Consider the following 72,089-nt stretch of genomic DNA (forward strand, 5'->3'; position numbering starts at 1 on the left):
TGAAACAGAGCTGTTAACATATAACAGAAACACTGCTCATTGATGACATTAAAGTGCATATAAACAGTCTGCCACACAAAACCACAGCCAAAAGGTGTTAACCTCAAGAGCCCTCACTCAATTGTCTGTTTTCAGTTAATACATTAACATTAGCTTCAGAGAATTAAAACACATGGAGGTATGTTGCAATGCTCTATTGAGCTTTTCCATGCAGGACGATAGTATCACAATAGTGTCTATTAGCACAATCCCAAGTCACCTTCTGTCTCCACACTTCTGATTCACAATGTGCAAGCAAATTGCATCACAGATTTCTCTGGATCACCAGGAAACAGGAGCAATGTGCACATGGGTAGGCTACAGATGCCTACACACTTTGAAACCCATATCTGTCCTATGCCCACTTGCTGTGGACATGTTCCCCTTTAGTTTCACATATGTTGTGCAAGACACACCATGCCATGATAATGTGAACCATGTTGGCTACATTAGCATCAAGATGGGTCCACAAGCATCAACAAGCTTTCATACACTCCACCATCTTTCTGCAGCTACTCAGTTTATAGCTGAATTCCCTTTTTCTTGGGTTGGCAATGTCAGAGTACAGCTTCCTAAGCCATGTTTGGAGTGGTTATGCAGGGTTCCCCAAAATAACTGGGGGGGACAGAAACACCACACAGAGCCATATTGTTTTATTTGGCATAACTGATTAAAAGAGTTTTAAACTAGGAATTCGGGGGAGATGGTTGGGAGATGATCGTGTAATCTCCATGCCTGATTCTCACATTGAGCTAGAGGAAAATCAAGTAAGAGGATACAGCAATGAAGAAAGGAACAGAGGGCAAGAGAATGGACATCAATAAGAAATAAATTGCCAATAACAATAACTAACAGTCAGGCAGGCAATGCTGGGAGTAGGATGACTGTAGCTAATCAGGCAAGGAATCTGGGTGAAGCCAAGCAGAAACAACTATGATATCTGTATACCAATGCAAGGATCCTGGGTAACAAAATGGAGGAACTAGAACGACTGGTGCAGGCAGCGAAGCCAGATATTATAGGGATAACACAAATATGGTTGTAGAGTAGTCATGACTAAAGCACATATATTGAAGGGTCTGTGTTGTTCAGGAAAGACAGAAATAAAGATAAAGGTGGTGGAGTAGCGTTGTATATTAATGAAGAAGTAGACTGTAAAGAAATTATAATTGATGGAATGGATAAAACAGAATCTATTTGGTTCAAAAATTACTTTGGGGAAGAAAGTTAACAGAAGCTCCACTGGAATAGTGTTTGGGGTATACTACAGACCCCCAGACTCCAATTTGGCTATGGATAGAGACCTCTAGAATTTTTAATGAAATAAATACAACTGGGAATTGTACAATTATGGAAGACTTTAATTTTCCAGATATAGATTGGACAAGTGCTACTAATAATGGTAGGGCCCAAATAATTCTGGATGTGACAACTGACAGGTTTCTTCACCAAATACTCACAAAACCAACAAGAGGGGATGCCATTTTAGATTTAGTATTGGTAAGTTGCGAAGACTTCATAGAAGAACTGGTTGTAGAGGATAGCCTTCATTTCAGTGACCATGAGCTAATTCAGTTTAAATTAAATGGAAGGATAAACAATAATAGGTCTTCAACTAATGTCCTTGATTTCAAAAGGGCAAACTTTAAAAAATTAAGGGAATTAGTTAGGGGAGTAGACTGGATTAAAGAACTGAATGTGGAGGAGACTTGGAATTACTTTAAGTCAAAGTTGCAGAAGCTAGCTGAAGCCTATATCCCAAGCAAGGGGAAAAAATTCATAGAGAAGGGTTGCAGACCAAACTGGATGAGCAAGCATCTCAAACAGGTTAGTAAGAGAAAGGCAGAAAGCCCACAAGGAATGGAAGATGGGAAGGATTGGCATGGAAAGCTACCTCTTGGAAGTCAGAAAATATAGGGATAAAGTGAGAACTGCCAAAAGCCAAGCAGAGTTGGACGCTGCAAAGGAAATTAAAACCAATAGTAAAAGGTTCTAGAGCCATAGAAATAAAGAAAACAAGGGAAGAAGAAGTGGGACCACTGAGTATTGAGATAGGATGGAGATTAAAGATAATCTAGGCATGGCCCAACACTAAAAGAATACTTGCCTCAGTTTTTAATAAGGATTTTTACTGAGAAGAGGGTAATGGCAGGGTGGCTAGTGGAAATTAGGATACAGAAATAGAAATTAACACATTGAACTGGAAGTCAAACTCAAACAGGTTAATGGGAAAAAATTGGGGGCCTGGATAATCTCTATCCAAAAATATTAAAGGAACTGGCACATGGAATTGCAAGCCCAATAGCAAGGAATTTTAATGAATCCATAAACTTGGGGGTCATACCCTATGATTAGAGAATTGCTAATTAGTTCCTATTTTTAAAAAAAGGGGGGGAAGTGATCGAGGAAACCATAGGCCCATTAGTTTGACCTCAATTGTATGAAAGGTCTTGGAACAAATTTTGAAAGAGGAAGTAGTTAAGGAGATAGAGGTAAATGGTAATCGGGATAAAATAAAACATGGTTTTACAAATGGTAGGTCATGCCAGACCAGCCTGATCTCTTTCTTTGAGAAGATAACTGATTTTTTAGACAAAGGAAATGCTGTAGATCTAATCTACCTGGATTTCAGTAAAGCATTTAATACAGTTCCAAAAGGGAAATTATTAGTTACATTGGCGAAGATGGGAATTAATATGAGAATTGAAACATGGATAAGGAACTGGTTAAATGGGTGACTACAATGGGTCATACTGAAGGGTGAACTGTCAGGTTGCAGGGAGGATACTAGTGGAGTTCCTAAAGGACAAGTCTTGAGACCAATCTTACTTAGCATTTTTGTTCGGAACCTTGGCCCAAGAAGTGGGAGTGTGCTAATAAAATTTGCAGATGACACAAAGTTGGGAGGTATTCCCAATATGAAGGAGGACTGGAATATCATACAAGAAGATCTGGAGGATCTTGAAAACTGGAGTAATATAAATGGGATGAAATGTAATAGTTCAAAGTGCAAGGTCATGCAGTTGGGGACTAACAAGAATTTTTGCTATAATCTGGGCACCTATCAGTTGACAGTGACAGAGGAGGAGAAAGACCAGGGTGTATTGGGTGATCACAGGATGACTATGAGCCACTAATGTGATGTGGCTGTGAAAAAGTCTAATGCTATCCTAGGATACATCAGGTGAGATATTTCCAGTACAAATAGGGAAGTGTTATTCCCATTATACAATGCACTGCTGAGACCTCATTTGGAATACTGTGTGCAATTCTGCTCTCTCATGTTTAAGATGAATTCAAACTGGAACAGGTTCAGAGAAGGGCTAGTGGGATGATCAGAGGAATGGAAAACTTATGTTATGAGAGGCGACTCAAGGAGCTTGGCTAGTCAAATGCTATGGGGAGATATGATAGCTTTCTATAAATACATCAGACTGATAAATACCAGGGAGGGAGAGTTAAGCACCAATGCTGGTACAGGAACAAATGTATATAAACTGGCCATCAATAAGTTCAGACTTGAAATTAGATGAAAGTGTCTAACCATCAGAGGAGCAAAGTTCTGGAATAGCCTTTCCAGGGGAGCAAAAAACATAACTGACTTCAAGACTTAGCTAGATAAGTTTATGGAGGGGGAATGGTATAATGAGACTGCTTACAATGGCATGTGGCCCATCTGTGATTCCTAGCAGCAAAAATCCCCAACGGCCAGAGATGGGGCACTAGATGGGGAGGAGCTCTGAGTTCCCTAGGAAAGAACTCTCTGTAGTGTCTGGCTGGTGGGTCTTGACCACATGCATAGGATCTAACTGATCGCCATATCTGGGTGTCAGGAAGGAATTTTACCTTGGGTCAGATTGGCAAAGACCTTGGGGGCGGGGGGCTCACCTCTCTCTACAGCATGGGGCAAGGGTCACTTAACTAGTGTAAATGGTGGATTCTCTGTAACTTGAAGGTTTTAAAACATGATTTGAGGACTTCAGTAGCTGAGCTAGGGGTTATGGGTCTATTACAGGATGGGATGGGTTAGGCTATGTGGCCAACAATGTGCAGGAAGTCAGACTAGATGGTCACGATGGTCCCTTTGGCCTTAAAGTCTGTGAGTATATGACAATCCACAGAGACCTTGCCTATTAGTCCTTCACGAATATAAAATGTAATTTTAAACTTCACTTCATCATGGTAATAGACAATAAGCTATCTTTCTAAAATCCACAGATTCATTGATCTCAGGCTAGAACGACACAGACAACCTGACTTACTCACCTCCTTGTGACTCACTGCACTATGCTCCATCCTTTTGAACACATAAATCCTAATTATTTTTTAAAATCCTTTACTACAACACTGATAAAAATGATTGCTACACTCGTAGCATACAAATGTGGAAATGTATAGGAACAGGAGCTTCATTTTCAAAGTGCTGTTTTTTCCCCAAGAAAATGTGTGTTGTCTGGAGAACTCAGCAATAGTCACCAATATTTTTCCAAGAATAATTCTCCACTAGATCCTCAGCTGCTAGAGCATTGTGTCATGCATTCTACTGAATTTTTCATCACTTGTATTGTGAATATCTTAACCCAGGCCCTAAAAAAGGCCTCGATGCTTGAGTAATTCCACGGAAGTTTGAACATTTATCCAAATGGATGAACATCCCACACAAAGTCCCTTACAAAAGGTTCTCCTTCCGATGGTTGGCTTCTTGAGAGAGGCTCAGTGATTTGCTACAGGTTTGTTCTTGCAGGGGACAATAGACCTATTTTCCCAGCTCCAGCATTTTCTGGGGCATCTCTGCCTCCTTGGATACAGCACAGGACATCTCCCTTTTTCTCTTTTTCCCTTCCTTGCTGTGGTCGGAGAGGTGAGAGGCTGCTGGCTTTCCTGGCTGGGAAAATGGACATACTCTCCATCCCCTTCTTGCCCAGAGTGACTGCCAGTCCTATATTTTAAGGGAGATCATTAGCACTGCCAACCCCAAGCATTCAAAAATCATGAGTCAGACCCTGAAAATCATGAGATTGGCTTAAAAATCATGAGATTTACACAATAAAAAATATGGGTCCTTTTTATTTGCCTTCTGGTCCTATCAGATTCAGGGTGCTTAAATGCTTTTCTCTGCAACCATGAGGGCCAGAAGCTTTTATTTTAATAAAAGCAGAAATGTTCATGTATTAATGTTAAAGCTGGAGCTGAACTAAAATCCCTAATATAAGAAGACTTGCAATCAAATAACAAAAGTTGACGATGCTACATCCCTGATTCAATGCCTAATGTCCTGCATTCTCTATCAATAGAAGAGCTCTTTCGCCTCTCATCAATGAAATATTCACACAACAACACCCTGTCATATATGCCATACATATATGTGCATGCACACACACACACACACACACACACACACACACACAAATATAGTTATGTTGTACATTTATAAAGCAGCTTGCATCCCAAAGGGTACCCAAAGCACTTTACAAAGTACAGGCCCAATTCCTTTAATAAGGATTTCAGAATAGGGCTCATGCTGTATAAAGTGCTTTGGGTTATTATATAAATGTAACATTAATTATTATTATTATTATGTGCATATAATACAAACCACTTGAATTTCATACCTCTTTCATTCAGTTCGCTTCCACAAACCTGGCTGCCTCTCCTCTCTTGAAAATAAACAAGCCAGAGGCAACTTCTGCAGCCTACTCTACTTTTCCAATTCCCTGGTCTATGAAAGAATATCTATGCTGCAGTATATTTTTTTGTCCACGGTTTTACATTTAATGCCCCCCTCTGGAATTTGGGATGTTGAGGGAAAGAAGCAATGCAAAATCAAACCACTAGCTCCAGTTATTGATATACTGTATCACTCATTCTAGGGAACCAGCACAGCAACTATGGCCTTAGTTCCTAAATTTCATTAATAAAATTAAACAGCATTCTTACAAAATGTACTTTAAAAGAATTTATATTTTACTTTTCAACTTTAAATGTGAGTGTGTTCTAACTCACAGCTAAACATTCTATAAAGATAATTACACATGGAAAGACAGAAAAACTTTTTAAAACATTTTCTCTTGAATGTGTGCCTGAATTCATTTACAACTGTTGCTGCTTTAAACACTTCAGGCAGAATAAATGGATGGCACTAAACAGCTTAGCTGCAATTATTATGGAATGTCTGAGGTATAATTTCCCCTGCGGTTTTGTTAGGCGTACAAAATTCATAATTCTGATTTGTGGCAGGTACTTATTACCCATCACAGGTGGGGATATGCAAATATTATTCTAGTAGGGGTGAACAGCCTTTATTTCAGTATTCAGCTATTAACGAGATTTGTGAGTCTGGTACTCTGGGGCCATTTAATTAATTAGATGATACAGATAAAATATAAATTGTTTTGTAGGCTACAAAATTCCAGTTCTAGGAGATGTAAAATATGGTTAAATGAACTTAGTATGGACTGATTCGTTGTTTCTTGTATAGCTCACAGTAAATGTAAATTCTGTTCACTTTTTCTCTATAATAATCCTACTCAGAATCCTTGTATTGTCAGGGATTCTGTAAAAGAGATGTTATTTACTTGTCAATACTATTAGAAGTGTCAATCAATCACTATCATCACATAAAAACTACAAATGTGTACTGTACATGACAATTATGTGCATGTTCACCTATGTAAAATCAATATATGCATGCTTTCCATTTTATGGTCTTGCAATGAGCATACATTATAAAGACTTCTGGGTATTGTGGAATATTTTCTTCCCTAGTTCTGACATTTTTATTCTGAAGAAGCTACTATTCTGCAGCAGGTAAATTAAGCTCACAATGGGGTGGAATCAAGAATATAGTTTTGGTATTTAGCTTTTCAAGCTGCTGTGTTCCACCCTTTAAAATTCCTTTCCTAATCGTGAGCTACACCTGGTGGGTTTCTGAAAAGACATGTAATCACTGGAGATGAAGAAATAGTTTATTCTCCAAAGGGACACCTACAGTGGTCACAATAAGAGTCAGCATTTAACAAGAGTTACTACACAGTCCAGGGTGAGAAACTACAGTTATTTTCCTATTCCTAGTATGGGGGAAATGCAATGTCTCAAACACCAGAGTGACGAAGTTGTTGACAAACGTTGACATTCAAAGGCAAACACTGTACAGTATATTAGATTAAAATTATAGGTGCAATACTATAGTCCACAATTACACTACTCTAAAACTTCAAATGAAAACCAGTTACTCTGACTAAAATACCTGTGTAATCAACAGCCATTATTATTGGTTTGTTGAACTCATTTTGGTGTCTCTTCCAGCAGACTGTATGTTATTAGCTCTAATGCAAATTATTTTTACACTGCTACTTTGCCAACCACTGGTCGCTATAGTACTGTAAGTAAATGCCACAGCTTTGTGTCTACTGGGTTTTTACTGACAAGGATGATAAAAGCTGTATAAAATTAATAACAATATAAAAAACCAACAAGTAGTGTTGATTTTCCACTAGAAAGCTAAAACTAGCAAGGGGACAATTATATTCCAAATGCAATGTCTTAAACCATGCTATATATTTTGTGCAGTGCATCTTAAATAAACACAAGTTTAAAATAACATATACATCAGGAATTATTAAACTAGTTTCTCACACTACTGGAAAATTACCATTTTACACAAGAACACAAGGCAGATAGCCTTTCACTATCATAGTTATCACAGCAAACAGTCTTTTTCATAAATATACATCTTAATACCTGCCCACAAACACATGTATATATGCAGTGGGTCTATCACAGTGGTAACACCAGCCCTCTTCTCTAGGAGATTCCTGAGGCAGCACAATCGCTACGTAAAAAGGTGCCAGAATTCATTTCTACCAGAGGACTAAATGTACCCTTGAAACAGGTGAACAACATTATCAGGCAGTGGCTGGTTTGATCACTCTGCTAGATTAATAGTGCTGAAGTAGTTAACAAACAGCAGTGCACTTAGAACCAAACCATGCATTCATACACACTCACAGTTCGCCTTGGCCTGAAGTTCATATCAGTAATACACGGGGATCTGAGGGTAGAATTAGGGACAATATGCTCCCCTGCCTACCTCAAACACATACAGACTGAGTGCAGATCTCCCAAGCAGCATGGCCCTGGAAGAGCTACCAGTGTCTGAGACATCATCTACTCAGGACTAGTGGGCTATGTGGAGCAGGAAGCAGCATGGGCAGGGTTTCTGGCACAGGACCGACACCCATGAGAATATACAGGGAAGAGCCAGCAGACTACAGACTATATTGGGGTCTCCCTTAGTCTGCCATGCTGCCAATGTCTGGGGCCCTGCCACCAAACCTTCTTGGACACCTGAAAGCTCTGGAGCGGTTATGGATACAAATACATCATAAGTGCCACTGCTTTAAGAGGAGAACATGCTGCATAGACTGAATCTTTCACCACTTACTTACCTCTCCCACTGGCACGTCCTATGTCTGCTGCATGACACAGAGTTCCTACAGAGCTGCTACAAAGGAAAAGAAGTTGCTATGCAGTCAGAGGGAAACATATTACTAGTGGTGCAAGTAGAAATCATTTCTTGCTGGTACTGCACTCATGGGAGGGACACAAGAGGGAAGCACTCTCCCCATCCCCTCTGACACCTCCCTTTGTATATACGAACATCAACATGCTTAACTACTCACTTTCCCCCCACATATGTAGTATTCAGTCTGTTTATATGGAATATGGGAGTTGGGTGAGGAGCCATTTCAGCATATGTATGACTTATTAAAAGACAAATTTTAAGTAGAACTGTATCCTAACTGCTTTATGATATTGTACCCAAACATTGCATTTCAATGGGGGATTCAACTTCCTTTATAGGAACAGACTCTTGAAACTCTTACCAGCTTACAAAAGTGGTCCATAGTCATGCAAATAGTCCCATTGTCTTCAATGGGACTGATCAAATGTTTAAGGGTTTACAGGATTAGGTTCCAAGTTTGTAAATTGTTCTGGATGAAACTGACAATGCCTGAGCTGTCAGATCAGAAGGAGCTTTATTCAAATAAAGGTGGGTAAATGTGTTATACGTCTTAGCTCCATTGCTAAGATGAGGAACATATTTTCAGCAAAGTTCATGGCAGATTCCTGAGGCAGCTGGATTAAGACCGACAATGTCCGGCATTATAATCTTCACTTATAGTTCTCTCACCCACAAAGCTGGAAAATGAGGCATTTGTTTTCTTTGTTTTGCTGCTCCAGTTCCAGTTAACAAAATGCATGTTAGACTAATTTGGCTGCAAAGAAGAATTCTAGGTACACTGGGGACAACTCCTGATTCACATCAGGCTGCAGAACTGAGCTGACATGAGAATCCAAACATGCTCTGGTCACTGCAAGCAGAGGCATTTCTCTAATAATAAGGACTTGATGTGATGAAGAATGGATGTCATGGATAATTCATACCAATGGGGAGAAACAGAATCAAAAACACTGCTTAAACATCTTCCATCCCGCCCCTGACCAATGTAACACCACAATACATATGCTAACAAACTTAAACAAAGCCTTTGTTTAAGTTTGTTAGCATATGTATTGTACTGTTAAAGCCATATAAAGAATGAATGTCCTCCCTAGCCACGTTCTGCGCCTTTAAGGAGCAGAGTGCAGCCCCCCTGGGGGGGGCTAGCCCCAAGCCTGTCCTGTACCCCGTACCCACTACAAATCTCTTGCCGGTACTACTTACTGGAGGATACCGCCCTCCTTGCACCCCTGCATATTACTTTCCTAGTGGATAGAAAGCTGGATATATCATCAGGCTCAATGGGTAATGATTAATGGCTCCATGCCTAGTTAGCAGCTGGTATCAAGCAGAGTGTCCCAAGGGTCGGTCCTGGGGCCAGTTTTGTTCAATATCTTCATTAATGATCTGGAGGATGGCGTGGACTGCACTCTCAGCAAGTTTGCAGATGACACTAAACTGGGAGGAATGGTAGATACGCTGGAGGGTAGGGATAGGATATAGAGGGACCTAAACAAATTAGAGGATTGGGCCAAAAGAAACCTGATGAGGTTCAACAAGGACAAGTGCAGAGTCCTGCACTTAGGACGGAAGAATCCCATGCACTGCTACAGACTAGGGACTAGTTGAGACTGCTGCTAGGCAGCAGTTCTTCAGAAAAGGACCTAGGGGTTACAGTGGACGAGGAGCTGGATATGAGTCAACAGTGTGACCTTGTTGCCAAGAAGGCTAACGTCATTTTGGGCTGTATAAGTAGGGGCATTGCCAGCAGATCAAGGGACGCGATCATTCCCCTCTATTTGATATTGGTGAGGCCTCATCTGGAGTACTGTGTCCAGTTTTGGGCCCCACGCTAAAAGAAGGATGTGGAAAAATTGGAAAGAGTCCAGCGGAGGGCAACAAAAATGATTAGGGGGCTGGAACATATGACTTATGAGGAGAGGATGAGGGAACTGGGGTTGTTTAGTCTGCAGAAGAGAAGAATGAGGGGGGATTTGATAGTTGCTTTCAACTACTTGAAAGGGGGTTCCAAAAAGGATGGATCTAGACTGTTCTCAGTGGCACCAGATGACAGAACAAGGAGTAATGATCTCAAGTTGCAGTGGGGGAGGTTGGATATTAGGAAAAACTTTTTCACTAGGAGGGTGGTGAAGCACTGGAATGGATTACCTAGGGAGGTGGAGGAATCTCCTTCCTTAGAGGTTTTTAAGGTCAGGCTTGACAAAGCCCTGGCTGCGATGATTTAGCTGCGAATTGGTCCTGTTTTGAGCAGGGGGTTGGACTAGATGACCTCCTGAGGTCCCTTCCAACCCTGATATTCTATGATTCTATGACCTTTACTTCCTCTGCAGGCACCCCCAATCTCATTCTCCTCTGCAAGACTGGAGACGTTCTGCTTCCCTCCATTCGTCACAGGTAGAGAGGAACATATGGCCCTTGATCATTAGTATTTAATTATAGTATAAAAGAAATATTAGAGACAGAAAAATTCACTAGATGAATTCATTTTTTTCTAACCTCTTTTCTAACATTTTTGCTGTAAAAGTGTGGTCTCTGGAAGGGATGGTAAGAGACTGCAGGGCCGGCTCCAGGCACCAGCATAGCAAGCAGGTGCCTGGGGCGGCCAATAAAGATGGGGGGTGGCACGTCCGGCAGTTCGGTGGCAATTCGGCAGCGGAGCCGTCACTCCCTCTGGGAGCAAAGGACCTCCCGCCGAATTGCCGCCATAGAATGAAGCGGCACTAGAGCTGCTGCCGAATTGCCGCCGAACGCGATCGCGGCTTTTTTTTTTTTCCTCCCTGCTTGGGGCAGCAAAAACGCTAGAGCCGGCCCTGAGAGACTGGTCTTTGTTTCCTGGCCCTAACTGCAAAACATTTGTCTGGTTTACAAAAGGTTACTATCCCATCACATGACATGGATCAGACTCTAACTCCAGTTCCAAATGTATTAAGAAAACCTGATTTTTTTCTTTCCTTAATGAGCCTCATTTTGTCTCAGTCATACACACACTCACCAAAACGAACTTAATCTGCCCGAAATATTATATGAATGATATTAGGGCAGGGTAAGTTTTTCTTAAAATTTTGATATTTGAGAGATTGGATCATTTTAAACATTGAGGTGATTTGACTTTACTATTTGAAACTCTTTCCTAACTCTTTTAGCTCAGCATAATTCCAAAGTGGCATGGTCTACAAATCCCACATTGGAGTTAATCTTTTTGTTTTTATGAGAACTGTGGCTTTTGACTACATCAGAATTAGTTATTACAAGTAATGAATGGGCTCTGTGGAGTCCTTAACTAAGCATGACAGATCTTATGGAGTTTAGGGAGTGCGTCTCAGCACAATGGAAGCACCCCAAACATTGCATAAATACCATGTATTACATAATCCACCTGTTACAAATCCGCACTTCAAACATATTTTTGTGCTCCACAGCCCCAGGATGAGTCATTGCCACCAAGGAAGATTTAGCATTATCGGGAGAAAGGTTAAATTCCACTAGAAGTAGAAAAGTCACCCTACACCTCTCACCAGTCTAGCAGTGGACTTTGATCAAGGGATTATCAAGAGCCTTGCAGCACATTACTGTGAAATGATTTTTCACAAATATTTCCAAGACTGCATGTTGCACCTTACCAAAATGTTGCAAAACGCTATCCGGAGTAGAGCTCATGACTTCAAAAGGAAACATCTGGAGAATAGTGTCACATCTTTTCAAGGATGCTTTTTCCATGTCTCTTGGCACACTACCACCCAACCACTTGACTGTTCACCCTATGGAAAACTTTTTCTTAATGTTTATCCTAAACTTTTCTTGCCTTTGCACTAGTCTCCAGGGGACACTGTGAATAATTCCCTTTTTTCTTTCACATTGTTAGTACCATGAAGGTACTAACAGCCTTTTCTTTTCTAGACTTTATACATCTATATTTGTTCCTTATGTATTCTCTCTTTATAAAATTTGGCCCCATCATGGTATCATTTCTGTTGTCTATTTAGTACTTTTCCTCTCTCTTTCCTAAAGGCTGGGGAACAAAAATTCATGTCAGTGCAGTAGAGGCAGTCACTGATGCCTATCTATTTATGTTGGGTATTTCTAAATGTATGTATCTAAATGGTGGAAGCAGTTTGCTACCCTACTACCCTACACGTTCTGTATATGATCCCCTGGACTTCTCTGGTATTACTGCCATGAATAAGGCTTCAGGATCAGAGTCCTGGGGTCAACCTACAGTAAGTAGTCCAATGAGCCAACAGTTCTTCACTGGAGATCTTGGAAATTCCTGTGTACCTTTTGATACCTTTCCTATGATAATTTTTTTTAAAGGAAACAAAAGTTATCACCCCCTTTGTTTCATGAGAATTTATAGTAATGCTGATCTGCATTTATATGGTATGTGTAAAAACCTGCAAGGAATAGTACAGACTTCTTCTGCACCCTCCAACTTCATCCCTTAAATATTCATTTAATGCATCCCTTATGCTTGAAACAGAGGATTTTACTTTATTTTTCATCACGAATCATGTTGGAAGAATGAATTTCATCATTTTCTCTCCTGCTCTATAAACCCCCCTTCCCCAACAATCAGAATCCTTCCCACCTCACTCCCCCCCTCATCTCCAACTTCTCTTTCACAGCACATGCTTGTGTGAGCGAAGAGGCCAGAGGCAGATGAGGCAGAATTCTATTTGCTTTTGTTCTGTTTTCTCTTATTACCTTATAAAAAGCTTATAATTTTCTCCCAGCATAGAGGCGGTACAGAACATTGTTGGAGCAGGCCAGGTTTAGTATTTATCTATGTTTCACCTCACCACATTGCCACCCCCGAACATAGGCTATTTTTAGTGCACCTTTCAGGGAACTCTATATGGCATCTTCTGCACCATGAATTATGTCCTGGAATGACATCAGTATCTCAGTAAACAGAGTACTTCAGTACCTAATATTTTGCACTCAGTGTGCAACTCTTGATCAATAATATCCTATGCTGAATATCCCATTCCAATAAGAACGTGCTTCAGTGATAGCCTTAGGAGTGGGTCTTGTCAGGACCAACATTCACTTTCCTGAACAGCAAATGAACTGAATTAAAGATTGGAAGTTGTTATTTCTTTTCAGTACCAACTTGGCATTGCTTCCCCCTGCTGCTGAGACCCTTAACTATGCAACTGTCTCCTCCAAAATGTGTTCCTGTACCAGAGCCAAAACTCGTAACTACAACAAAGCGTGCTAGACATCCACAGGAGTCAGAGGCATAGGCTGGAAATGTGCACATGTAGCAAAGCTCACTTTGCTTAAAGCTAGCTCCCTACTTATTCTTTCTGTAGCCTCTTGACCATCTGCTCTGCTGGCTATACTCGTAGCTATAGAATTACCTCAAGGATTGTTGAGATCAGTTGTACTTTTCTGTACTTTGCTTTACTCTTACATTAGGAATTTATAACAAATAAAGCAGCCTTGCCTGCTGCTCCAATAGTCCAACTCCTCTTCATCTCCTTTCCATTTACTTTCAAATTTAAGATGTCCTTGTTTTCCATGTTGCACTGTATGGTGCAGGCAGGAGCCAGGAGCACAGACAGGTAAGCATGGTAACAACAAAAGATGCATGGTTTACTAACAATGCCCTGGAAGTGACCCACATAATCACTTTTACAACTATGGGTTAATCAACACTACCTCCAGGTTTAGAAAGAGCCATAAAATTAACTCTACGGGCATTCCAGCACATCCTGCCTCTTTTAGCTACAGCAACACCCTTCCAGAATCATGGAAATGTATACTTTCTATAACAACATGTTTTATATTTCTAATGTATTTCAGTCTGAAACCCAGCTTTAAATGGAGGACAATATAGACAACTGGACCTACTAAGCTTGTTAACATGATTATTCTGATTCATTTTGTAGGCTGTCTAATAAATATACTTTGCTTCTTCTTTGGATCTTCCTTTTTTCGTTTGTCTTTAGGGTTGTCCTTTCCCTTTTCTGACCAACTCTAGTAGTTATCCAACCTCAGCAGACATTAGAAATTGTTTTTCATCAGTGTAACAAGTCATTAGACATGCTTCTGCAGCTGCCTTTAGTACTCTTATCATGCACAGTAAGTGGTCAGTAGATATAGTGATAATATCCTGCCTCTCACTGGAGAATGTGTTTATCTTCCGCCCTAGAAAAACAGATACAATTAGGAATTCTGCTTTTACCATTAATCTAGCTGACATCACCACTTGCTTTGTTCCATCATTGCATCCAGATTTACTCATTCTCAGACAGTTTTAGACATTGGCATATCTAGGTTCATACATAAAACAAGAACTACCCATCCCCTTGACCTTTAAATATAGGTCTAGAATACATGAATGATCCAGCCCCATTCATTACTAGCTCTTCTTTAAATACTGGTCTCCATCTGTCCTCAGTTCTGCCTGACTTGTGTGGATATTCTTATTCATTCCTTTCATTTGTCCCATTTAAATTCTTCTATGCCTTTTAGCTGCTCTCCCTGTATGCAAAGTTAACATCAAAAACCACCACCACTTGTACAAAATGCTAAGGCACTATAAAATCACCCGACCTTTATAACAACAATAGTTTTAGAACACAGTAATAGTTTAAAGCACTGTACTAACATTAATGTAAGCTGGAAAGTTTGAGATCCTCATTTTTAGCTACTATATTCTAGGACTGTTTTTGTTTGATTTTTTTAAATGAGGAGTTTGACCTACTTGCCTCAGCAGGTTCCATCTATACCACACTGTATTATTGAGCTACTTCAGTAATTTAGCATCTTGTTTCTAGAACTCTCTACCCGATGATGTAACCACCTTTTCATTCTTTATTTTAACCTGAAGCTTCCCCTATTTTCCTTTTGCTTTCATGCATTAGTGTCACAAACTGTATTACTAAATTGTCACATTTTTGTGAAATTCTTTGAGATGTCTTGGCATAATAAGTTGTTATATAATTTGAAGATGTTACATGAAAGAGAGATGATTCATCATGCAAACATTCTCTTTGTTAGTTACCACCTAGCCTTACACGAAATTAAGCAAAACAAAACACTTAGCTGAAAATGCAAATTTTCTACATATGAGCCAGGAGAAAAATCAATAGCAAGCTGCCAAGTCAAGAAAATAAATCATATATTTGCTGGACCAATGATTTGTTTATTTGTTTTTTAAATCAAGATTGTAACATTAGGTTTTCAGTAAAACATCAAAAAAAAGGTAAGTTATGAGGGAGGCCTACGTTTTAAGATATGTCAAGAGATGAACTTACTTTCAACTGAAATGAAACCTGTCACAAGTTCCCAACCAGCACCTCTTGTAAGTGTATAATTGCTTTTGGGATCTGATGCATTAGCCCAATATGGAAGCTATACCCCAAAACACTCATTTTTGGGTTTGAATATGCTAGCCCTTGAAGAATCTGACATAACTGGGAAAAGTTCCTGTTTGTACTTGATGAGGATGCAAATATTTTCAAGACAATTTACTAAGCATTCTGCCTCTGTTTTAAACCAAAATGCTGGGCAAACCTACCATAAAAAGGTCATTTACAAAGAAACTTTTTTTTTTTTCACATTCAGGCTCACAAAGTAAAGTGCATCAGAGAAAGTAAGTGTGACAGACAAATTTGAGCTAAAATCTGTCAATGGGGTCGGGGCTCTGAGTCTGCACTTAGAATGTAAGTGATTTCATCAGGGTACTGTGACATAGCCAGGATTACTCTATTTGGGATGGATTATTCGTTCTAGGAACTCTCATGCTATAATGCATGTATTCCCCTTGTTCCCTCCAATAAACATGGTCTGCATCAGGATGGATCTGCAGTCAGTCACATCTAGGGGAATGCTTAGCCTAAGGAGCATGATGCAATTCCACTAAATATCATTCTGATGAAGTATTTAAGGTGACCTTGTTATAATCTTCAAATAAATTATTTACTCTTTCCCCATTTTAAAATTGTACTGACAAGCTTGAGTAGCAATATACTTCAGTTCATGAATTATTAGAGGTCAGCAAGAGATACAGACTTATAACTGCTTCAGTATTACTCTGTTACAGTCTGAAAAACTGTTTCTTTCGCTATATTCAACGCAGCTAGCCTAGACTGGTGCATAGAAAGTTTACTTATCAAGCCATTCTTTTCTCTCTATTTCGGGATTCATAAGGTCCCTCAAGTAAAACACTCTTTTGTTGCAATCATTTATGCTGTAAGTGAGGTTACAGTGTGTTGCTCCTTATTGAAAGTGAAAAAAATAGCTTTCGGGTGGGAAAATTCACCTTACCCAAATGGCTAGCTGAGATTCATTCCATTTTCATTTTCAACATAAAGCAGTAATTTCTTTTGTCACTCAGCTAAGCCACAGAAAAGCGTATTCGTATTGTATGCATATTTTTGCTTACATAGAGATATTATATTCCTTTTAGAAAACCATGTGTTAAAAGACAAATGGTAGTATAAAATGTTGTATTTTGCCTCTAGTATACCTTTATATTAAATTTCCATTTTAGCTAAATGTCATCTTTTGATAGAAGCAATTACTAATACACCTGGGGAAAATTATAGTGGCCTCAGCTTGTGACCTTGTCCAACATTTTAATCCAAGTGAGATTATGATTTCCTCCACAGATACCAAATGTCGTTACTATTGGTAATACACATGTGTAGTATTATAGTCAAAAATTTACAGACAATATACTTATCTGGGTCATTGAAATTGGTGAATATTTTTTGAAAGTTGAAAGTTAAATTGCTTTCTAGGAATTTCATGGGAATTTGAAATGATCCAGATGAAGACAATAGTCCCCTATTGGAAATTTTTTGTGAATAGCTACATGGAAGATCTGAGTTTGGTACCTACCTTCTTGTGCCAGAATCACGGAGCTAACTGGGGGGAAAGAATGTGCATGCCTGTCTAAGGGTAGGTCTACACTACGAAATTAGGTCCAATTTATAGAAGTCGATTTTTTAGAAATTGATTTTATACAGTCGATTGTGTGTGTCCCCACTTAAGACCATTAAGACCATTAACTCAGCAGAGTGCGTCCACAGTACCGAGGCTAGCGTCGACTTCCAGAGCGTTGCACTGTGGGTAGCTATCCCACAGTTCCCGCAGTCTCCACCGCCCATTGGAATTCTGGGTTGAGCTCCCAATGCCTGATGGGGCAAAAACTTTGTCGCAGGTGGTTCTGGGTACATGTCTTCAGCTCCCCTCCCTCCGTGAAAGCAACGGCAGACAATCATTTCACCCCTTTTTTCCAGGGTTCCGTCCACCGGACCCACTCAGCCTGCTGCCTGCCTGGATGATCGGAACCCTAGGCAGGCAGTGGGCTGAGCGGGTCAGTCCGCTGCTGGTCTGGGGCTCCATCCGCCGGCTCCTGCCAGCCGGGGTCCCGCTCAGCCCCGCTCAGCTGGCAGACCTCGGTGAGGTCAATCAGGGGTGCCTGGACAGACATGGCTATCCTCCTCTTAGAGCACCGAATGGGAGTGACTCGAGGTCATTCTCTTCTTTAAAAAGAACAGGAGTACTTGTGGCACCTTAGAGATTAACAAATTTATTAGAGCATAAGCTTTCGTGGGCTACAGCCCACTTCTTCGGATGCATATATATGCATATATATATATATATATATATATGCATCCGAAGAAGTGGGCTGTAGTCCACGAAAGCTTATGCTCTAATAAATTTGTTAGTCTCTAAGGTGCCACAAGTACTCCTGTTCTTTTTGCAGATACAGACTAACACGGCTGCTACTCTGAAACCTCTCTTCTTTAAGTTTCATCTCATGGAGATTCAGTCCTGCCTGGAATATCATGCAAGCTGGAGGCTTCTGCCTCAGGCTGCTCTCCCAGCCAGCATTACCACGCAGTTGCACCTACCCCAGCCTGCCCTTTGCTCCCATGGCTCATGAAGTCTGGACAGTAGTAAGAAGCAGTTCAACTTGTAGAATGACAAATCCAGAACGAAGGATTGCACTCTATGGGCCACATTAAGATTATTTCAGAGTCCTAGATAGCATTAGACCCTATAAAAGGCTTCATGAAAATTTTCCCCTGCCCCTAACAAAAATGTTAATTTATCAGAGCAGCTGAAAGGGTAAGGAACCCGGGACTATAACTGAGAGAGAGCTTCCATATTATTTAACTCATAATTGATATAATTCAAAGTAAAATTTCACAGCGTGGTCTATTCTAAGACCAAAAATCGCAGGAGGGGAATCAGGAAAAGGAACAGCCTCCTGTTTCTGCCCGGTTTCAAACCGGTGACATTTCGTGTGTGAGGTGAACATGATCACCACTACACTACAGGGCTTTTGTGTGTTAGAGGAATGTGATAACCACTACACTACTTCTCTTTTTTTTGCCACAGACTTTGCCAAATGCACAGGAATGTTTTCTCTAGCTACAGAATGTCTATATCTATGGCAATGACTATATCTATGCAATGTCTATATCTATGGCCTTCCTGCTCACAAAGCGGTCATGCCCCCGCCCAAGGCTGACACAGCGACCTGGCTCAGGCAGGATCACTAGCGAGACATGATACTTTTGCCGTTAAGCAAACACAGAAATTCTTTCCTGGCCTCTGCCACTGAATGCCTCCATGCATTACGCTGTGCCCTATCAGTGCGGGAAATGAGCTCAGAAAATATGTCATCGCGAGTGTGGTTTTTTCGCCTTCTAATCTGCGATAACCTCAGGGATGGAGATGATAGGGGGAACGTAGACACATTCTGGGGGCACTGTATGGTCACCTGTGCTGCTGAGTGCTGCTGAGTTCGCCACACTGGCCAAACAGGAAATGAAATTCAAAAGTTCCTGGGGCTTTTCCTGTGTACCTGGCTAGTGCATCTGAGTTCAAAGTGCTGTCCAGAGTGGTCACAATGGAGCACTCTGGGATAGCTCCTGGAGGCCAATACTGTCGAATTGCGTCCACACTACCCCAAATTCGACCCGGCGGTGTCGATTTCAGCGCTAATCCCTTCGTCAGGGGAGGAGTACAGAAATCGATTTTACGAGCCCTTTGAGTAAAAAAAAATGGCTTCGTCGTGTGGATAGGTGCAGGGTTAAATGGATGTAACGCTGCTAAATTCGACCTAAACTCGTAGTGTAGACAAGGGCTAACACATGTATCCTGCTCCCTTTAAAGACTATGATAAAACTTGCATTCACTGCCATAGTGCAGGATTCAGCCCTAAGGGGCTCATCTTTGGATGCACAAGATTCTGCCACAAGCAGCGCTAAAAGGAAGAAAAAGGCTGGAATAGAGCATATAGTAGAAAAATAGTTCAGTAATCACATATGCTATGGGGGAAAAAAATATTATAAATTGAGTTGGACAAAATTTTTTAGCCAAAACTTTTATTTGCCCCCCAACCCTACCCCCCCTCCCCCCAAAAAAAGCAGTTTCGGGTTTACTGAAACATTTCACAAATTCGTGCTGATTTCAGCAAATCATTTTCATTAGAAAAAATTCAGAAGTTTCATTTTAACATTTCTGATTTTTCTTCTTTTTTTCATTTACCAACAGGCTATACTGTTATTTTCACACTCTCTCTCTTTGGCCTAATTAATATTTAATTATTTCTACCAAGTGGAACAGCTCCAACAGGAGAGATTGAAAGAGCCCCCCAAGAATCCCTTACTGCCCAGTGGCTAGGGCACTCCCCTGGGAAGAGGGAGACCTGAGCTTAAGACCCTGCTTTAGGGAATTTTGTGAATCTAGTCCTTCATTTCCTCTGCTTTTATTAAAAAACATTTAAAATACTGAAACAAAATATTTAATTTCACATTAAATATTTTATTCAACCCACAGAACAGACACAGATACACAGACACACACACACACCCCTGTTTCTGGCTTTTTCAATTTGCCAAAAATTCTGAAAAATTTCAGTTTCGGTTCAACCGAAACTGAACTTCCTTTTTGACTTTTCAGAACTTCCAGTAAACCAAAAAATAAGTTAATCACACAGTCCTAATTGTCATCAGATGTCTTTAGTACCATCTATGTGGTAATAAGAACTCCTTCAGCATATTCAGTGATTGCTGATCTATAATAAAGACAAGCTTTTTCACAATTCACACTTTTTTCAGCAGCATTCCCATTAAGAATCCAGACTGCAACATCTTGGCCATGTTAATGGCATTTCTCTGAAACTCAGTATACAGACGGCTAGTCTGCATATGGAAATTTTTATGACTGTTTAACCTACTCTGAGCAACAGAGCATTAGAAAGAATGAGTTCTCTTTCAAATGCTCTTCTTTTTGCCAAGATCAGCAGGAGAAGCCTAAAAATGAGAGTTTTCAAAAGCAAAGTTTTACAGGTTCAGCTGCTGTGTTATCTAGTCTTTTAGAATATTGGAAAAAATGCTTCAGAGACTCAAGAGATCTAGTTTGACAATTGCCACACATGTATTTGCAATAAACACTACTTAAATACATGATCTACATCAGCACTGGAATGAGTAGGATGTTTGCACTATTGATTTCACTAGGATACAGTGCTATTAGGATGCAATTACTGGAGTGATGTACATACCCTACATATGGTGTATGTACAGAGGGACAGAGATAAAATATCATGGGTTGCCAGTCTATATTCCAAACTGATCACATAACAATTCATGTGAGACATTCCAGCAACCATATCCTAATGACATAGTACTAGTGCACAGGAGTGAAGGCAGAGACAAGGAGCCCATCCTTCCTTGTATATCCCATGCAGAGGCCAAGGTGAATCATAGACACAGTCCTTCCCCACTACACGGCAATTAGTAGAACTAGCTAGGCAAGGCGAAGAAAGAGAATGGTCCAACTTTCCTCTTCCCCCTGCACACTGAGAAGCTGAAAGAGTCCAACATGTCCAAGAGCTCTCTCCAGAGCACAGCAGTTTCACACCACCCCTATTCAAGGCAGTGACTACCTTCCATGAACTAACCCTATAAAGTTTGGGTTCTGGCTACTCAAGAAAACATCACTCATTCTGTGCTTCCACAACTGAGCACAACAAATGTATCATGCTAGTAGTCCCTAGATGTGGGCACCTAAGGTCACAATAGGTTTTTATTGTATGAGAAAGAATGGCTAGCTTTTATTTAATGATAAGAGCAGTTCAGACAGTAGTTTCAACTCATCTCTATGAATTCTGTGAGATTTTTCTACTTGGTTTGATTTTTAATTCTGCAAAAGCAGAAGTTTCTTGTATGCTGGTTCTGCACAAATGTTATCTGTTATAAACAAAGGAAAGGATGCTATTTTGGCTATTGCAATCATATTCCCCCCGCCCCCAAATGTCAGCATAGATCCCGTTGGCAAGTTCCATAGATTCCTCATCTATAACAGAGGTCTTAAAAGTTAAAGAACCACAATAAGAACCACTAAGTGGCTAGCTACTTGACTAACACCTTCCTCTACTTCTATTCATTGTTTTCATTATGTGCTAGATAACCACTTCAAGTGATGGCGAGTATATTACCTGAAAGATAGTGCATCACAATCTGACACAACATGCTTTAAGAGCATACTGGGACAACACAATGCAACGCAGTATGAAACTTCAAAAATTAATACTTGCTTTTAGCAGACCCACTGTCCTCTAAAAGCAAGTAATCTGAATTATTTAAGGGCAATTTTGATCTGAGAATAATTCCCTTGCAGCTTTTGCCTTTGGGAATGCTGTGTCTCCAGATACAGTGTCCATTTGGTTACTGAGACTACAGTTTAGTCCCTTGTTTTAAAAACAGGCATTTTACAAATCTATACATTGCTTCTTCTATGGTCTCATGGTCAACTTTTTTTTAACTCAACAGCTTCCCCATTAAAAGAAAAAAAAAACATTAAAAAAGAAAAGTTCTCATAGTCACAGGTGAATGGTACAGTAGTTACAGCTATGTAGATAATCAATTACCCATAGTTACAAATTTCTCTCCTTATAGTTGTTGTTCAAAGCCTTCTTGACAGTGATTTTTTTTTCATGAAAGCTTAACTACTGCGTGCAGTAATTCATTGATTTAGGAGATGTGCTGTAAGAGTGTTTATATTTTGAATTTCTGAGAAAAGAAAGTGTGAGCTATGGGACAAAATGAAAGATTCTTTCGAGGAGGGCAGCGGTACAAGAATTATAGTCAGGCCTCTTGGTTTTTACATGAAAAAAAGGAGTTTATTTTAAGAGACAGGAACAGCAGGGCACTGAATGCTGACAAAGGCAAGAATATAGTATTCATGTTCATGAATAGAACAGTGTTAAATTCTGGAGATGTTCAAGGGCACAGTGAGGAAGTGTATGTTTACAAGACGATCTCAGACTTGTAAACAGGAGGACACTAAACATGAAGACAAGAGTTCATATTCCCGAGAAGTGTATTCTGCATAAGATGTCCTGCTTTTTAGCCAAGAATCACACATTTCTGTCTGCCTAAAATTATTTAGAGGCATAGCCATTGTTCCAGTTGATAATGAGGTATAAAAGCTTTTGTAGGGCATTTCTTGAGAGCATGAGGGCTGGTACAATTGACAGTTCAGCAGTACTGAAATTCTGAAAAGGAAAAATTGCAGTTTTATTTATCTTTACATTTCATTACAAAAATACTAATAGTATCAGCAGGATTAATTTGATGGTGGGATTAAAGGGATGTTGAACCTTTTAATGAGACCAATCACATTTTTTAAAAGAATTTGAAGCGTCACCAGGAGGGAGTCTACAGATTGATTTGAGAACAACCTGAATGTGAGTGTGGAGTTGCATACCAGTAAAAAAATTCTGGCAGAGTTCTTTGAATTCCCTTTAATCTCCAATAGCACAATCTAGAAGTCCATTAAAGAGAAAGTTATAATGTTCCAGGTTAGGAATTAAAAAGTAGTACATTAATTAATATTCCTGTGTCACTGTCTGAAGGGAGAGCTTTCAGTCTATCAGCATTTCTGAGGGAATGGAAGGTTGATATGATGACTGCAGAAATAAGTTCACTAAACTAGTGCCTTTGATAATGCTGGTTATGTACAAAAGCCTTGGAAACAGGAACAATGTTGTTTATAGGAGAGTGAGCATTGTACTGTGGATTCATCAAAAGCAGTTTCACTTCCAATATGTCATTCACATGTTTATCTCTCGTAACAATTTGAACAAACAAAGACAAACAGCTGAGCAAACTGGTGGTGGTAAATTAATATGTGTCATCTGAACAAAACAAAGAATATGGTATTCTGAACGTTTATATAAACATATACAGGCAGATAAAAAAACCCAAAGGATATAGAATTGAATCGTTTGTATCCCATATAATCTCAGAAGACAAGTGGATAAGCAATTACCATTAACAGAGGGCAGGAAAATCAATCAGGAATCACGCCTAATAAATCATAAGCTATTCATTAAGCTGATCATAAACACAAACTATTCAACAGCTTTCTACAGTATCTGACTATCACCATACAACCCAAATATGGATAGATTGTGAACAAGCAAGGGAAGCCTATTAATGCAGCAGCAGCAATTAATCAAAAACGTACATTACTGCAACAATTTGTAAACCTGAGCAGTTTTTGTACTGTACAATAGTATGTTTAGTGGTTCCACATGTTATGTGGTTCACTGAACATGTTGCCATGTACACACCAGTCCAGAATTTAAAGCCTGTTGATTCAATGATTATACTTCTGTTCCCAAGCAGTACATCGGATCATATAATTCAGAGGATATATCAGATCATTCTATCTCCTGCAAATGCATGATTATTTCCTATAGCCCACTTTTTCAGTGTTGTGTCAAGTCTAGTTAGCTCACCTCTAGTTTTAAAATTTCCAAGTGATTTGGATTCCACAACTTCTCTTCGGAGACTATTCCACAGCGCAATACATACTCAGCCTATGACTTTGATAATTACATCCCATTATTCCTAGTAATGTCCATGTAGCCCACTGAACAACAGATCCTCTCTTTCCTTATTATCTAAGGGTTTCAAAATATTAGAGTGGTGTAATGTCTCCCTTAATTGCAGCTAGCCAATTTAGACATATGTACAGTCATCACCATTAAAAGAAGTCAGTATTTCCAGTAGCAATCAATCTGAAATACCATAGCAGTTTCTCCCTGTACTTAGAATAATAAATAACTAAAGAAACTATATGGTATCCATCAGCGAATGTTGACTTTTTAAGCAGTGATCACTTTAGTTATTTTAATCTCACTTTATTCTTCTTTCCCTCAAGCCATATACATTCAGTGCTCCTTCCTGAACCCTCAGCAGTTTATCATTCTTTTCTAGTAATGTGGCCCCCAGAAGTCAATGCAAGATTTCCAGGTGCAATGATACCAGAAGCTTACAGAGGCACCCCTGTGCTCCATGACAACATGCCTTTTTGTAGTTTTGGCCCAAAACTTTTGTAGCCATATTGCATTGAAAATCATGTTTCATTTGTTGGCCATAGGTCTCTTTCAGCAGTATCTGTTTCCTAGGTTTCTCCCTCTCCTTGAATGTGTTTCAGATTATTTTCCCTGATGTATTAGTTTGCATTATTCCAAACTGAGTTCCATTTTGTTATTTTCTGCTGAAGGATATGGCCCATAGTGTTTAAACACAAATGTGAAATTAGTGCTCCTTGGATTAAGATCAGCAACTGATGTCAAATTTCTACAGTATCTACTTGAAAGGATTTCATTATTATCCAGCATATATGTGTGTGTGTGTTTTATTATTATTTTTAAATATAGGTAGCTAATCATTTCAGAGAGCTTATTCAATTAAAGGCAACAGTAAAAACCTCCCTATTTTATACAAAGAGAAAAGTTTAGCTAAACTAACCTTATGATTTATTTAGCTTTTTATTGCTAACCACTATCTTTACAAAAGAAGAGGCACAATAAACTGTTAAACAAGGTCTAGCATTGTATATTCAAATTTGTTTCACTTCTCAAGGGAAGTAATTATGCCCTCTATTCAGCACTGGTGAGACCATATCCGGAATACTGCGTCCAGTTTTGGGCCCCCCACTACAGGAAGGATGTGGACAAATTAGAGAGAGCCCAGCGAAGGCAACAAAAATGACTAGGGGGCTGGGGCACATGACTTATGAGGAGAGGCTGAGGGAAACTGGGTTTATGTAGTCTACAGAAGAGAAGAGTCAGGGAGGATTTAATAACAGCCTTCAGCTACCTGAAGGGGGGTTCCAAAGAGGAGGGAGCTAGGCTGTTCTCAGTGGTGTCAGATGACAGAACAAGAAGCAATGGTCTCAAGTTGCAGTGGTGGAGGTCTAGGTTGGATATTAGGAAAAACTATTTCACTAGGAGGGTGTTGAAGCACTGGAATGGGTTACTTAGGGAGGTGGTAGAATCTCCATCCTCAGAGGTTTTAAGGCTCGGCTTGAGAAAGCCCTGGCAGGGATGATTTAGTTGACAGATTTAGTTGGGGTTGGAGCAGGGGGTTGAACTAGATGACCTCCTTAGGTCTCTTCCAACCCTAATCTTCTATGATTCTATGATTCCATAAAAAATTGCTAATTTCAACCATATAATTCAGAATCTAATCTTTTTTTTTTAAATCTGACCAGATCTGCTATTCCCAAAGGAACAATATAGTGTGCCTTATCAGTTATACCTTAGGACACAGCTCTGCTAAACACACAACATTTGGATATATTTATAGTGAAAACAAGAATAAGTATTATCAAAGAACAGAAATTTAAGTGATAGTGAGTAAGAATATTGGAAACAAATGGTTATGTATAAAACAAAATCATAAACCACTTTCTAGAGACGGCACTTAATAACAAGTTAGCCTCCTGCCTAAAGAAGCTGATCTCACCCAAAGTTCTCTCCAGTGTTTTCAACCAAGCCTGGCTGAGATCTCTTTTTCATGAAGCAAACTGTGTTCCGCTTACGTCCCAGGTGTGGGATGCCAGGGTGTCCTCTTTGCCCCCAAATATACCAGAACACACTTTGGATGTGCACCTCAAGATAGGGTTACCCTTCTCCCCCAAGGTTTACCTCTTCTTGTAGGCTTCCTTCTAAAGTTTTCCCCTCACCATCAGCTTTTCATTAGCATTTGACTTTGGCTGCCCATTGTGAACCAGACAATACTCAGTTTACATGTAAACAGACTGATGGATAAACATCTCTCTCCTGGAGAAAAACCCAATTTTACCTTTCCTGGTAACCAACTCTCAAGTTTCATAAGAATATAATTTCCAGTTTTTTATATATTATATATATATATATAACTCCTTACATAATATCTGTACATACATTTCACAATTATCATGATGACCAGTGTGACACCAGTTTTTATTTGGGACCTCACATGACACTCTTTGTTGAACTAGAATGTACATACGAGGCACAGGAGATTCCTATAACCCTTATGCTCCCATTATGCCCTCTGTTGGCATCAAGAGGTCCCTGGGTCACAACAGCATCTGGCAAAGTTACAAAATTGTTATAGCAGTAGACAAGAATCTTCTTCAGCTGGAAGCAAATGTCTACATGTTGAATCACAGCAATAAGATATTTTTACAGTTTCACGCTACCCCTCTTGGACATTTCTTTTCACTAGGCAATTTACTCAGTGTAGCAGCCTGTTTTGGGCGGCAGCATGCTCATCCTATTGATCAGCAATAGCCCATAACTGCATGGCCATCACTGCCACATGCAGGAGCCCCGGGAGCAGCCATCACAGTGCTGGGCTTTTTTCCTGATCCTGCGAGATGTTTAGACTTTTTTCCAGAAAATACTGATTTGTCAAAACTGTTCATGGGAAAGATTTCAATGAATCTTCTGATTAAACATTTTAAAAAATTGAAATTGTCAAAATGTTTCATTTGGACAATTTTCAAACAAGAGATCCAGTTTTGGTGCAAAGTGACTTTTTATTTATTATTTATTTAATTTATAATAAAAAGAAAGTGATAGGTCAAAACTGAAAAGAAACATTTTAACTGGCCTGATATGAATTATGCAGTGTTGTTGTAGCTGTGTTGGTCCCAAGATAATGGAGAGACAAGATGGGTAAGGTAATATCTCTCTAAGGTAATAAATCCAATAAAAGATTTTACTTCACCTACCTTGTCTCTCTGATATGAATTTCTTTTTCAGATTATCAGTTCATGAACATTTTTGAGGTTATGACTTTTTGTCCCAGGTCAGGATGAGAAAAATTTTGAAATTTCTAAAATTCTCCTGGGATGGGAAAACTGCTTCCTATTTCTGACCAGACAAAAATGAGAGAACCAGGCAACATCACCATCTCTATGGCTGTCTCCTGTGCAGTTTGTGAGATATAACAGTTACTATGTGCCTAAAACAGGCTATGTAAACAAAAGACTCTTGTTTGAAAACTTCTTGTTTCCTTACTTCTTGGGCCATTAGAGAACCAACATAATAAATAAAAATAATACAAATAGTAGACTAGGACTTGCATTTTTCAAGAGACAAATGAAACTGATCTCAAAGTCTTTGAGAAATGCTCTAATTTTAGACCCCACAATTTTTGAGTGAGTTCTAAAAATAGTAAACTAAGTCCCCTCTTGTCTCCCCCCTTCTTGTTTACAGTATCTTACACTGGGTTCCCACGCTACCAGGGTTACAAAGGATGTCACTTTTTCTTGGCAAGCAAACACATGTGAAATAAAAACATCACATTTATAATGAAAGCAACAGGACTTGGCAACAATGTTAACAGTGTTTTAAAGGGACAGCTTCTTATCTCTGATGTACAGTGCAATGCCTTGTAGCTTCATATTAATTTTTTTTTCTCTTTGTGAGCACGGTTTAAAATGCAGGAGCATTGTAATCTAATATTAGATTACTCAACATTTTCAAAATGGAACATTATAAGAACTAAAAAAAATCAAATTAATTATCTTAAAGTTAAAGCATAAAAACAAAACAATGTAGGCAAAGGGGTAGACAGACTGTCTCTTCTTTTCCTCTTGGGGCAGATTTATTTTTAGTATGGCTTCAGCCACTTCCCTTGGAGTGGCATTTTCTTGGACCCACCACTGCCCCCTTGCTAGCTTGAGTAAGGACCTAGCACTAATTAACTGGGTCCTGAAAAGGAAAGGTACTTAGGCAGCATCTATTCACTGGGAGATGTGGAATTTACCAATGAAGAGGGAAAAGCTGCAGTGCTTTCTTGAGGCATCGAATGTCTGTGCATTTTTATAGTGGTTTTCTCTATTCATGCCTGTCTGTGTTTTGGTAATCCTGCCTTTTCAAACTTTTACCCCACTGACTCTGCTGTTCGCTCCAAAATTCATCTTATTGTTATTTGTAAGTGTAATTTATTTGCTTTTGATCTAAGTTCTCCCAGACTTGTCTCCACTTTTATCCTCCTCTGCACCCTGCTTTCTTTTCTCAGCTGCCTCTATTAGAAATCATTTCTCCAGATATTATCTATAATGATTGATGGTCAATAGCTGTGTTGCTTCTAATATTGCTGACATCAGACAGGCAGGCAGGCAGACAGACGTGATTTCTGCAGAAGCCTGCAAGTCATGAGGTTCACTAAAAAAAAATTAAACCCCTCATGTACACAAGCAATTGGTGAAGTTTGCAAGTAGTCCTTCATTTTTAGAAATTAATTAAGATAATTCATATGGGTAAGCAAACTTGTCAATTTTATTTCTGAAAAGAGGGGAATTTTTTTGGCTACTCCCTACTTGGCCAACCTTCTAAACAATCCTTGTGTTCAGGCTCCAGAAAGAATGTCCTACCTGCCGCCTTCTGTACTAGAATTAGTTCTTGTTAACAACCGCTTATAGCAAAAGAAGGGGGTTCTGTCAAAACAGAAAAAAAAGAAAAATGAAAGGGGGATAATATTGCCTAAGGTAAAGCCATACAAAACAAACTTCTGTTTGAGAATGAAAGATTATTGCTACTGCATGACAGGCATAATACCCTTACCATTTCCCTTTTCAGTAACAGCAGCTAAATTCTCATAGGACTCAATGTTTATGCTCACAAAAATCAATTCTCTCTCTTTTATTAAAAAATTATGTACAGTAAATTGTAGCTACAACACAATCTACATGGTTTAACATACCCTGCTTTGATTTACTGTTCCATTCATAATCTGTTGATGATTAAGCTTCTCAGAAACAATCCACCAGCTATTCTAAGTGATATCAAGTTGTTTGTTTTTAATCTGCTGAAAATCATCCTGTAGACAGATGCATTATTGAAGAATTACATTTTAATTTATTTTCATGCAGTGCCTGTGATGGGCATTTGGATTAACAGAGTATGATAATGTTTCTTTATGCCTGTATCATTCAAATCAGAAATTACCTGCATACACAGTCTCTGATGGTGGTCAAAAATCATACAAAGAACTGAGAATAGTACTTCTTAATATCACACAGCCCTGCTGCTCATCAATGAGTCTTTTTCTGTTCTAATGCTTTTGTCATGTATATGAAAGTCATTATGTAGTTTAGAAAACAGGAGATGAAGTGAAAGAGGAAGATCAGGGACCTGGGATACATTAATATTCAACCAGCGTCAAAGATATTTCCCTCGAGGGGCTCCTACAGGCCACACTGTTATTACAGTGCCTATCCATTATCTTGTGCTGTACTTGGTATTAAGACAATAATGGAGAGAATAGGATTATGTGCAGATGATAGGAAATGTGAAGGCAATTCAGCAAGATAGGAAATGAATGGAGACATGATTCTTTCATCGAAGCCAGGGATGGTTTAGCATAGGGTAAGAGAGAAGATAAATGAAGCAAAATGAAATCTTTACAGGTTAGCCAGGGTAAAATGAATGTTTACATATAATCCTATGAATTTAACCTTTTTGATACAGAATATCATAGCATCTTTCTTTAATACCCAGGGGTATGTGCCTTAGGAGAAGATCCATTTTATTCTAAAAACCTCACTTGATGCAGGGATGGAAGATGACTAGTGCTAATTTGACAGAGGTGGCCTTAAGTAGTGGATGACCTTTTAACTCACTCTAAGAAAGGAGAAATCCTGATTGTTATTTAAAGGTTTCTGCATTTCAACTTCAGGCCCAGAAAACAACAGTCCTGCTCCTTAATGACATGGTGAAGAACAATAAATGCCGCATGAGAGAAGGACCCAGCATAACTATGAGAAACATTGATTCTCATGTTTCAGTGTTCATATTCTTTTTCTATTATATACCTGTTAAAGTTAAGGGTTGAATCTCAGAAAGATACACAATTCTGTGACTGATAGTGAGTGACTAAGGCTAATAATTTTGGAAGCCCAGCACTGTGACTGATAGTGAGTGACTAAGGCTAATAATTTTGGAAGGCCGGTATTACATTATGATAATGATGAACAAAGATGGGACCAGAGTGTCATTTACAGACATTGTTCTGGCTAATTTCTTTCATACTTTTTAATGAGAATAAGGCACAGATATCTACTGACAACAGCACAGTGCCAAAAGAGACACTTTTTGTCCTCTAAAGCAGTGTTATATTTTATCTTTTTAAATAGTTCTCAATCTTTACATCAATTAGATTAAAATCCAGCAAAACAGATCAGCAGTATGAGAGGATCCTAAAAACAAACCAGACTCCAAAGGGAGAATGGGTAGCTATGCCACAATGAATATAGTGTATATTCTGTTTCTGACTGGGACTTGTATGGATTTGAGGCAATGGAACGTTGATTAATATATCCTTTACAGAATCTAAATGAAACCAAACGTACTTAGTGTCCTCACAAAGCTGTTCTCAGCTGACAAAAAATATTTCCTCAGACAAGACACAGCTCCAGGCTTTTAGGAGAATCAAAGCAGAGACATATAGACAATCATAACACTATTGACTACTGTGTGCATTTTTCTTGCAAGTTTGGCCCTGCTACCTCCACAAGGTAATAGAAAGCAGGCATGAAGAGAACAAGAAATTAGGACCTCCATCAGCATATGGGCTTCTGTGTTATTCTTTGGGATACCTAGCTTTCGTCAGCGGCCTCCTGTGTCAAAGATGACTCCATACTGCTCTCTACTGTTTTCTACTTAGTAGCCTCTGAGCCAATTTTCTTTTATAGCATTTTCTTTGTTCTAGGCCCTGCTGTTTGTCCATCCTGGTTTTCCTTGACCAGTACTTCTGTTTAAAGTATAGAGTTTATTGATCTTAGTTGCTAATTCTGCTTTGTGACTGAATTCCTTCTCTGGCTTTGCCACTGCTCCCAGCAGATCTAATTCTCTATTAGCCTCTATCTTTTCAAAGTTGGTGTGATCATGGAAGGACAGTCTCCTATGCTGCCAGCTCACATCACATCTCATTTGAAGATTTTGTGATAATGAGATATTTTATTTTTTAAAGTTTCTCATCTTGCAGGATTATAGGACAGATAAGATTCTGAGATGGTATAAATCAGTGTAGCGCCACTGAAGTGAATGCCAGGTTACCTCAGCTGAGGATCTAACCCTATAAGCACCATGCTTAGTTGCCAAATATTTCAAACCTTAAAATGTATGGCACCAAAGTCTGAATGGTCCAGAGGCAATGGCAATTAACAGTCATGGAATATTTTAAAATAACTAAAGAAACAGTCCTTTGAGAACTTTTATTCATAATATAAAGGAAAATGTTAAAGAGAAATATCCCTCCCCCCTAAAATGTTGTATTGCCCAAAAGTAAAGAAATTATAAGAAATTATCCTGGTCTACTCAAGACAAATTCACCCCTGCTAGGGAGAAATCTGAATATTTCATAATATATATATATATATATAGGATGTTCCAGTGAAATATTGACCATGAGCCATTATTTTGAAATAATGTGAGAAATACATTACCAATCACAAGAATGAGTGAAACGTCATGTGAGCTTGTATGATGCCACCACTGTATGTCTATAGCATATCACTATTTACCCATAGATAGAAAGTCCATTTTATTCTAGAGTAGTGGTTCTCAACCTATGGTCTATGAAATGTCAGTGATCATAGTAGTCATCATATGGAAAGATTTTGAGGACTAAGCAAGGCATGACTAGGGATTGGGACTGAAGGTGGTCTTGAAAAGGGGTCTTTTATGATTTGAGCCACAGAATTAAAAATGTTGGAGAACCACTGTTCTAGAGTTTGTGGCATGCTTTACCACAATTGAATAGAAACAGAAAATACAAAGTCAAATCAACATGTCCACCTAATCCTAATGGCAGAACTTTGTTAAATGCTCTTGAGGACGATGAAACTAAAATGTCTTTTATGTCACATACACATGCACACACTCTCTTTCTCGCACATACATTCATTTGATAGATACAGTACTTTTTAATTAACCACAAATGTATTCCGGAGAATGAATTATTGTGAAATTATTCACTCGCTCCATTGCTAGGCAAGTACATGTTACGTACTGTCACACCACCCCATAAATTACTATATAACAACTCAAGAGCTAGCTCATCAGGTAGTGTAAATTGGTATAGCTCCACTGAAGTTAACGGAGTTATGCCTATTTACACCAGCAGAGGAGCCAGATATTTAAAAAAACCCACATACAATTATTAAATATATACACACAAGTGACTGACTGACTAGAATTTTGGGTGGTTCTCCCAAATTTTCCCCTTACCTGGCACTGCCAAAATGTATGTAAGGCTTCTTCTATCCTCTGTGCTCATCTTCTCTTCTTTCCCCTCCCTTTCTTCCTCTCTGTTCCCATTTTCCCTTCCTTTTTTCTCTCCTAACTATCCCTTTCCATTTTGCTCTTCTGTGGAGAATGAGGGAGTTGTGTATTATTTTTATAAAGATCATATGCACCTGAGTTTATCAGTTTGATATTATCCTGCCTTACTGCATAGAGTTAGATTCAAAGGAGCTGTTGGGGGAAAACAAACAGTAAACAAAGCAGTGTTAGAGATAAGGCTCCTTAAGAGGAAAATGGAGGAACTATTAATTGGGGAACGCCCCTGCCTGCCTCCAACTGGGCTAGCAAGGTCTACCCTTCCCAGGTCTGATCAAAGTGGATACTAAACCACTGTCGTATCAGCAGTGCCTAGAGATGAGTCTCTGACAGATACCCAGAAAGGAAGTGAAGAGAAAATCATTTCTTCAACAGGCCCTTGCCTCACCTCTCCACAGTCCAAGACACAGAGAGCAATTAATACTGGGACACCCCTACAACTAAAAGAGACAGGCCCTTCCATCGCGGTCCCACATCCCAAGAAATTAGAATGGCTTCCCCAAAACCCAAGTTTTTTACCTCATCAATACAAATATGTATTCACTCAGCACTTTCAGTTTTTAGTTTGTGTTGGTTTTTAGTTTGCACTGTGTTATAGTCAAAAAAAGATTTACAACTCTATTTACTACTTGGTTGAAAAAAAATAAAAAAATCCTTGCAAAAAGGTGCTTGTGTGTGCACGCATGCACACACACACACACACACACACACACACTTTTCAACTAAAACCTAGCCTCAAAGTAGGAGCATGATGCATTGCTGGCCCTGTGCCACTGATCAGTTGCAATATTTAACAGAGGCAACCTTTCTGGCTGTTCATAACATCTGTTCAGAAAGTCTCTCCATCTCCCACCCACCTTGCTGTCACAGATGTTTTGCAAAATGCAGCAAGCAGCTATCACGCAAGGCAGATATTGCTCTGCAGCCTCCAGCCTGGTCATGAGGGACCATCACCTTTATTTCAGACTTTAAGTGCCCACTCCACCGTCATTCTGCAGCTCAGGGCATAGTTAAACAAGTCCTTTCTCCTATTCAAGTGTCCAGTAACAGTTCCATAAGCCAGGGAAGCGGAGGATAAGCTGGGTCTCCCAGAATGACAGTAGGAATCAAACCATTAATGTTCACAGTGGTCCTGGTATCAAAAATTCCTTATCTCATTGCAGAACACAGACCTGAGTTCCTAAAGATTCTGGCATCATGGAGGTTTCCAGCCCAGCCTACATTGCTATTGGTGAACCTTCCATGGTGATCAACCAGGCCTCACAGCATCATGAAAATATACCTCTTTCTGTTGAAGAACTCAGAGGCCTGGTGTGAGGACAAAGAATATGCACATGGTCCCATCATTGACCCCAATACAATTTTGGAACCCTCGCTATGAAATCCATCAATAATCTCCAAGATTCATGACCTGAGGCAACAGCACCTTCTTGATACTAAGGCACACCTCCATGACAACAGTCCAAACAGCTGATTCACCAACACCAAACTGGTTAGGCCTTGACCAGTTGTAATCAGGGGTGGCAAGCTTCCAACTAGCATGGAAAAGCCTGTGGTCATTACAAGGGGAGATCTTCTGTATTTGCAACTCCAGGGTGAGCTCTGCACTGATTTCTAGGAAAAAGGCTTTTGTCATTGTGAGGTTCTGCGGCCAGTGCTGGTCATCTCAGTTCTGCATCACTATCCTGTCCCCCCAGCCAGCGTTAGTTGGCTGGGCCCAGAAGGAGTGCTACACTGAATGAAGCTGCTCCAGAAAAAGTTCACGCACAAGTAACTGCTCAATTTCATCCTCCTCTTTCTTTATCTGTATCACTACAGCATGGCCGTGGCTATCTCCCAAGGCATCTGAAGAAACCTGGCTCGGTGACTACCAAAATATGTGCATCAGCCTGTTCATATTAACAAACATCAGGATCATCGTGCTCAACATGTTTCCTCTATGCTGCCTGACAGCACTTTAAAAGTGGTGCTGGCTCACAAAAGAATGATGGGATACGAGGAGAGGAATCATGTGAATTTATTAGTTTGACCCCCGCCCCAAGTCCCAGAATTCCAGTAGTTATCCCACCGTGTCCTGCAAGAAAAATCCCAGAATGCATACAGCCTAGTTGCAGAGCAATGCACCATGGAATGTCTGCCCAGAATGCTATGTGCTTATTTCAAAAGAGTGCAGCCATGTGTGGACACAATGATTCAAAAGGGAAGTAGTTTAAGTCAGCATAACAAAAGTGTTGTTGCACATTTTTCAGAAGTTATTCCTGATTACATAAAGTGGAGAAAATGTCATCTGAAATAATTTTGAGGTGTAAGCAAGCCCTGAGACTAAATACTGCTTCTTCAAGGCCTATTATTCACTGGTATTTGATGCTGTGATGTACTGTACTGCGCAATTACATGCTTTAAAGCCTTAAAAAGTTCAGGGCTCCTAATTACTAGAGCTAGTTAGAAGTTTTTCCATCATTTTGACAAAACTTTTTTTTAAATCTTATTAATTTTGGTGACATTTCATTAAAAGTATGAGGAAAACAGTATAAAACTGTCAGAACGTCCCATTTAGACATTTTTGGATTTAAAAAAAAATCAAGATTTTTTCATTACAAATTTATATAAAAATCAAAATCAAAAATCAAAAGTACAGTTTCTACTCTACTATTTTCCTGAGAATTGCCCTCTCCCATCTATCATAACGACAGCTGAATTTGAGTGACAAACCCAGATGAACAGTCCATTGATTAGAATATTTAGATGCTCTTATGGCAGGACATTTTCTGTGAAGGGACCTCAGCTTTGTAATTACTTCTCCTATTGGTCTCACAGAGCAGAGGCCCAGCCTGTTGAACTTCAGAGCAAAGTGTAAAGCCCTTTTTTATTTTAGCATTTCATATGGAGGCGAGCGCAGGTAATTTTTTGATAGGTTCAGCATTTATATTATATTTAGCATATAATTTCTGAGGTAAACTATATTTAGATAGCATCAGGTAAATAATTCTGGATTTTATTTTTTAAAGAGTATGTGTTCACCTAGAAACGGTTGGATGGGCTTAATTTTAGACATGGAAAAAATTTGATTTCAGACCAGCCTTCGCAGCAGCAATAATATATCCTCTTTACAGTACAGTATATCTATTCACAAACCTAGTGAAATCAAAATAAAATGAGGGTTCCAACTCTTAGTCTTCATGTTTGGTACATCATGTCAATATTTTGCATTGGATAATGCAACATTCATTATACATGTCATCTTGTAGTTCATATTATGTACCTAATATAAGAAAATCAAAATTTTAAGTATAATTCTGCCCCTTTCTTAGTAGGGAAAAAAGGTTGTGCCTGCTTCTCTTCAACTCACCTGTGTAAGTCCATTGCCTTCAGAGCTACTTACACCAACATAAAAGAGGAGAATTGGACTTGGGTTCATGTCTAGATACCAGAGAGAAACATTCACTTTAGGTATTTGTGGCTGCGGGAAACAGGTATTTTAATGCACATCTCTGTTACAAAATCTTTCTACAGGATGTGCACTGCTCTGTGATTTTCTGAATGTCATTTCAGTCTCTCTCCAAGCTCTAAGATACACCCACATTTGCTCCAATCCCTCAGACAGAGATAAACACCTACAAGATGTCTATCAAGCGTTCTTAAAACTACAATATGCACCTGCTGAAGTGAAGAAACAGATTGACAGAGCCAGGAGAATACCCAGAAGTCACCTATTCCAGGACAGGTCCAACAAAGAAAGTAACACAACGCCACTAGCCGTCACCTTCAGCCCCCAACTAAAACCTCTCCAGCGCATCATCAAGGATCTATAACCTATCCTGAAGGATGATCCCTCATTCTCACAGATCTTCGGAGACAGGCCAGTCCTCACTTACAGACAGCCCCCAAACCTGAACCAAATACTCACCAGCAACCACACACCACACAACAAAAACACTAACCCAGGAACCTATCCTTGCAACAAAGCCCGTTGCCAACTCAGTCCACATATCTATTCAAGGGACACCATCATAGGACCTAATCACATCAGCCACACCATCAGAGGCTCGTTCATCTGTACATCTACCAATGTGATATATGCCATCATGTGCCAGCAATGCCCCTCTGCCATGTACATTGGCCAAACCAGACAGTCTCTACGCAAAAGAATAAATGGACACAAATCAGACGTCAAGAATTATAACATTCAAAAACCAGTCGGAGAACACTTCAACCTCCCTCTTCACTCAATTACAGACCTAAAAGTCACAATTCTCCAACAAAAAAACCTTCAAAAACAGATTCCAATGAGAAACTGCAGAATTGGAATTAATTTGCCAACTGGACACCATTAAATTAGGCTTGAATAAAGACTGGGAGTGGAATGGGTCATTACACAAAGTAAAAGCGATTTCCCCATGCTAATTTTCCCCCTATTGTTACTCACACCTTCTTGTCAACTGTTGGAAATGGGCCATCCTGATTATCACTACAAACGTTTTTTTTAATCCTGCTGATAATAGCCCACCTTAATTGATTAGTGTCATTATAGCTGGTATGGCAATACCCATTTTTTCATGTTCTCTGTGTTTATATATCTTCCTACTGTATTTTCCACTGCATGCATCCGATGAAGTGGGTTTAGCCTACGAAAGCTTATGCCCAAATACATTTGTTAGTCTCTAAGGTGCCACAAGTACTCCTCGTTCTTTTTGCTGATACAGACTAACATGGCTGCTCCTCTAACTTGAGATACCTAGTTATATTTGCTTGTATATTGTAAGCATTATACTAAATTAGATGGGACTGTATTCATGCTATGACATTCTCTTAGGGAAACCTGATAAAATTATGTTCCATTAGATTTGTAAAATACTACTCATTAAAGGCAGAAATAAAACTTATGCTCAAGAGTAACAAAGCAGAAAAGATTCTCCATCCTGCAGCTTATATCAGTTTTGATATGAAGGAGGTATTTTCCCAGCAAGCTGGTATTCTCTGATTTCAGCCCAGGATTTTATCATGAGCTTTTAGCTTGTAATTTCTTGATGCCTTAAGTTTCATTCTGAAACCCCTTTTTTCTTGCTTTGATACTTTCAGAAAGTTTAAACTGCAAAACATTTTTAAAGATAACAGACAATAGTTCTGGGGTGGGAGGAATAGTTTATTTCTTGATTAACTTTCCTTATTTATATATGTCTATACTATGAAAGAAAGCAAAAACACTAATCAAATGTCCTTTATTCTACTGCTGAATTCATTGTTTTGATTCCTTGATGCTCTGGCAAACTTTCAAGTATGCCATGGGAGAATTTTAAAAGTGAAGCACTCATTTAGAAGTCACACATATATAGACAGAGCTTCAATTTAAACCATTACTGCATACCATATCTTTTCTTTTATAATAATCCATTAAATGCTTTCAAGTATGGAGAAGGAATAGCAACCTGTAGATCCGAATGGAGCCCAGGCGACCTATAAAATACATACTGCCTCACTGCCTGAGTTGTTACAGCTCTCATCTCTAATGGATGGTATTGTTATTTTACCATCCAACCAGCCACACACATCAATTATACATTCTTCTGTATCATGAATCAGCTTCCTAAGGCTTCCTATCTTTTTGCTGTAAAGTGTGTGGGTTTTTTCTTAACCTGTGATCAAAATCAAAGCTTCATATAAAAAAATTATGCTATTCCATTAAGTGTGTTAATTGGAAAAAATCCTTCCCCCAAAAAACAGAGAATATAGATTTTCTAGCTATTTCAACCATATGCAGTTTGACTGTATATAATTTCTTTATTACACTAAATGTATCAGCAGTACTTTGTGTTGGAAGTCAGCATTTTTTCTTTTGTTATATTGGTGACTGGCAGCACAGTTATAATTAAATGTCTGTTGCCATCTCCATTTTATGATGCTTATAATTCAGCCATCTTAATTGGATTTAACTTGATATATAAATTGATAGTTCAGATGCAAACTTTTTTCAGGGAAAACAATAAATCCCAAACGTAACATGGATTATCTCAATTAACTATGGTCTAGAGAGGTAATTTTTTTTGATGATTGCAGACTATTTTATTTAAATTAGTCTAAGAATGATTTAGCTTTAAAGATTTTGCAGAAATTGTTGCTATTTAAAAAACAACAACACAACACAACCAAGTGAGAGCAAAATTATGTCATTTCAAAAGGAGGCTAAGCCTACAGTACAATTAAAATATAAATACTTCCTGAACAGAATTATCTATTGACTAAATAAATGAGTGAATGAACCATAGTAGTTCTGTTGAGATGATGCAGTGCCACATCTAAGGGATTCTTAGATATACAGAATATTTGTTAATGAAAAATTAAGGCAGAGGATTTAAATACAGGAGTGGGAAAATTCTCATGTAAGGTTCCCATTTGCACATATAGAGTATAATTAGGGAGAGATGAAATAGTTTGACTAGAATAAGCAGCAGATATCCGTCCTTCAAATCATATTAGAAACATTTTCAAATTTAAGTCAGCTTAGAACTAAATGGTAGGGTGATTCCAGTCTATCAACACAGCTCCTTTCTGTTCTTTAGCTCTTTCTGGGGTTCTTTAGCTGCATTAAGGGTCCGATTCTGATCTCTCTCAAAACAACATAAATCAGAAGTAACTCCATTTAAGTCAACTGAGTTATACCACTGTAGGACCAGAATCAGTCCATTAGTGTCCAAAAGACATACTGTAAGTATGCATATAAGTATGCAGTATGAAATCATGAAAACTGAAAAACTACTACTGAACTATGTGCATGTAATTTGATGAGTGATAAGAGATGCACCCTCAAATAGTTCAAAACATGTAACATTTTGTACATGGCTTGATCACAAACCATATGCTGTAAAGAAATATTTACTCCAGTATATACATGCAAGAGAGAAGTTGTGGCTGGCATGGTCCACTTCAATGAAAATGTGCTCACACTTTTGTGTTTATATTAACAACCTGAACTTTGCATTTATCCAGCAGAATCCTTTGTTTTTAAATTCCGTTTCCTCCACTTTTTGCAAAGTCTCTCTTCACTGGTCCTGCATGCAAAAAGTGCTGTGTTTTGTCAGTTGCAACATTAAGTCCCGCTCCTGCAAACACTTACTTGCACCAGGCAAAGTTCAAGGAAGTAAATGGGTCTACTCAAAATAATAAGTAGAGCTGAGCAAATAATGGACTTTTCAGTTCACTGGCAATTCCAATCAAAATGGGTCAAACAAAATGTTTTGTTTTAATTTTGAGCAGTTAACATTTTTTAATGATTTCAAAATAATTAAAGGAAATTTCAAAGGAAAAATTGTTTTGAATCAAAACTTCTAAATGGTTCATTTTAAAACAGTCAAAATGAAGTAATTTGAATTTTTTTCTGAATTTTAATTTGATTTTATTTTTAAAAATATCACAAATTTGCAAAATATTTCGGTCTCGCCAAATCTGCATTTTTCATCAGAAAAGTTTCAGTTGAAAGTTTTGCTCCGTTTTATTAATAAGTGCAACAAGATACTCACTGAGACTTGCTCTACACTAAATAACTTCAGAATCCAGGATGTTGCAGACATGTCCACTCATTGACAAACAAAATTATTTTAATATGCCAATAACAGCCCACTGATTAGTGATTCCACATACACGCCTCCTGTACTCCAATCTGATCTGATAACTACTGACACTCCTCCCAGTATTTCCTCCATCTTTAGGCAGTTTTACCTAGCCTTCTGGAATGCTCTAATTCTCAGACATCTCTGCACCTTTTCAAAGTTGCAGAGCTAGTGAGTGTCCCAATTCTGGTCTCTCTCACTGCACTCTCTCAGGTATCACACCTTGTGCATTTATCTATCCTGGAGTGGAATTATGCAAATTATCCCACTCTTAGACTGGGCCCTGAGCTACAGTACCCTAAGTATCAACTGTTCTCACCCGGTGGGTCCAGCTAAGCTCAGATCCTTGTGGTTCCTCCCTTTGGGGCCCTGGGACAAGTGTTGTATGGTGATCAGAAGCCTGCAGACAAAGTATTGTTTATTTCATCAGTAGGAACAAAGCGTTAAAAGGAATATTAAAATAAACAGTCTACACATCTATCTTATGTACAGGCTTTCTATCTCTGGATAGTAAGCTAGGCAGGCTTAACTTCTTCCATCACCCTAGAGGGTCCCTGTCTTAGGCTGGTTTCTCTGAACAACTATTCCTTTCAAACTGCCAGAGTTCTTTTGTTTTTCTGCGTTCCCAGCTTTGGCCCTTCTGGACTAAAATTAGTTTTGCAAGTTGGGGGGTGGGGAAGGAGGTAAAAGCTCTCCTCTAAGCACACTGCCTCAGCGATCCCATCTCTGCGGCCCGTCCGGCCCCGCCAGCCTCACACCAAGTTGCCCGAACTGCAGCCCATCACACTCTTCAAAACTAACTGTTCAGGCATTGTCCTTTAACATCTCTCAAGTGTTTCTAAGAAATGGCTTATCTTGAACCGTTCTTTTCCCTTCCTCCTTGTTTTTCCTTATAGTCCCTATTAAACTAAGCCAATATATTTATACAGTAAACCTAGCAATATTCATAAATGATTGCAGAGCAAGTCCAAATCCATCACAACCTGAACATTGTATGCCATGGAGCCAGGGGTGGGGGACCATCTGGGCCATGGTTCAACCACCTTTTTCCAGGCCAGAGCTGACTAGCACTGCAATCCCATGTGCCAGGTTGCAATGCCATTTACTCAGATTTGGCCTGACTGCCCTCTATCATGATAGGGGTTAGCCAGGCCAAATTTAAGCCAGTTGCATTGAAACGCCACAGGGTCTGAGTGCCACTCAGGTTTGTGGCAGGTCACAATGCCACTCTCTCAGATTTGGAAGGGGTGGGTATCGGGGTTCGTTGGCCAGGTGTCAGGCTACTGGTTGGGAGAGGGGCGGAGTCACCTGAGAGGGAAAAGGGTCATGAAGGCAGAGGGGAACCTAGGACACAATGCAGCCCCTGCTGAACATACACTCTCTCTCTAGTAAAGTGCTATCTTCACATGCTCCAGGAAGAGAAAGGAAAGGGAGATCCCACCTACCCAATGATGAGAGCTCCATTCTCAGGTACGTCACAAACATACTAGAATCAACTCCCTGCCTCCAGCTCCTGATTGAAACTGCTATACCTGCCTACTCCTTTCCCTCTCTACTCTTTTGGTCTATGGTACCAAGTCACAAGTTACTCTAAACAGCATAAATAATGCAGTTAGCTAAATGGCTGAACAATTTAAAGTGCATTGAAATGCATTTGTTGTGAAATTTCTTGTTTTAAGCATGTAGCATCGGTGCATCTTCTTTAAAGTTTAGTCCTATGAGCAGAGTTAGCGATGGAATGGCAGCCATAATTCGGAATTTCCTTGTTTCGGTTGGTTACAGTTAGATCCTTTAAAGTCAGTGAATCAGATCTACATAGCTCACTCCCATTCAATAATTTGAAAACTGGGGGGGTAATTTTATTTTTAACATAAATTTTTAGATTGTTTGGGGGTTGTTGTATTTTTTAGGGATAACTCTATTATAAATAAGTCTGTATACATGCAAATGCTGTCTCTGTAGATATAATTTCATAAAGCAAAACCATCCACACTATCTTTAGCAGTGAAACTCAAGTGGCAAGTGTGACAAGCAAAGAAAAATGAATGCAGTTAACTTCAGCCATCCCTGCTCATCTGAAAGCTTATGTCAGTTTCTAAATAAGCTTTTCATTTTTCTGTTCAGTCTGCTGATCTTTGTTGATTTACAGCATGAATAAGCATGGCACATTGCAACTTGTATAGTATATTTTCCTAAATAATAAAACATTTATTGCAGACCCATCAAGCTTGCTAGTGGCTTTGAATTATTAGAGCAATGAAATGCCATGTTAACAACTCATTTACATTGTTGCAGAAGACTCTACGTTAACACTGTAAGTAATTTCGTTCTATCTAGGAAAGAGAGCTTCCAAAAATATATCCAATGCTGATAATAAATTATCATTTACTCTAATCATTCTTTTCTCCCACGTTGGGTTATTTCCACCCAATACCCCACCAAATCAGCAGCAAGATGCAGGAAATGGGATGCCTTTAAGATATATCACTGCTGGTAGGCAAGGATACCAACTAGCAGGGTCATCATCACCTAGCCCCTGGGATTCCATCAGTAAACCACCAAGTTTTGGGACATGTGTTTGATGTAAGAGGAAAAAGGATTATTAGATTAGAGAGAGGAGAAGAGTATTTCCTTAAGAAGCAGATAGCATTTTTTGTCTGGAGGGAATATGATATATGAGGGTGGGTAAGAGAAGGATGGTCATATGAAAGGAAAGGGTACATTGTGCGGAGTTGGGAAGGTTTTATTGCTATGGGAAGGGAAGAGTTTATTGATCTGAGGCTGTAGCTATTTTTACTGGCTCAATTCAGTGAGGTGAATGCTGATATATTTGTGATACTGAAGGTCTGATTGTGTAACATATGGAGACAGGGGATACTATAGGTGCAGCTAATTTCGTGTCTCTGTAATAGTGAGCACTCACCTCTCACGAGTGCCCCCTGGGCTGAGTGCATGTGCCTGCACTTCTGCACCGATGTAGTGGTGAATCCCCCAGCCAAGTCACACAGTCTGTATATGAGATAAAAATCAAACCCCTTCCAGGATAGAAGTCCAACTGGGGGCCTATCTCAGTGCCCTCTGTACAGTCCCTTTATCTGCAGCCCAAGGCAAACCCAGGAATTTTTCAGCCCCAGAGCCAAGACCCAGGCCAGCTGTGGGTGTTTTATCCCTGTGTAGACTTTGCCTTAGTTTCCTCTATTGCCTCTTGGGATTAACCATATTCTTTTGAAATCATTCTTGTTTGACTTATGTTCCAACCCAACCCACTCTAATTGCTCACATTCTAAACCAATAGCGTGCAAATCTTTAGCTCAATCTAAAGATGCCAGAACTTGAATCCTACCTAAACGAACTCAGTATCACCAATGCCAGAGGTTAAAATGTCTCAGGCATGCATGTTACCTCCATCAACATGTGTTTATATATCACAATAACAAACAGCCTCTGTGAGTGATAACAGAAATAGAAGCAGTACAATAAAAACTGATAATAGTGTCCCATTTGTTAGAGAAATATACCACATTCTAGATTATATTATTGGTACAGTAAAATCTGCCTTAGAGACCACCTGTCATGAGCGACTACTTGCAGAGGCCCCGAAACACCACTGCTCTCTGGTGTGCAAATCTTTGAAGAGAGAGCACCTCTTACCAGCCATCACTTTTCCTAAGTCCAAGGAGTGGTCACTCTTGGCAGGTTCTACTGTACTCTGAAAATTGTATAGTTGAAAAACTACAACTACCACCTAGTGACATCTAATGGGTTAATCTGGCATAATTCAATGCCCCTTCCATGTGAATACCCTCCTGCTTAATTTCAAATAAATTACCCTCTTCAAAAAATGATTTGAACAGTAAGGCACAAATAAGTGAGCATTATTGTTTGCTGGTTGACTAGATAAGCAGTTAAACATCTAGAGGTGAAGTGGAGGACAATTAACATACTAGCCCTCTCAATTATCATACAATGCCCACTTCTCAGGGAATCAGAGCTATTATGATCTGCTCCGATGAATAAATAAGTATTTTAGCCCTCAAAGGGTAATGCAATAGTCTTGAAAATCTTTTTATGAGAGTGTGGCTTTATCAGTTAGATTTTACAATATAAATCCTGGTTCTGTATAAGAGGATAAAGATTGCTGACGAGTTTGTAATTTTAATTTCTGTTCTTGTATTAATATGCTGCACTTCTCCTACACTCCTACCCTAAAGGTTCTTAAACAAACCAAAGGAAAAAAGACCTGTTTTGGCAGTCTTCTCCTTTTATAAAATATTATCAGCAAAAATAATATCGACCTAAAGATATAAATAGTGGATAGAGTTGCACAAATTCTGCATTAATTGTTTCCCAGTGTAATTAACACCCTGTGAAAGTAATGTCTTGCTGATACTCAGCGACACTCAAGGGTCCCTCAAGCTGAAACATTCAAGGGTAACTCAAGCACAGCTTCACAGAGACAGAAAGATGGAAAGAGGATATTTCTTTGTGTACTGAATTTCATACAGTCTAGTAGGGTATTTGTCTGTATTCAGTGTTTACAGAAAATGTTCTTCCTGGGACATTTTGACCCAAATTCTTTGAATCTTTATCAACAGAGTCACTGATTTCCTTTTCAGCTGCCAAGTTTCTGAGTTTCATAGTCATTTTCCCAGCAGACAGAACAAAACTAAATATATGATCATTTTAAAGAAGCCTGACAATAAAAGAAAGCTTTAGAGGGCCCTAACAGTGGACCATATGTGAAATCAAATGGGCAAGCCATTAGCATCAGCTGTGAACATATTGTACCAACTGGGAATGAAAATAAAACATTCAGCAACCAACTGTTATAAATCTGTAAATAGTCAAGCTAATTTCTGTTGGTTCCAAAAATACATGAATAGGGCTACTCATCAGGGCCCCATTGTCCTGTTCATAGGTAACATGGCATATTTGTTTCTAAAAAACCTGAAGAGTTAGAGAGACTTGGTACAAAAGTCAGTTCTTGTATGTTAAAAGACTCCTAGGATTTTTGAAACTGTATCCAAAGATTACAAAGCAAGGATAATGAAATACTACATTATTTTGATGCAATTTTTCTATATACAAATGCACACCACAAAAAATTCCCCATTGCACATGACGCAAAGAAACTGGCAGAGAATACTAGAAAATTTGTAGCGAGCATGAAACTACAGAGAATCTGTTCTGTAGCTGGCAAGTATACTCCTACCTACTAGTTGCTTCACATTTAATAATGCATGTTGTGAACAGATGGATAGAATGTCAATAAGGCTTTCTATATCATCAGTGGTAATGAAACACTGGAGTTTGAATGCTTAATAGCAGAGAAAACAAAAATCCTGGAAGAAATTTGTCAATGTCCTACATGCAATACTTTAGCAGTGCTTTAACGCTGTTAGTGTGAGGCCATGTATTTCTTCTCACTGGATCTACTGTAGTTGAGTGCCAAAAAAAAAAAATGTATGACACTTTTTCATCCTCCCACAAAAAGTTAAGAGCAAATACACTGAGTCAGCCAACTTGACTAGTAAGTAGTAGGGCAACATCATTCCTCCTTTTTCTTTTTTCCATTTATCAGTGCAAGAGGAGCTAAGGCAAAGTCAATAGCAAACCTGATTCAGAAACCTGGTTGTGAATCATCTTTTAAAAAAAAAAATAAAAAACAAATGCTTCTCATTTTAATTATCTGGAATAAGGAGTAAATATTGTTAATGAAATCTGCAGAGGGTACAAAAATGGAAAGGTGTTGCAAACATCAGTAAAGAAAAATTATATATGAGGGCCTCAAGAGATTAGACATAGACAAAAGAATCAAAGTTAGAGCCATCTCGAAAAAATGTCAACTAAAGCTTGTGGGGAAAATAATCTGAAATAGTCAACAGGGAGAAGAAACCTTGGAAGCAGCAATTCTGAAAGATATCTAGGAATAAGCAAGTGCAGAAAATTAGGTGAGTTTTCATTGCAATATGGATCCAACAGACAATGCAATATATGGTAGCATGTGCAAAAGACATCATGTCACTTAGCAGAGAGAGAATATTTCTTCTCTATACACCTCTGTTGTAACCCCATCTGGAATCGTGGCTTGAAAAATCCAATTGCCAGTGTGGGGGAGATCCACAAAAGTGCTTTTAATAACATTATTATAACTTAATATAGTCAAGTCATTACCAAAGTGTTTGCACCTTTACTGAATATTAAGCCACATCTACAAAAATGTTACCTCCAAGATGCTTGGAAATATAACAATACACATGTTTAGCTAGTTATGTTACAAAATGTGCAAATTATATCAAAAAAATTCCAGAAGGGTTCTGCTTCTATCTCCCAATGACAAGCAAACATCAAGACAGACCATGTAAGACAGTCATGTTTTAACTGTAAAAAGGAATGCAGTATATGTAAGCAGAGCCATCAATCTGGGTTATAAAGTGGGCCTATGCTTAACTGTTCCACGCTTTTAAACCCACATAAATAATTTGAGAAATATCCTTATTGAAATTGATTTCTTTTGTAAACACACAAGTCTTCATTCTTTAAACTGGGAGAACATTTATGATGGGAAATGTTTTGCAGAAGATACTGCTTTCTTCCAATTCATGTTTCCACTTATAAGTGAAAACCTTTGTTGTTTTTCAAATGCTTAAGATGGCATAAGCTTTTTTTAAACTGTATATTTGCAAATATTTTGTTATCTAACATGCAAGCCTTCATATAATAACTGCCTGATATCATTGTTATATGAACAGTAAGATGTTTTGATGAATAGCAAGGTCATTTGATGCTAAACTAATTACTAACATAGAAAGCCCTTTCATTATAGAATATTTATATTAATAGAAGTTAACAACTTTTAGTTATTTCAGCTAGAAAAGAGTTATTTGATTTAAAAAGACTTTTGAGAACTAAAACTTTTGTATAAAGGACGGGTGTTTGGACTTTTGAAAACAGAATTTCATTTCCTGTCAAACTAATAAAATTGAAAGAATATCTCAGAAAACAGACAACTTTTAAAGTTAGTTTTAACTCCCATTTAATTATCTGGATCATTCCTGCCACAAGAAGAACAAAGGCAATTAAAGCAATGTTGAATATTCATTAAACAGACTGTATATTCAGGAGCTGAAAGCATCACCAAAGCCAACCAAAGAGTGACAACAACCAATTTGAATCAAAACAAGCCTGAAAGAGATGTTTTCTCCTATAATTTCAAGAAAATAGGAAGAAGAATATAAAAGACTCTGAAGTGAGCACCCCACACATCCACCTTCTTCTACTCTGCTTAGACAGTAAGCACTCCACGACTCATCCGGTCCATCTCTACAAGAAAGCTGCCACAGATAGATAAGACAAATAGACAAGACTCAAGAAAAAAACAAACCACCTGAAAACCTTCCCACAACCTTCAGCATGGATTGCTGAAAGAAAGTCAGCTAAAACACTCCAAAGGATTAGATTTAAACTCTTGTAATTATTTTATTGGGATCTGACAATGCTGTTATAACTTAAGTTACTAACATTTTCTCTCTCTCCTCATTTTATCTTTAGTGGATGGCCCCTTCTACCATAATATTTAAGCACCTCACCATCTTTATCTTCACAACATCTCTGTGAGGTAGGAAATGAGTATTATCCCCATTTTACAGATGGGGAACTGAAGCACAGAGAGACTAGTTTACCCAATGTCATGCAGGAAGTCTGTGGCAGAGCCAGGAATTCAGTCCAGGCCTTCCAAATTCCAGATTTGCACCTTAACAACTGGACTATCTTTCCTCTATATTCACCTCAGCTTTCACCACAGCCATTTGGAACCCTCTGGGCAAACTGACAAGAATGAGGTCAATTTCATTCTGCTGCTGCTTGGGAAAGCCAGGAGAAGCAGCCAAAACAGGCATTAGAAATATCCACTGGGAAGGAGGACCAAGAAATGGAACTGAGCAAATAGAAACACTCCCCGCCCCCTCAAAGCCAGAAAACTGGAGGACTGTGGCTTCCGAATGGGGTGGGGAGAAGAGAGAGAGGGAACTTCCCTTAGAACAACCAAAGTCAGGTGGCTTGAATGATGGAAGCTTCAAATGTATCAGACTCCTACTAGCCAGTGACTCACATGAAAAATGGAGCCTAGAGCAGGACCAAGGGACAGCACTCCAAAGGAAATCCTAGCATAAGATCTTGAGGGTATTTTAGTAGGTTTAGGTCTCAGCAGGGCCGGCTCTGACTTTTTGGCCGCCCCAAGCAAAAAAAAAAAAAACAACGGGGCGGCCAGAGCATGGGTGCAGGGGGACCAGCTGGGGGGCGGGAGGGGAAGGGAGCGGGTGGGAGAGAGAGAGAGAGAGAAGGGGGTGGCCAGGGCTACAGCAGGGGCGCTGCCATGTGGCCCCTCCCGCTGCGCCGCCTCCTGCCGCCTGCCGTGAGGGCTCCGCTCTGGTCAGCAGGGAGGGAAGGAAGAGAACTGCCCTGCAGGGCGCTCTGGTTCTCCGCGCCGCCGCCCCCTACAGGGTGTCCAGAGCAGAACAACAACAACAAAAAAGCGGCCGTGCCACCCTAGGATTGGGCAGAATGCCGCCTCAAACAATCTGCCGCCCCAAGCACCAGCTTGCTCAGCTGGTGCCTGGAGCCGGCCCTGGGTCTCAGACTAGAAGATATTGGGTAATTCTTTTCAAAACTAGAAGGATATGGACAAACTGGAGAAAGTTCAGAGAAGAGCAACAATTTAAAGGAGGATGTAATAATCCAGAAATATTTCAAGGGTGTAAAAACCGCCAAGGAATTTAGTGTGCTGTAAAGAGCTATAACTAGGAGAAATGGAAATAAAGCTTAGGTTGAATATTGCATCAGGAAAAACTCTTCCTGACAATGAGATGTATTAGGCTGTGAAACAGTATCCTAAGGAAAGGAGAGAAAACTTTCACTTGGGATTTTAAAATCTAGAGTTGACGGAATAGAACATTTTTAGATGCTATCTGAAATAATCCTACACTGGCATTAAAAATGGACTGGATGATCAAATAGGTCTTTTTCCCTCTCTAATATTTGATGCTATGGGAACTCATCCTAAGTGATTCAACAAGTTATCATAATGCTCATTCTTGTATTAATATGATAAACAGCAAGTTTATAAAGATGACAAAATTGGAATTCTATTTGTTTGAAGTATTGGAAAGTGGACACTCATTAGATGATGGAAGTTCTTCAAAGATCTGCCAAATATGCCCCCAATACAGGGCAGCATTTAAGCATGTGATTAATTTAAAGCATCTGGTTAATTCCTACTGATTTCAATGGGAGTTAAGCATGACATTAAGTGCTATTTGTCCTTAATAAAGATGCCCTCCAGAATTGGGGCCTATATGAAAAATCAAGAATATAGAGCTCTTCAGAGAAAGATTTCCTAAACATACCATATGAAAACACTTTTTTGGGTGTCCAAGTTTTATAATTTCACATTCATTATCACCTTGACAGCCAGCCAGTGTGTATTCACAAGGCCACAGCCTATTCAACGCGTGCTATTCCTTTCAAATCAATGGTACAGACATATATGTATCCATATGCAAAGAGAAGTCCCTTTTTGTTGGTCAGGGCAGGTCTTCACTACGGGGGGGGAGGGGTCGATTTAAGATACGAAAATTCAGCTACGCGAATAGCAAAATCGACCTCCGCGGCTCCCCATTGACAGCTCCCCATTGACGGCGCTCCCCATTGACGGCGCTTACTCCATCATCATTTTCCACAGGTGGAGTAAGCGTGTCGATTCGGGGATCGATTGTCGCGTCCCGATGAGACGCGATAATTCGATCCCCGAGAGATCGATTTCTACCCGCCGATTCAGGCGGGTAGTGTAGACCTAGCCTTAGATTCACAGGTATTATTAATCAGCACAACGTTGTTTGATGTTATCCTGTTAAACATACAATGGAAAAGATGCTGAAATGGCTTTAATAGGTATATTGTAAATTTATCTGTATTTTTGTCTTGACACTACTCTCTCTGACTATATTTTTCCCGGGCAAACATTAATACTTAGCACATACCATACATAGCACTTTTCATCCATTTTTCAGGGCATTAAAGATGAGTAAGTATCATTCTCCCCCATGTTACAGATAGGGAAATTGAAGAGTGAAGTGGCCTGTCCAAATTCTCACAACAAATCAGTGGCAGAGCCAGGAATAGAACCAGGTACTCCTGACTTTGTCCTGTTTCAAATCCGCTGGACTGTTTTCACTGAATGACAGCATTGTGGTAGTGCATGGGGGTAGCAAGACCGCTGGGTTGCAAAAAGTTCTAGGAGGACCATGGCTAGAGCTGCTCAGAGAAAGGGAATTCTGTTTTGTGGAGGGTTTTGAAATTTTATTTCATTCCAATTCTTAATGAAACCCCAAAAATTTGAAATTCTCTACAAAAAGAAAAGGAGTCCTGGACCTGGGGCACTCTGTCTGGCAAGGACCATGGAAGCCCTTGGGTCTCTGACTCCAAATCAGTCCACCAGATGAGCTGGCAGAAAACAAGGCAAGTTTTGAAACCTGCAGGACAGGCAGGGTTCCATCTGACCCTGCCTAGATTTTCTCACAACTTTGTTGAAATTAAACCATCTGAGACTTGTTTTCTTTTTAACAAAATTGGCAAATTCCAATGAAAAAATGTTCTGCCAATTTTTTTCCAACCAATTCTAGTCACACTCATCTTCTGTTTCTCTCTGACCAGACAAGAAGAAAGTCCCAAAACTTCTGTTGAAACATCAGGTTAAGTGTTAGAGTATGAAAACATTTTGAGGATAATTTTGATAGTGCATAAGAATCAGATAATGAAAGAGATTTGGCACAAAAGGGAAACTGAGCCATCTAGTTTCATTGTCCAAGCTTAAAGGAATAAAAGAAATTAAACAGCCTCAGTGGTGAAAAGTATATTAGACTTTTAGAATGAGATTTTCAAAGCTGCCTAGGGCATTTACATGCCCAAAACACATTGAAATAAATAGGCCATTAAGAAAATCTCAATCTTAAACTTCTGTCAGTTTGAATAGTGTAAGGTGATACTAGTAACATAGGGATACTTTAAAAAGAACAATTTCCTCTGTGACAGAAGAGGTCTATTGCAGCCAATCAGAAATAATCAGTAGGGGAGGGCTGGCACTATTACTTGTAGTTGATATGGGCATATCTAAATTCCAGTCAAATTTCCAAAGGAATCTTGCAGATGAAGATACTGTTCTTCCCTACTAGTGCATAGGCCCCTATCTGCCACACCCCAGGCTTGAAGTAGTAATAACAAACAACAAATACAGGGTTTCCATCATCAGCACCCCCACTATAAAAATTGTTCCAACGCTGCTGGCTGAATCAGTGTTTCATGATGGCCACCCCGACCACAACCCCTACCCACGCAAAGCTAATGCACCCTCTTCAAGGGGTATTACAGGCATCTTTCATGTAATCTGCAGGTGAATATAATCCATATTTTATCTTCCCTTTGGAGAGCTTCTTCAGGAACTTAAGTCATAGATAATTTTTGATAAGTGGAGAATTAGAACCATTTGCAAGAGGGGTGATTGTTGAAGGCCAACACACGTGAATAAGGATGACCTGGTGGATACAGCGTACTTGGACTTTCAGAATGCCTTTGACAATGTCCCACATCAAAGTCAATTAAGCAAAGTAGGCAGTCATGAGAGAATAGAAGGTCTTCTCATGGATCAGTTGCTGGCTGAAAGACAGGAAACAAAAGGTAGGAATAAATGGTCAGTTTTCACAGTGGAGAGAGCTAAATAGCCTGGTCCCCCAGAAATCTGTTCTGGGGCCAGTGCTGTTCAACATATTCACAAGTGATCTGGGGAAAAAATGGCAAATAGTGAGATGACAAAGTTTCCAGACAATATAAAATTACTCAGGATATTTAAGTCCAAAGCTGACTGCAAAGAGTTACAAAAGAATCTCTCAAAACCAGGTGACTGGGCAACCAATTGATAGATGTAAGTTACTTGTTAATAAGTACAAAGTAATACACAGTGAAAGATATAGTCGCAACTACACGTACAAAATGATGGGGTCTAAATTAGCTTCTCTCATGCAAGAACGATCTTGGAATCATTGCGGATAGTCTTCTGAAAACCTCTTCCCAATGTGCAGTGGCAGTCAAAATAGCTAACCGAATGTTAGGAACCATTAGGAAAGTAATAGTATGACAGAAAATACCATAATGCCACTATATAAATCCATGGTACTTTTTCACTTTGAATACTGCATACAGTTCTTTTCATCCCATCTTGAAAAAGGAATATTAGATTTGGAAAAAGTACAGAGAACAAAAATGATTAGGGGTATGGAACCAGCTTAAATATCAGAGAGACTGTTCAGCTTAGAAAAGAGCCTGAGAAGGGATATAATAGAAGTCTATAAAATCATGAATGGTGTGGAGAAAGTGAATAAGGAAGTGTTAGTTACTCCTTTATGGAACACAAGAACCTGGGGTCACCCAATGAAAATAGGCAGCAGGTTTAGAACAGACATAAGGAAGTACTTCTTCACCCAATGCACAGTCAACCTGTGGTGCTCATTGCCAAACGATGTTGTGAAGACCAAAGCTATAACTGGATTCAAAAAAGAATTGTATACGTTCATGGAAGATAGGTCCATCAATGGCTATTAGCCAAGATGGTCAGGGATGGAACCCCATATTCTGGGTGTCCCTGAATCTGTGACTGCCAGAAGTTGGGACTGGATGACAGGGGATGGATCACTCGATAATTGCCCTGTTCTGGTCACTCCCTTTGAAGCATTGAAGACAGGATATGGGACTAGATGGACCATTGCCATACTGGGTCAGACCATTCTTATGATCTTTCCTTCCCCCAGATCTCACCATGTCCATTACAGCCTTGCCACCTGGCTCCCCCCTGCACTGAATCAACATTTACCCACTTCTGCCTTCACCTTTTTTTTGTCCTCGTGCCCTTTCTTCTTCCCCTCCCATCTCTCTTATTCCCCACTCCTACAATAAGATTTTTTGCTAGTTTTTTATTATTATTTTGCTAGTTTTACAGGTGTTGCATCATCCCCTGCTGCACTAAATTGACACTTCTAAAAGTAGCAGCCTTGGAGTGACTGACTAGAGCCATTGCATGCAGAAGTGTCAATTTAGTGCAGCAGGTGATGGTGTTGCAGCTGCAGAAAGAGAAGAGAGGCCTTATTTTATGCTTTTTTTTTAAATGGTAAAAATGTTAGACGGGAGGGAAGGCTACAAAACAAATAAGAAGGGAGAGGGGGGGAAATCAAAAGGGAGTTGAGAAGAGAATGGAAAATGGTGAGAGAAGATTAAGTGCAAAGAAATAATAAAAATGGTCTATTAATAGGATGGAAACTTTTTTAAAATCTGGAATTTCTATTAAGTTAAAAATGTATCATGTGCATATTTCACACAATACTAACCTTCTCCTTGTTTGTCTGTTTTAGAGGAAGAAATCTGACTCACAAAACTTGGTTTACTACTCAAAATTATTGACTATGTGCTGTGGATATTTTCTATTATACGATTATAAGCAGGAATACAGTCCAAAGAAGGGAAATGAGAGTGGGGGTTACATGGCTCAATTTTCAATGCAGTACCAAAATAGGAGACTTAAAATCATGCATCTCAATACTGAGATCAGCATTTATGTACATAGATGCTCATTTTATGCAGTGAATTCTTGAATGTCCAAATGCAAGATTTGGTTGTATTGTTAAGGTGCCCACATCTGAAACTTAGGTTTAGAGTACATGCAACTACCACCATGAAAAAAAAAGAAAAAGGAAAATAAGTTGAAAGAGGAAACCAAAAGGAAGAAGGGGGAAATTAAATAAAAATATATTTTAATAAATATTTCAAACACTAAATAACATTATGTTTTTACTTTAAACAGTGCTCTCCAGGTCTTTGTAAAATTAGTATAGTAAATTTAAACATGTCCTTACTGTAGCAGATAAATGTGACTAGAATGTACAGTAGAGTACACCTTTATACCACTAATAAATTTAAGCCACCAGTACTTTATTGTACTAATGGTGTTTTTCCCATCACTTAAAGTACAATGGTAATGGCAAACTATTTTGTCTCAAGTGTCTACCCCTCACTTCCATGTATCCATGAGTTTTGTTTCTCAGGGTTTTGAGTTCTAGTTTAAACACAAGCACTATCTCTTTTGCTGTTTCCAGACCCTTTGCCTCTGAGCTTAAGGAAAATGGGGAAAATACCACACCCAATGAGCAATATTTTCTCCAATGGCAGAACTGCCATTGCACAATATTAGATTATTAAATAAAAACAGTTATACAGAAGTGAAAAACTACCAAATCTCTCCATTTCCAAGAGGACCTGAACATTCCAATGCAATCTCATACTTCTTTTGTCTCAAGCATTTATCCCTTAAAAATGTTGCAAGGCTCTTTTTCCAAAATTGCAAGATGGGAAGAGACAATTCAGACACCAGAGGAAAGGAAGTCAATGAGCAGGTTACCTGAACTGAAATCCTAGATCCAAAAAAGGAGAACACAAGGAGCCTTTGAAAAGGTAATACACAGACTGGATACTCTCTTGAAAAGAAATTTCAGCTCACCAGTTCTGTTCAGACAGTAGGAACCAGCTTCATATGTTTTGCGGGAAAGCTTCAACAGTCTTTCTTTAAGTATTTACCAATAGGTCATCAATTTTTTTAGCCTTTTATTTATGCCAGCTATAGATTTTTAAACACTTCTGAGTACTTTCAAACTATATTGCACCACAAGAGATGTGTACAGTACAAATGAAATGTCACATTTATATAAAATTTCAATTGTAGTTTAATACTCGTAGTAAAAGGTCTTGAAATAAAACATGTATATCTAGTGACAAGGAAACTTATTTAGAAAGTGACTATTTTGGGGGGCTCCTGATGGTTGCAGTACCCAGTTTGTCTCTCTCCCCTCGGTTCTTCACTACTAGCTTCAGTTCAGTGTCTTTTCCTCTCCCTTTCTTCTCCTTTTCTGTTCTTCCCATCTAGGCCCTTCACTGTTATTATTTAGCAAGCCCTCCCAGCAGACAGACAAATAAAAAGACAGAAACTCTGCCCCACAGGGACATTTTGGTGCAGGCATACAAAACAGATTAGGGGAAAATAGTGCATGTTGTGTGCAACTGGTCTGGGAATCTAGCAGTGACCATTTTTCAAAGGCTTTGAGGAAGGAGCACAGTTGGAGAAGGAATTTGAAGGATGTGACTCAAACTTGTTTATTAGGCTTCAAAGGTTAAATATTTTACAATGGCAATTCACTGTCCCTCTACCTCAGGGGTTCTCAAACTGGGGGTCGGGAACCCTCAGGGGGTCACAAGATTCTTATATGGGGGTGGGTCACGAGCTGTCATCCTCCACCCCAAACCCCTTTTGCCTCCAGCATTTATAATGGTGTTAAATACACTTCTACCCCGATATAACGCGACCTGATATAACACGAATTCGGATATAATGAGGTAAAGCAGTGCCCCGAGGGGTGGGGCTGCACACTCTGGTGGATCAAAACAAGTTCAATATAACGTGGTTTCACCTATAACGCGGTAAGATTTTTTGGCTCCCGAGGACAACGTTGTATCAAGGTAGAGGTGTATATAAAAAGTGTTTTTAATTTATAGAATATATGCATTTATTATACATAGTACTTCATTCATCAGGACAAACTATTTCTCCTCATCTCAGTCCTCTGCTCCATTGCTACCGCTACTCATAATCATTGTTCACTTCACTCAAACCAGTCCCTCTTGCAGGGGGCAATCCTCACTGCTAATCCTATTCTAAGTGGTACTTCTGTTGAGAAAGAGACCTGAGAGAACTCACACTCTTTTATTCCTCCGCCACTAAATAGAACACAAACATAAAAAGGATTTAAAAACAAAAACAAACAAAAAATCTGAGTTCAGCAAAGTCCAAGAAGGCAATACAGAACAATATGCCAATCTAAAACACTGGCTTAATCTGTGGGACCTTGTCTTCCACAGCTGGTTGGTCCCACCAACTACAACAGCAGGCTACTTAAACAAAAAGGGTTCTTTAGCTCATCTGATAGATGGGACAGAACACCACACCCAGAAGGTGTGTGGGTTACACTTGGACTTAACCCAGGTGCAGATTTTAAGTACATTATAGACTCAGCCTCTTTTTCTAATGACACTGTACCACGTGAGTGGATAAGAGCAAAACTGTCCCTCTGTGCAAGTATGGTAGTCCAGCGATTTTAATACACATGCACTAATCTTAGTTCTTTAAGCAATAGTAATGTAACTGAAAAATTTTCTATCAGCAAACCTAAAAGCAGCAAATTGACATTGAACTAATTAATCACTATCAAACTGATTTGTGCCTTTTTCATTCACCTTACTCAGCTGATCATATACATTTAGCTCATTGTGAATATCAGCTCACAAAGCTGTCTCATACCAGCTTCATAAAGTAATTGTACAGTATGAACTCAACAATCTAACTTTCTAAATGTAAATGCTATTTCTCTGATAAAACTCATTCCGTCTTCTAGTTTTCCTTTTGTCTTCTTCATGATATGCAAGGAGTTTTATTACATAACTTTTCACTAGAACTACTTCTGTTATCAGTTGAAGTATCTCCAGAATCAAAGAAGGGTCTCTTTCCTCTAATTTTTACATAAAGTATCTATGATGTGTAAATATGCTGTGTAAAATGCCACTTTTTCTATTTGAAGTAAATGTTTCTGGTGCCATTACTTCCAGTTCTTCTGATATTAAACCACATGATTAGTGATCTTAAATCCTGTGTTCCTTAGGAGAGCTGTAGCCGTGCTTCGTATTTCCATCAGTCAAATTCAGCTCAACTATTTCTATATTTTCACAGTTATATTACGTCTTATTTGTCACTCAGGCTTAACAGTGGTTAACACTCTATAATAATGAAATAGATAACATAATAATGAGATAGATTGCTGTTAAAACTAGTACTTCACCACTTCAACAATCACTGCCTTATAATGGACACAATAAAAACGGCTTTATGTTCACTTGTTATGCCAAAAGATGTTGTACTGTAAAGGTACTTTGTAATATCATTTATTTTGACACATGGGTGACAAATATCAATTTCACTTTTCACGACATGTAACAGATGTTAGTCATGTCACTTAATGCAGTGCTGAAAGGCACTCATACTACGGTGATGCACGTAGTGCAAGTATCTGAATAGAGCAGAATAAAGCATAACATGTTGGACAACATTAGCATAAGGCTTTCTTGCACAGTAGTGCAAAAAACTCACAATAATATACTGGAGTGCTAATAATATGTGTTATGTGAGTGTACTGACTACCGCTAAACTCAGCAACACTGGCATAGTAGAACTTCTGACAGTTTCTACAACTCTTTATATTCAGGGGCTTATAATTCAGTTATAAAAATTCACTCCAAAATAAAAAATGCTAGCATTCAATATCTACTTTTGCAGGCAAACTTTTTCCTATTTTAAAAATCAGTTTTCTTGTATCACAGAAGCCACAGATATGTCCCAAAAGAAAATCCAGAAAGACGAATTAGTGTACTGCAAGCTGGGTTCCTTTGCATGCCTTTTAATGTTGAAGCAAATAATTTCTTAAAAATGAAAAGTTGCAGTATCTTAATTTGTAAAATTAACTAATGCTACAGATAGTAATGGGACAATTTGACCTGTATAGATGCCAAACATTAGCTGATCTACTCAAATATCCCCATCTCAGAGATACCATCAGCTGAATAATCATGTTAGGATCATTTCTAATTATGTTTGAATATTTTAAAACAATGTTAGTATCAGTTAACATTTAGCAAAATGGCAACTGTGAAAATTAAACAAAACAATATTTATAAAGATTATTGGGACAGAAATATAGTTCCTGATCCTGTGAGATCATGTTTATTGTGAAATACTGAGTGTCCTGACCTCTTATGGAAGTCACTGGGACTTGACAGCACTCAACACCTCACAAGAAACTAAAGGCAAGCTCCAGGGTCCACCCACATGGAATCAAGGCCTAAATAGGCTATAACATAGTGGAACAGAACCACTCCAGAGAAGTGTTAACAGCTACTGTACTAGAGTGTGTTTTGCCCCCATGCATATTTGCATTAAAGCATTTTAAGTACTTAACCGTTTACAGAAAGCAAACAGGAACACACAGTCAAATCAACTTTCAAACATATATTCGCAGAAAACTTTCCACTATACAATTTGCTCTTAACGGCAACATACAATAAATAAAATTATTTGCTTGCTACTGTGGGCTTTGACACAATAGGTTATAATGGCCCAGAACTAGCTCTTACAGTCTCAGGCCACAATCCCACACACATGCTTAACTTTACTACTCTGAGCCGTCCCTCTCAATGGGACTACTCATGGTAGGGCAGTTAGGCATGTGCATAAGTGCTGACAGGCTCAGAGCCTAATTTGTGATTGATATACATATTAAAGAGTCCGTTCATATATGATTACACAAAACCATCATGGCTGAAGAGTTTGTGCTATTTTCTTAACCCAGTTCAATACTCTATGATTACATTTTTGTTTGTTATTCATATAAGTAAAGGGTAAAAAAAAACCCATATAAATATTAATCAAAAACAAATTTAAATATATACATTTTCCAGTACAGAAGACCCACCTCTATACATACAGAGGAAATGGAAATACATTGTAAAATTGATTTTATTTTCATGTATATCAATATTCCACCAGTTAAAAAAAGAGAAATGGTGCTTATATTTTGTTTCATTTCACATTTTTGAGAACATCAGAGGAAGTTTCGTTCCTGTAGTATGGAGAAAGATGTCCTAATAGCAAAGATCCAATTAAAATAATAGGGCCATTCATTTCAGTGGGATTTTGCGAGAATGTTCTCAGTTCATTTACGATATATACCTCCTACAATGTAAAAACTTTAGCTCTTGTATTATAATGGCATTACTAACAAGACACAAGTATGTATCTTACAAGTGGATAAATATGTGATTGTCAGAAGAATGAAAATGGTTCTTTATCCATAATACATTCATCTCAAGATTCAGGGAGTATAAAACATATCGAAGTGTAAGTGGTTTCCCCTCCCCTCTCCCAGTTCTTTTAGAAATATACACACAAGAACACATCTAAAGACCATAAGTGTGGTGAGTTAATAAGGAGCTATGAGAGGGCACAAAAAAGGGAAAGACAGCTGCTTATCCCAAGTAAATAAAGTGAAAAGTACATGTATAAATATTCCAGCTCAAACATTGTTGGATACACATATATGAGCTTCTTAAAGCTAGAAACCCCCTTTTCTCCACTCACCAAGAAAAATGACACGTCCCATTTATTTCAACGTGAGCTTCAATTATGACTAATGTAAGAGTACAAATGGATCAGAGCTGTTTTCTTTTAAATTTCACCGGGCTAGATCATGGGTTTGCCCTGAGCCCTGCATTCAGAGCAGCACATGGCTGATCTCCCCTTGGAGCAGCCTGAGAGGGAGATTGTGACTGCTGTTCTAGGTAGGGAGTATTCTAGGGATAGTCTATAAACACAGCAGTAGTCACTCCCTGAGGTGGACTGAGTGACCCTGTAGAATCTGCCTCTGCTCTGCTCCAGCACCGTGACCAGTACAGCAGATAGCCAGGGCAGAAATCCAGGCTATGATTCAGCTCACTGTGTTTTGTGGGCAAAAGAAGTTCATTTTGAGCTTTCGGTGAACGTTTGGAAAAAGGGGCTGAAGTTTATAGTGATCTCAAATATTATACTTGTAATAATAAAGGTCCTTTCACTTTAAGAATAAATCCTATTCTCTGGGAAAATAAGCTTTTGAGAAAAAATTCTTTGGAATGATGACTGACTATATCATTCTGCTTAAGGTATCCATTCTTAGGGTCTTCCAATATCAAATGGTCGGTAAAATTTGGAAGTCTGTACAATACAATTAAATCATATTTTGAGTACAGCAAAGTTCCCTGAAAACCTGACTGCATTTTGTTTTGTTTTTAGAAGACTATAAGATTGCCTAGCCAAGACATTAATTGGTAAAGATTTCTTTTCCCAGTAGAATTTTCATTTAATATGAACAAATGAATATCCCCACCTAGCCATAAGGGTAAATATAATGCAAAGACTTGGAAGGACTGAATCCATAAAGAAGTAAGCTAAATAATTCCAAATCATGGACACAGTTCCACAGCACCAGTTGAAATGTCAAAATTATGTCCATCCAATTCAAGCTGGAAACATGAATGATGTGATCAGGCATTTCATAAAGAGCACATAAGGGACAGACCTGTAGGAAAAAGTTGACCTCTGAATACTTTTTTCTCCACCACCCAGCACTTGTAAGTCCAGAACTAAAACTTACACATAACTTGTATATTCGATTGACTCCATAAGGTTTTCATCTAAATTCAAAACATAACCATGTTTAGATATATTTGAACATTTTTATTGCATTTAGTTATGAGACATGAATTCTTATTGATAGAATGTGGGGCACATGACATTGCTAGATCATTCCAAACAAGTTAATTCTGAAATGGGCTTGAATCAATAACACAAAAGAGGCATTACAGCCAATTTTTATGGTAGTCATGGTTGTATAAAATAAAATCAAGACAGTCAGAATGAAAGCTCCCTGCATCACAAATATAATTTGCAACCTACTCTAGACACAAAGAGGAAATAGATAGGTGGTAAAAGATATAGATAAAAACAAATGAAAGATATGTAGGACTACAGAAACTGACAATATAGAAAGAATGCAGAGTAATTGGCAGCCAATACGGTGAGGGAAAGAGACCAAGCATGCCAAATACGTAATTCACGGGTAAATAGAATGCTTTCCTTTCATTTGGGCTTTTTGAACGTTTATGGAAAGGCTCTCTTTATTCTGTGTCTGTAACTCATAGATAGATAGGGGCTGTATGTACAAAGAAGTCTATCAGTGCAATGCTTTGCTTTTAATGAAATGGATTTTTAATAATGAAAAAAGCTATATTTCATTCTGACTTGCTCCATTTCAGGAATATCAGCAGGAAGTAGTACAGCAAATGCACTTGCTTTCCATGTCCTTCACTAAATCCACAACAATGAGGTGTGCAAGCATTGGAAGAAAGTGTTACTATTTTACAGCAGGGATATAGAAAAATTCAAGTCTTTTTATTGTTTTTTATTGATCTTGCAGGGCTCTATGACACTGCTGCATGTTTCCTGACAATAGAACCCTACATACGTTACCTTGGACTCCATCTGCATAAATAAGCTCTAAAGCACCGAGATGTCCCTTTTTGTTGTTCTCTTCCTCAAGGACATTCAAAGTGTGCTGTTCTTACCATTCCCCAAAGCAGACATTATATTGAAGTGCTTTGAATGAACCTCTAAGCACACAAATACCAGAGGATTTATCCCACAAATGTAGAAAAGTCAGAAGGGGAAGAGACAATAACACGTATCCTTTCTTTCTGGACACAAAGAATTCTCCCTTCCAATGTCACAGTTCCTATACTGGCATAGAATAAGCAAATAAGTCATTCTCAAAAGTATACATATGTGAGGAGGCATATTACCCGTGGGGTAGCAGAAATAGGCATTTTCCCATTTGTAACATTAGGTATATACTAATTTCAGGCCGTTTGACAATTATATTTATCTCTAAGATTATCCATTGAACAAAGGGCCATTCCACCCAAGCCCCTGCCCACCTGCCTTTACCCTCCCATATACACACTTACTCTCTTCTGGAATTATTTGCTTTAAGGTTGTTCAATGCCTTGGGACACTGTATAATTTGGTTGCCATATAGCAGGACAGCATTTCAATTTGTCTTGAGCCATGAAATTCACTTCACTTTCAGTATTTCTATGGTAGGTTTTGTGCTACGTACACTAGTTCAAGGAAGCACAACGTTTTCCATACGACAATTATTTTTACTTTTCCTTCCAAAGATTAATATCTGTGAGCATGGGAGCAGCAGCACCCAAAGTATGATTAAAGAGCTTTAGGCTGTGCAGCTGATAGGTGAAAGGGTAATAAACACTGAAATCTGATGTTCGCAGAATACTAGTCTAATATAATCCACATTTTCACAAAAAGCAGCAGAGAAACAGAATCAGATCTCGGAGCCCACCCACAATCTTTTCTAAAATATCCCTGTTTTCCTGTCAGCCACTCCCAAACTTGTGTCTTTTCCATTCTGCCTCATGGTTAATTGGCAGAGCCTACCAATCAATATTTACAATGGGTCTCCTCTTTCTTCTTTCAAATCTCTTCTAAAACATCACCTGTTTGATTACACCTACGTGAGGTTCTGACACCTGGTACTGCAGGGGTAAACTATTTAAAATCCTAACTAAATGTATCAGATCAGAATCTCAGAGAAAAATGTTGCTAAAATTAACCATATAGTGTGTCAAGAGTTAGCTAGCTCAGGACTCAGGCGCAGAATAAGCACATGGGGGAGTTACTCAAAGGTCAATACTGGAAATAAATATGTAGGACAGATAAAAATGGCATGTGACTTGGGAGTGTGACTGCACATGCTCAAATAGGTGCAGAAAGAAAAGGAGCATGCATGTTGGTCAAGTGAGAAGCTTCTGGAAGTTGTGTGTGGCCATAAAAAGGGAGGCAAGTACAGATGCTAGAGAGCTGATTGAACCCGTCTCAATTTTGTTCAGGAAGGAGAGAGGAGAAAGATGCTTTCTCTCCTGGGTCCTGAATGTTATTTAAGTAAAGCAGGCAGGGCTATAGTTCTAGATGACAGACATCATGTGGAAGAACCTGGTCACAACAGAGCATACTGCATGCTGATTCCCAAACCTGACTGAACCAGAATATTCTTTCATCCTGGATATGCCACACTTACTTCAAAGACTGAGAGGGGTAGCCGTGTTAGTCTGAATCTGTAAAAAGCAACAGAGGGTCCTGTGGCACCTTTGAGACTAACAGAAGTATTGGGAGCATAAGCTTTCATGGGTAAGAATCTCACTTCTTCAGATACAAGCCTTGCATCTGAAGAAGTGAGGTTCTTACCCACGAAAGCTTATGCTCCCAATACTTCTGTTAGTCTCAAAGGTGCCACAGGACCCTCTGTTGCTTTTTTCAAAGACTGAAGCATTTTACTGTGAATGATGCACTATCTGTGACAGGAACCCAGATGCTACAAGAAAGGCTGATCAGAGAAATGGAGTTTCAATTTAGTAGGAGCAGTTCAGTTATGAAAAACAACAATTTAGGAGTGAGACTGATGCTTTGCAACAGAATAAGTGCAGAACTTTTTTCCAAAAGGATGTTGAGACAGCCAGTGCCAGAAGGTAAATCTTTGATGAGGATTCTGTGTGAACTTTTTGTACCACCTTAGATACATTCACAGTGCCAATATTGTTAATAGGATCTAGTTTGTGTAGCCCACCAAACTGACCCTAACATCGGATGAATCCTGTGGTTGTACCCCTCATTTTAATAATCATTCTTTCACATCTAGGACAGAATTTGTAACTTTAAATACAGTTTTAATGTATTCTTTTCAAGTACCTCATTTAAATCGCAGCAATTCTTTAAAGCAAATACCTTCTGCCCTGGGACTATATTTGTTAATTCCCCATTAAAATGCATCCTTTCCTCACTAACATACTATTTTAATGGTCATGCCCACTTATAAAATCACTATTAAATATTGATCAAAAACATAATTGTATCATAAGCTGAAGCACTGGGTTAATTGCAGATCCAGAGAGTGGATACACACTGTATGTGTTTTAAACATATTGCAGTGGTTTCCTATGCTAATTATATAATGATTATTCAGTACAAGTTTAAACTTTATGTTCACTGAATTAAACAGCATTTAAATTTGAAAGTCCCATCCTGCAAGTTAACAACAGAAACTGTTACTTAGGGTTTTTAGAATTTAAAATTGTGGTAATTTAATTTGTTTCTGTAGGTGGTGTTTATAATAAATTAATGGAGATAACAGAAACAGTCAGTTGATGGGGACAGTATATTGTTCTAAATATACCTAATATCTATCACAAGCGTAGATTCATCATTTAACACTCTTGTCAAGGCTGACAAAATTATTTTAGAGTTTGGAAACACCAATATGTTGCCTTGCCGTTTCTCACATTCCTCTTCCTTTCTCTCCTTGTTCTCTCTCCTTCACTTTGCCTACCTCTCCCATTCCTTTCACCTTCTCTTCAAATACTTGCTGTTCGTTAGGCCAATAATGTTGTTTAACTGTCACAGGTGAAGACAAATCATACAGTACTGTTTCTGTTCCCTGACTGGATGAGAGTGCAGGTACGTCTGGCATGAACACTTGCATGCACGAATTTAAATGAATGCAATCAGTGTGAAATGTAGTCAATCTTAAAATGTGTTAAAGTAGTTTCAGGTATTAAATTTGCCCCTGAGTCTCCATGCCCATTTTTATGATTTTACGATCACATTTTCCTATTTTTTAAAAAAATGTTTCTCATTACTCTGTTGCTGTGTGATAGATGACTGTCTATATACCCATCACTGTAAAATGCATAAAGTAAACAAACTGGAAAAAAAGATTTTTCTTCTTTAACCTTTCACTTGTAGTCCTCTTAGGCATTACTTGGTTAAAAATATTCAGACAATGTGATTTAAGTTTATCATTACCTTAAAAATTCTGTTTACATAAATACTTGTGCAAGCAATCTTGAAAATCACTTCCTGAAAGCAGTTGCCAGTAAATACTGACTACATAAAGCTTATTCAAATTAAAAACAAAGGTCTGAATTCTCAGTTAGTGCACTGGTACGGTAAAGGGCCTTAAAATGAGCAAAAATTACACTTACCCTGCCAGAGCAGTGTAAAGGGGCCTTGGTAACTAAAAATTCAGGCCAAAAGATGCACAAGCACAACCAAAGAGAGTTCATGTTTAAATCTGAATACATTATTCACTCAACACTTATTCCATTAGCAACACAGTGAGCAGTCCAATCCCACATTGCTATCAGTGTTAATGTTCTAAAATTTATCAAACTGCAGCTAATCATGAAGGAGGTACAAAAATGATGCCTTAAACCAGTGGTTCTCAACTTTTTTTCATTTGCAGAACTCTAAAATTTTCAAATGAAGGTGCAGACCCTTTGGAAATCTTAGACATAGTCTGTGGACACCCTCTTCTCCCCCCCCCGCCCCCCCCCCCCGGGGTCTGCAGACCACAGGTTGAGAACCACTGCCTTAAACTATAGGAATCCTTTTTAAGATCGGTTGGTGCTTAACTAAGAGGCTGAAATAACAGTAGTTAAATCCATAAATAAGTTTTTTATTATAACCTGTAACAAAATCAGCATTGTAACAGTGATTCATTTTTTTAAATCTCAATGCTTCAAGACTCCTATAATAATAGAGCAATCATGCATCACTTTTGTTTTCCAACAGAACTATTAGTCTCTGTACTGTGTTAATGTAATTACAGCCTAGTGGTTTAGAAATAGCACTACATTTTTTACTAAATTGAGTACAGTATATAAAAGTTAATTTAAATAGCTCCAGGCTTTGAAACAATGTAAAGAAACCCGTTCCTTTTTCTTTTGAGTGAGGAAAACAAAGCTGTCAAAATGGTTAGAGGCATTTTTGTTTGTCTTTTTAATAAGGTGGAAGCAGTGTAATATTAGAAGCAGAAATTAAGTAATTATAGCATAAAAACCTCAAGTAAAATATGAAAAAATATCTTGTGATATTTTGATACTGTGATTTAGCAGCCTCGCTTGATTAACATTGTGAAATTATCAAAGGATATAAAATGGCACTAATTAGAATCTAATTCTTCATTATTGCACACATTTCTGATGTTCTAATTTAATGAAACTACTAAAACTGAGCAATATAGTAATATTGCATCGTAACAAATAATCAAAATAGTTCTGAATTGACAACAAGTAACATCAACCAAGCTACTATGCAATCAGCAAGCATATCAGTAAGTTATATTTCTGACAAACTACTATACAATATAGCTAGTTTCTTCAGTGACCATGAATATAAAGGTAGCGCTTCAGTGATTAAGAGCCCAAACTGGCATATCCTTACACATCTGAATAGTTCTTACTCGTCTAAATAAACCACATAATTCATTGAAGTACAAGGACTACCTACATGAGCAAGGATTTGCTCAATTAGGCCATTAAAGTATGTAGGAATAGCACTACAGATATCCTGTAGAATACATTGCAGTGTTCCATTATATATGAAAACAGTGAAAGATTTACAATCTATTAAGGTGACACTGAAGGTCATAATATTGGGGCTGGCTGAACTTACTAAAGCAGTCAAAGCAATTCTGAAAAGAAAAAAAAATATGCTTCTCAAAACAATTTTGTACTCTTTCTCTTGTCCCCCCCCCCTCCCTCCACCTCTCCATATTTTGCTTTAGTCACGATTTTGGTGAAATTACTGTTTTTGTAGTACCAACATGGATTTGTTTGTTTGTTTGTTTGTTTGTTTGTTTTCAGAAAAAGTTCTCCTGGAATATGAACACGTTTTTGTTCAATATCACTGGGAAACAGACCTAGTTTTTGTTCAAAACATGTCCATTTAGTTTGGCAAAGAGGCCATTTCTGCTCAAAATTGTATTAGTGATATTTCCACAAAATTAGGCCTATTTTCAAATTCACAGCAAATGTGAAAAACAGTCTTCTTTAAGAATATTTTACATACCATTACCCAGTGAGGCTGTTGAAGGATTATCAATATTTAGCTTGCTTTCTAGACTGAATAATAGCACTATTATTTTAAACCATTACAAAATCAGCTTTGATTTTTAATCTTCATTTACTGTTATTTTCAAATTCACAATTTAAAATCAAATTTACAAATAGTATATTAAATACATTTTTGTCCTAAGTATTCTTCCACCGTGTACAAATATGCAAAAAACTACAAATATGACCCTTCCTCTTCCTTTTATTGAGAAAGGCCCCAGTCCTGCAAACACCTACATACATTAATAACTTTTCACATGCATGCAAACCCACTGAGTTCAATAAAAATACTATATTCATAGATTCACATATTCCAAGGCCAGAAGGGATTATTGTGATAATCTAGTCTGACCTCCTGTATAACATAGGCCATGGAATTTCCTCGAAATAATTCCTAGAGCTGGTCAGACATTTGTCATCAACAATTATCCCATCAGAAAATGCTGCTTCAATTAAACCAAAAATTTGTGAAATCCTATCATTTTGTTGAAAATTCATTATGGAAAAAAATAGAAAAAAATGTTTCAAAAATGGTAACACATCACATTTCAATGCTTTCAGAAGGAAAGTTTTGACTTTTCATTTTGAAATTTACTTTAGTTTATATAAAAAATGAAAAGGTCAAAATGAAATGAAATATTTCAATCAATCCTAAATTACAAAATGTTTAGAATTTCATTGAAAGAAAAAATTCAAAATTTTGGCTTTTCATCCCAATTTAGGATGGAGAAAAAAATTAAATCTTGAAATTTTCCATGGGATGGAAAATATGTTTTATGACCACTTCTAAAAGTTACTCGTGTGTATCTGCAGAAGAATAGTCCAAGTTTTCTGTCCAATAGTCTCCAGATAGTTTTCTGACATCGTATGCTAACTTTGTGGAGATATTTAATAGTTGTGATTAACTTGGGTAACTAAAAATGAAATAGCAAGTCTATCACCCACAGTCTTTTGTGGCTCATAACCATAATCCTTATTTAATTATTTACTTGAAGGGAGCAGTTTCATTATGCTTACTGTGAATCCAAAGTAACTTATGTTTGTGGGTAGTGGAAATTTACAAAGTACAATGCTCACTGAGGCTTGTTTCGGGTGAACTAATCCTCCATGGTGTCTCCTGGCCTTAAGTCTCTGGAAGCCTCATATTCGGCAGAAGCTAATTCTAAATCTTCAGAAGAAATGATCATCTTTTACTCCTTTTTGGAAGCTGCAGAATGACACATAGATATACAGTTCTGCCCCATACTCCAGAGCATAATGTTCAATTTTTCTCCCAACTCCAGCCATATAACTATAAGTAGATTTATTTAATTATAAAAACAAAAATATACAAAGCAATTTAAAAAAAAAACCCTCAGTGTTCCTTCTCCATCCTGTCCCAATCACAAGGTCATATTTTTAATAAATAAAATAAAACTAAATAATAAAGAGTATTTCTCTCATCTCTTCCCTCCATTTCTAGTCAAACAGTAGGCTTCCTTTGGTGCTATCTTACCATTTGCAATGCAGATACAAGAGTTAGGTTTGGGGCTGATTAGAACTGGGGATGATTTATGTGTCTCAATTACAGTTAGGATATACACCAGTTCATCTCTCCAAGTTAGAGCTAGGTTTGGGACTGATTAGAAGGCCTAGGATAAGGGTTATGAGTGGCCGGATTATGGCTGGGGCTGCTACATTGTCCTGGGGTTAAAAATTACAGTTAGGACTGGCTGGGGAGACTGAGCTACTGATATGATTGGGATGCCTCAGGTCGGGTTATGGCCTGCCGGTCATCGTGAGGGCGGTAGTGAGGCAGCCTTTGGCAGCATGCCTGCAGGAGGTCCGCCGGTCCCGCGGCTTTGGCGGCAATTTGGCAGCGGGTAAGGTGAAGGCGCGGGACCAGCAGATCACCCGCAGAAACACCGCTGAATCCGCGTGAGCAGCAGACCGCCCGCAGGCATGCCACCGAAGGCTGTCTCACTGCCGTGCTTGGGGCGGCAAAAAACATAGAGCCACTCCTGCTTCTGAGCCCAAACTAAGATTACATCTTGAGCCAGTTCAAATATTTGGGCTAGGATCAGAATTGGAGATGGCTGTTGAGCCCAAGTTAGGTTAGTGGTGGGGCTGGCTGGCAGCACACAGGGTTATGACTGGCTGGCGGCCCTACATAGGGTTAGAAATGGGGCCAATTTGTGTGTTTGGGCTTGAGACCATTTGAGAGGCTCCAGTGTAAATTTACAGAGAGGGCCAGGCCAAAGAAAATAATCCTGCACCTTCCAGGTTAACTCTGCAACTATTTATTGATTTACAATGTTGTGTGCCATAGCTGGATAACCTTTCCACTAATTCTATTCTCCTAAAGCAGAAACTGTCGCATCACATGGAGCTATGTTCAGCCATCTTCCTGAACCACACAAGGTTCCGGAATCTCTGTATTGCCAGTTTAAAATTAGGATCAGCAACACTGGCTTAAGTTATTTCTGGCCTTATTGTTTTAAATGCTCAGATTCTTAGGGCCACAATTTGGCCTCATCCCACACAGACAAGCCAGGACAGAAGGAGTGGTAGGACTCTTCCCATACTCCATACTACCCTGCATGGCCTCTCCACTAGGGTTACCATATTCTGTGCCTCCAAAAGGAGGACACTCCACGGCCCCCGGCCCCGCCCCCAGCCCCGCCCACACCCCCGCCCCAACCCCGCCCCCTCCCCAAAGTCTCCGCCCCCTCCCCTGCTTCCCGCGAACATTTAATTCGCGGGAAGCCTGAAGCAGGTAAGGGGGATGTGGGGGGGAGGAGGCACGGCCCAGGCTGGCCCCCCGGCGGCTCCAGCCTGGGTCGGCTCGGGCCCTGGGGTGCCGGCCCCGGCCCCCGGCCGACCACCCCCGGCCCGCCCAGCACTGCCTGGCGCACCCCCCAGCTCCCCGCGGGCTCGGCTCCCCGGCTGACCGGGCTCCCTGTGGGCCCGGCTCCCCGCCGGCCCGGCTGACCGGGCTCCCCGCGGGCCCGGCTCCCCGCCGGCCCAGCTGATCGGCTCCTCGCGGGCTCGGCTCCCCGCGGGCCCGGCTGACCGGCTCCCCGCGGGCCCGGCTCCCCGCCGACCCGGCTGATCGGCTCCCCGCGGGCCCGGCTGATCGGCTCCTCGCGGGCCCGGCTCCTTGCGGGCTCGGCTCCCCGCGGGCCCGGCTGACCGGCTCCCCGCCGGCCCAGCTGACTGGCTCCCGGCCCGGCACCGCGCCCCCGGCTCTCCCTCCGGCCCCGCGCCCGGCCCGGCACTGTGACCCTGGTTCCCGGCCCGGCACCATGCCCCCGGCCCCGCACCGCCGGCCCGGCCGAGCACCACCGAGCCCTCCCGATTTTCCCGGACATGCCCGGCTTTTGGGGATTTCCCCCCGGACGGGGATTTGAGCCCCCAAAAGCCGGACATGTCCGGGAAAATCCGGACGTATGGTAACCCTATCTCCACATCTATGCTGTAGGCACAGAGAGAGTGAATGTGTCTTGTACTCCTCCCTCCATGCAAGGGGTTGGGGGCACCAGCCAGAAAAGGGTGGCACCAGCCATTTATGTGAGAGCATAATCCACTCCCTGGAAGGGCCAGTAGCAAATTTCTTCCCCTGCCCTCTCAGGAACAAGTAAAGAGCCTGATAATTAAAGCACATTTTCTGGGCTGTTCCTAGGGACGCATAACTACGTGCTATCCGTAACTCAGGACTAGATAGAAAGGGACAATCCATCCTATAATAAGTAGAATCAATTTTGGCTGAATATTTAATGGATACAGTTTTTAGAAAATAATAAGCAATATAGGCAGGGAACTATGGAACTCTCTCATACAACAGGTTACCTAATTTCAGCAGTAGACTGCCATAACACTTGTCATTTCATTATTAATGATTTCCAGATCGTCTCAAGATATTTATCTTTTTTTAATAAACAGAAAGTGTTACTGACAATTCAGAATCCTGGGTTTTTTAATAAAAGAATAAACTATTGAAGAGCAGCAGACATAGTCCTTGGTCCCTATCTCTCTTAGATGATGGATGTTAGTTCAGGACTTTGTTTGTCACATTCCTCCAGTTTTTAATCAGCTAGATTGCTTAGATTTTTGTAATAAACTGAAAATAGAACAATAAATTTCAAAAACTTTCCTTCTGTCCTTCCTACTACCCCTTAGCTCCCCTTGGTAAAGAACTTGTCATATTAGGCCTTAACACAAAATTTACCTAGTGTCTAATGGAGGCTGAGGACATAGCACTTCACAGAACTGGGTTCATCACGCTCATTTCATTTTCTGCTGGAGCTGTATTATACCACTGGTTACTAAGGCTCACTCTGGCAGCCACTAAAGTCAGCAGGAGCTTTGGCTCTTTTTTCAGCGGGAATGGGACTGAATCCTACATTACTTTTATACATTGAATACAGGGTGGCTACATGTGAATACCAACACCTGCATAGTTGTGTTTTTATTCACCTTTTTATATAGGTTGGCTGCAATAAATGCCTGCTTATTTATCATTATATCA

Source organism: Malaclemys terrapin, chromosome 8, assembly GCF_027887155.1.
Source record: "Malaclemys terrapin pileata isolate rMalTer1 chromosome 8, rMalTer1.hap1, whole genome shotgun sequence".
NCBI classification, from domain to species: Eukaryota; Metazoa; Chordata; order Testudines; family Emydidae; genus Malaclemys; species Malaclemys terrapin.